The sequence below is a fragment of the Sceloporus occidentalis genome, unplaced genomic scaffold (genome assembly GCF_023333645.1).
Source record: "Sceloporus occidentalis isolate IW3139 unplaced genomic scaffold, rSceOcc1.0.p SCAF_64, whole genome shotgun sequence".
Lineage (NCBI taxonomy): Eukaryota > Metazoa > Chordata > Lepidosauria > Squamata > Phrynosomatidae > Sceloporus > Sceloporus occidentalis.
In genome coordinates, this window is record NW_028317044.1 from 2,463,939 (window position 1) to 2,523,664 (window position 59,726).

The following is a 59,726-nucleotide window of genomic DNA, read 5'->3' on the forward strand; positions in this document are numbered from 1 at the left end:
CAGAAGGGTTTGCCCCCAGCCCTGCCCTTGGCACCATCATCCCTTCTGTTTATGCACAAGGTAAGTGCCTTTCCCGCTCTGCCCCGGCCGTGGAAGTGACTTTGCCTTCCTCTCCCGCTCTCTAAGTGCTGCGCTGGTTTCATTCAGCTATATTTGAACTGCGCCATCGATCGCCTCACTTCCCTGGGCTTGGCGCATGCATCCATTTGTGGCTATGGGAACCCATTACAAAAAAGTGAACCGAGCATGCAAGCGGGGGGGGGGGGACATCTTATGCAGCCAGTTGTGAGGCTATTTTTGTCACAGCGCACACCGTCTGTGGCGAAGGAAGCAGAGTGGTGATGTGGAGAAGTATATTTTAAAGTTGTTTTGGATGAATGAAAGACATGCTTTCGCTCATTCACTCTCCAGGCTTGTGCTTCCTGCTAAAATAACCTTTCAGGACACCCACCTTACACAAAGCTGTGTGTAGTTGCCACATTGTCCCAGGCCTTGTGGTTTCTAGGTCCTAAGGCAAACCTATCACCGGGTTTTCTTGGCAGAGAGGGTTTGCCATTGTCTTCCTTTGAGGCTGAGAGAGTGTGACTTGCCCAAGAGCACCCAACGGTTTCCATGGCTGAGCAGGGATTTGAGCCCTGATCTCCAGACTCCTAGTCCAACACTCAAACCTCTATGCCATGCTGGTTCTCTTTTTACACTACACAGTCGCTGTTTACACTATACAGTCCCAAAACCCAAAAGTGGATTTGTGCTGTTTATACAATGCCCAATTCAGGGTTTCCACCCCTCGTCCCACATTTAAAAGACTTACATTTTTGCTGGTTTTCCAGAAAATATGGAACAAAATGCGGCAGGGACTACATGGGGAAAGACAGATGCCCATCATCACTGCAGTGGGCAAGGGGTGCATTTGGGGCCATTTGGGGCCAGAATACTTAGGCGGCAGACCAGAGTATTCTGGCCAATGTAGAGGAGTCCCAAAAGAGTCGGGATAAGGAACATTAGAGCCTGCAAGTGCTGTAAGCAATATTTCAGAGGAAGGAACTGGCAAAATCCTATAAAATCCATGGGACAGCCATAAGTCAACAGACGACCTGAAGACACATATATACACATGTGCTTCTAGCCAGAAAGTGGGTGCAGAGCAGAGTCAAGGGTAGCCTTGGCACCGTAATAATTGCAAAGGAAGATGGAAGCAAATGTACATATTGTGAAGCAAAGGGAACCCTAAGTTTTGCCTTCAGCTTATCCACGGGTGATGTCAAAATCCATAACTTTGGCTCCAAAACCTGCCCTCGACTTATACATGAGGTTAACTTATAGTCGCATATGCACCGTAAGTATCATACACAGATTCTCTGGGTATTGTAGCAACCAGATGCCAAAACTGAAAAATTCACACCCTTGTCTCCCACCTCTTCGCTCTGAACCCACAACAAATGCCCAGAATCCCATAGCACTGAGCCATGGCAGTTTAAAGCGGTGTCAACTCGGATTATTTCTGCAGTGCAGATGCAGCCTTGCTCCTCCCGATACATTTAGTGGGTGAAGGCTAATTCTCCCATGACCATAACATGAAAATCCCATTCCATTTTTGCATGGAATACTGCTCACTATGTAAAAGTTTTGCCGTGTGTTAAGATACCCTCCAATTGTCCCATTTGGTATGAAAATCTCCATAAATCCTCTGCAGTCCCATTCTTCCAGCTGCTTTTAAAATGTCCAGGCTTTTCTCTTTTCCTTCCCACTTTCCCCCTCCATCCTCAGCCCGCTTCAGTCGCTGCAAGTGGATTTCAAAGTATAGAGAGCTTCCATTCAACTTAATAGGAAGAGAAGGAGAGGATTGGGTAGAATCATGCCTTTCCCAACAGGCTCAGGCAAAAGCATACTGCTGCAAGATCTCCTAATTGGTCTTTCTTTCCTTAATGATAACTTTTCCTATCTTGACCACAATCTGACGTTGCTTGGCCACACACATCTGTGAAATGTTGGAGAATATGGGTCAAGCAATCTTGGGCATGAAACGAAGGGCTGTTCTTTTCTCTTTACTGGAAGGTTTCCAGTTCCCAGAACGGGTGAAATAGCAAACTGTAGACGACAGAAAAGGGGATGAGTGAAAAATCCCTCCGCTCCTCTCCCCGCCACGATGTTTGTCAATATTAATTACGACCGAGCAATTGTCGAATTTGGAAACCCTGCCTTAGAGCAAACCGGCGCATGTGCACACATTCAGAGATGAACCCCCACACAGCCATTTTGGTATCCATAATATATAACAGATGGACACACAGCCAACCTTTGAGATTTGAGCATCCATGGATTTTGGTACCCACAGGGCTCCTGGAAGCAAACCCCTGCGGATACCAAGGACCCACTGTTCAAAATTCAGGGATGCTTTGACTGAGTTGCTGCAAGGCAGAATGGGGTTGGACTGGATGGCCCTTGGGGTCTCTTCCAACTCTATGATTCTAGGATTCTATGAAAATATTATCTAGAAACAATGGGTGTTAAACTCCTCCTTGGACTCCTTTGCTGCTGACCTTATCAACCCAAATCTGCAAGGCAGAGAAGAAGGGAAGGAGCCAGTTCCTTCTCTGAGATGCTAATATTCCCAGAGGGTCCCCACATCTGACAGATATAAATATGCGGATAGACAGGTGTGGAAAAGACTGAAGTGTAAAATCTGTACTCAGCCATGGATGGAAGGGAAGGGAAGAGGGAAAGAAAAATGGCCATCAACACCATAAACATCTCCTCTGTGGGCCTTCAATCTGTTTCCGACTTATGGCGACCCTAAACCTAACCTATCATGGGGTTTTCTTGGCAGGGTTTGTTCAGACCCGGTGATAGGGTCTCCATAGGATGGAAATGACTCGAATGCACACAACACATACACACACATCTATATCCATATGTATCAATATAAAAATCAAATGTATGCATGCATGCGCACATGTGCAGAGGGCGATTTTCCAGCATTTATAAATCTCTCTCTTTCGTTGCTGCTGTGGGAATGAGAAGCAGATCCATTCCTTGCTCCCATGCGCTGGCAGCTCTGACCGTCTTCTCTGGCAACGGCGGGGGAGAGAAATATGTGTCTGGAAGGATTTCCTTCCCGCAGACGGTGTTTGGCCAAGGAAGTGGGGCCTACACACTACAACAGCGTATTGCTAGTTGCTACCGTCTTGGAAGGCGCCCCTTGGCACTTCCCTGCCTGTGGATGTCTTCCCCATCTGGGTTTGACAATGTTGGATGGTGGGCAGGAACTGAAAGCTGTGGCGGCCATCTGGAAAAGCTTTCCTCTGCTTCTCCTTGTTGACAGGGTTTCCTGGGAGATGGGCCTGGCGGGTTCGAGAAAACAGGGCAATATTGACTCGACTCCCCTTCCAAAATCTGTTCTTGTGAAGGCGGTTATGGGTAAATGAACCGCGTCATGTGGAAACGGGTTTCCCACAAATGTGCGCCTGACACTCCAAGGAAACGACAAAGAGATGGCGGCTTCAGCAAAACCGGGCAGACCTTGGAGCAGCATGTAGCAAGGAGCTGGTCAGAGGATGCCAAGGCCCTGAATCTCCCCATACACCCCAAAGACCGAACCAGAGACCATAGGCCATGCTGCGGGTCAGAAACTGTGCACCAAAACCATTTGGCAGGATTAACAGTCCCAATTCATCCTCTTCGTGGATGGCGGGTGCCTTCAAATCATTGCCAAATGATGGCGACCCTAAGGCGAAGCTCTCCTGGGCTTTTCTGGACAAGATTTGTTCAGAGGAGGCTTGTGGTTGCCTTCCCCTGAGGCTGAGAGTGTGTGACTTGCCCAAAGTCATCCATGGCTTGACAGATGAAGAGCCGAACACATGGTCAAAATGGCAAATGTTATTGATAAGGAAGAAGACACAAGCTAGGAGAGGCCGCAGCAATTTGCTTTTGCCTGAACCTAATGGGAAGGGCATGAGCTCTGCCTCCTCCTCTCCTCTCTTCTCCGCTCTGCTGAACTGAGTCTAAACGGCGTTTGCACTTACTACTCAGTTTGCAGCAAATGCAATAAAAGAGGGGAAAGTGGGAGGAGGAGAGAGAAACTGGGACATTTTAAAAGCATCTGGAGGAAAAAAAGTGGGATGACAAGAGGATCAATGGAGACACTTCAGGACAGTTGGAGAGTATGCAAGCCAGGTATGGATCAAGACCCAAGAAGCAAAATATCTTGCATTTGCCCTCCCAGGTGGATCTGCAAGAGGCCCAGAGGCCCAGAACGGCACTTGCTGAGACAGCATCCCTTCCATCTCATGCGATTCCAAAAGCTGCAAATCAGGGACCTGCCACGGTTATTGTTTTTACGCTTGAAGGAGGACAATGAGCAGCAATATATATATATATATATATTATTATTATTATTATCAGGTGGGAGAGGAGACCGCTGGGGGAAATAGGATGCTATTGATTGAGAAAGTGTTACGGCAGCTAATGTTTCTCTGCTGGGGATTGTTATGAATTCTTTGTTTGCTCCTTTCTCTCTTTCTGTCTCTCGTTCAATTTCTCTCCATGTGTCAAACACGGCATGTTCCATTAGTCTGGCAAAGCGATTATGGGACTCCGATGCAAGTGGCCCTTTTAATAAAGGGAAAACATCCAGGTTTCCCTTGGTTAAGAAGTCTCTGTAGGGTTTTACACCTCCTGTTTTAGAGCTTACCGTCGCGGAAATGTCGTTCGGTTACTTTAAAAAATACCCCATGATTTATTCCATTTGATAAGCTGCATTTGGCACATCGTTACTTCTTGTTGTTGCTACTCTGTGCCTTAAAACCACTTCAGACTTATGGTAAGGCGAACCTTTCTCGCGAAACGCTTCGCAGATGATGTGAGACGAGGCGACCTGGCTCAAAGCAAAATCCTGAATCTTCGGAAGCAAAGGAGGGGGGGGGGGAAGAAGGGGTGAGATAGGAAAGAAAGAGAGGATGCTGAATCTATTGCTTATGTTGCAATGGAGATTACATAACGCTCCCTGGTCACATTTCTCATGCACTTCTGGGGCCTTTTCGGGGCTTTTCGGGCCTGAATCTCTCTGGCGGAAGCTGTTTTACCCGCCACCGGGTAATATTTTGCCACTAAATATGAAGCACTGTCTCGGCAGACCTTGCATGGAACAAAGCGGAACCGAAACCAGCCACATCTATGATGTGCAAATGTCCAAGGAGAAAGCTCCTGTACCTTTCATGGTTGCCCCAGAAGAGCAACGACAGGGATTGCTTGTTGGGCAACCAGGGTTTTGTGTCTGCGTGGGTGGCCTTCAAGTCATTTTTGACTTGTGGCTATCGTGGGTTTTCTTGGCAAGTTACTTGTGGGTTTGCCCTTGCCTTTATCTAGAGAGAGTGTGACTTGCCCAATGGGGTTTTCATAGGCGAGCTAGGATTCGAACCCTTCTCTCCATAGTCATAGTCCAAGACTCGAACCACTATGCCACACCGACTCTCAGGATTTTACCTGAGCTTTCAACAATTTGATTCTCTTCCTATCAAGCTTCACATCCATACACAGAAATCAGACAAACATTGGCTTGGAGGATCGTGAATTTGGTATCCGATCATATATCTTTGCACTAGGGATCTTTATTCCATGAAACAGTTTTGGGGTCTCAAAGCACAGCTTAGTTTTTCTAGGCTGCAAAGCACAGCTTGATGCCAAACAACAGTGTCCGCCTGCGCAAATGAACATTCAGTTTCCAAATTGTGTGCCTTCGAGTCATTTCTGACCTATGGCGACCCTAAGGCAAACCGACCACAGGGTTTTCCTGGCAAGGTTTGATCAGATGGTTGTGGTTTTTTTTTGCCATGCCTCCCTCTGAGGTTGAGAGAGTGTGACTTGCCTAAGGAAAGTAGTGGGTTTAGATGGGTGAGCAGGGATTCAAATCCTGGTCTCCAGAGTCATAGTCCAGGGCTTGAACCACTACACCAGACTATTTTTCTCAAAAGCACTTTATGCCGGTCAGCAGAGGCCTGTGGCCTTATCCGTACTGCAGAAATAAAGCAGTCCGATATCACTTTAACCTCTATGAGTCCATGCTATGGAACAACTGGATTTGTAGTTTTGTGAGGTATTTTGCCTTCCCTGTCAGAGAGCTCTGGTGCCCCAACAAACTCCATCGCATGGTGCCAGGGCAGTTAAAAGTGGCATCAAACTGCATTATTTCTGCAGCGAGGATGCGGCCATTGATCCATTGGGTTTCCTTTAACAGTGGGCCAACTAGAAAGAGAACGTTACACTTGGGGCCTAAAAAACATTTGTTTCGCAGTATCAACAAGTGACGGTTAATGTTGTTTTTTCAGTGCAATGAACCCAGTTATTACTTTTGGGCGAAGCTTTCTTCAGGCTGTTTTCTTGCTTTGTTAGATGATTCGTTTTGAGGAACCAAAACCAAGGGAAACGTCACCGGCAGCATAAGAAATGATGGGGGAAACAGAAAAAGGAAAGCCAGGGCCAGTGATATCTCAAGAGAGTTGGTTCTGCTTCTTCCAAAGGGCGCTGCCCTCTGCAATGCAACTTCCGTCGGGTAGCCCTTGCCATGATGCGCGGCCATTGATCCTTCTCTCCCATCGCCGCTTCCTCCTCCTCCGCTGCCCAAGGCTCCCTTTCCCATTCATATACATTTTAAAAAGAAAAGAGTGGAACAATCAATAGGCTCTTAGCTGGAGATTTCATTAAGGGTTTCTCGGCGCTTCTATCGATCGCCTGCCCTGAGCAAAGGCCAGAACCAGATATGCTGCGGAGAGCATGGAGTGCTCTGATAAAAGCAGGAAATGCAAAGACTTTTCCAAACTGCTCTTTCATGCTGTCCTGGTTTGGCATTATTCCTCTGCCGTCCCATTTTCTCGGCTGCTTTTAAAACGTCCCTGTTTCTCTCTCCTCCTCCCTTTCCCCCTTTGTCCTTGCCATGCTTCAACTGCTGCAAGCTTACTCCGCAGAGAGATCTGGTAGCAACCTTTCAGTTAAAGAAAGAAATTGGCAGCATGAACTTTCATAGACTTCTGTCTACTTCCTCAGACGCATTTTCAAATGTAGTTTGCATTCAGCGGGGAGCAGAGAGGAGAGAGTGGAGTCTGACTTTCCCAAACTCCATCCACAAATTCTCGTTTTAAAAATGGCAGCCTCTTGCGTCCAGGTTTTCGCCAGTGAAATGTCGGAAGGCCTGCCTTTTGCTTTTTGTTTCCAACAAGTGTATTGCCATTCAGGAAGCTATCGCACGGAATTAAGGTGTGCTTTGAGGCCTCGGAAGGTGTTGCAGGAAAACCGATCTGTGTTTTTGCTGCTCCACGTTTGACGGCTTTGACTTTGCGGCTTTGATTATTTCCGGCTTTGCTTAATATGGTCTCTCTAGGAACTACTAAATCCGCCAGGGTAATTCTGCTGGAATTTGGCCATAGAGTTGTGTTGGAGAACCTAGACGTTCCTAGAGCAAACCCTTCTCTAGGCATTTGTAGGTCCTCCAGCATGATTCTACCATCAGCTTCTGGCAGATGTTGACCACAGAGCTGCATTGGAGGACCTGGAGATTCCTAGAGAGCTGTTCTTGCCAGTAAAAAGAATAGTGTTTTCCACATTCACGGGGGTCCTTCGCCCCTAACCCCAGCGAATGTGGAGGGAGCAGTGTATTCATATCCTGCCTTTGGTCCAGTGAACCTCGAGTATCATCCATGGCTTATTTCCTCCTGACAACAATCTTGTGATGTAGGCCAGATTGGGGAAGAATGGCAGGGTGCTTGCCCAATGGTCAGATGCCCAATGGTGCTTCTGCCTCTCTCTGCATGGCATGCAAACCGGAACACCACTTTGTAAAAAGCCTCAGCATATTCAACCATGGTGAGAATATGCACATTCAGGCAGTGGGTTGGATGCAGAGAGAATTGCCTTGCGGTGCAAGATTCTTCCTCTCTCTCAATCTCTCTCTCTCTCTTGCTTGCTTCCTCTTCTTAGGCAAGGCTGGAGGATCAGATTTCTTTGACTTGTCAGCAAAGGAGGAGGTAGCGTGGAATCATCAGAAACGACAAATCGATCGGAAATGGAAACATTGGCGAGGGGAAAGGGGTGAATGCCGAGGCCTTCTCTCCGAGTCAGTCGACCAAGCCAGAGGTTTCTTGGCTGGTCCCAAGGAGAACAGCGCAGAACGGAAGTGGAGCCACGTTGGCGTTTGACACCTGGATAAGTGACCCTATGGGAGAGACACTGTTGTCCTGAGCTTTTCAGTCCCATGTGGCAAAAGAGGAGTTGTGCACATGGCAACACTGTGCACATGGGCGAGCAGGTGCTTTTGGAGGCACATGGTGCCGTGTACTCAGTTTGCAGAAAGAAACACATTACTGCAATGTGGTCACTTACAGATAAATGCATTTGTCCCTCCATATTGGCTAGGGTTAGGGGCACAAGACCCCTGTGAATATGGAAAAACCACAAATGACAAAAACGCCATATTTTTACCTGAGAGGACACCTATCTAGGAATCTCTAGGTCCTCCAGCGCAACTCTGTGGTCAACGTCCAAAGGACACTGACCATAGGACTGCCCTGGAGGAGCTACAAAGGCATAGTAGAGTATTCTCTCTAGGGATCTCTAGGTCTTTCAGTGCAACTTTTAGTTAAGATTGACCACAGAGTTGCACTCTCTGGATCTAGATATCCAGAGAGAGAGAACATATTAATCAAAGCCACAAATATCAAAGCCAGAAATATGGAGGGATGAGTGTATATGATCGCTGTATATACGGTAGAGTTGCGGTGTCATTCCTTTGGTGAACTATTGTAATATAGTTCATTATATTGTCAGTTTCTCCCTGCTATTTGTTCTGCGTTTGCTGTGAAACCTTCCTGCAGTGTGTTTTCTGGTGTATTCAGTGGCACATGATGCAACGGTTAATACATAACTCTGCCTACAGAAACCGAGTCGGCTACTCAACCCTGGGATAGGATCTGAGCCAACATTTAGCTGCCATTTGATAATGTCACATGGAACGTGGCCCTTCCATGAGGCCCAGTGAGGCGGCTGCCTCGGTTGGCAGATGGTGGAAGGAAATACCAAGGTGTCATCGGAGAGAAACATAAACTATGTTTGCCCGCCCTGCACATCTCAAGGTAAGCCTCCCGACAGCAAAGAGTTGGACTGGATGTCACAATCGCCACGTACGGATGTGAGAACTGGACAGTGAAGAAAGCATACACTTATGAAGAAAACCGATGCATTGGAGATGTGGGGTTGGAGAAGAGTGTTGGGGTACCATGGACAGCCAAGAAGACCAACCAATGGGTCCTTGAGCAGATCAAGCCTGAAATCCCCTTGGAGGCCAAGAGGACCAAAGCCAGGCTGTCTAGCTTTGGCCACACAATGGAGTTCATCAGACAAAGGAAATTGGAAGTATAATCCAATGGCAATCCGAAGGCAATCATGGGGTTTCACGTTATTGCGTGATAGATCACCACACGCAATTTCGGGCAATGGGAAGCTGGTCTGAATGAAATCATGGGTTTCATGTTATTGCGTGATAGACTACCACACACAATTTTGGGCAATGGCAAGCGATTTTCGGGCAATGCGGAGCCAGTTCGAACGCAATTCGAATTCACGTAAATTCACTGAACTAGTGAATTCACATGAATGCGTTCTGGCCCCACTTTCTTTTCATTCGACATTAAGAGAAATTCCTCCCGTGTGATAAACTCCAATGAAAAGAGACAAGTCTCTTCCCTTCTTTCTGTTTCCTCCCTCCCTTTCTCTCCCTCCCTCCCTCCCTCTTTTCTTCTCCTTCCTTCTCTTCCATTTCTTCCCTTCCTTCGTTGTTTCCTCCCTTCTCTGCCCTTCTTCCTTCCTTTCCCCCTTCCTTCTATTTTCTCCCTCCCTTCTCTTTTTTCTTCTCTTCTTTCCTCCCTCCGTTTCCCTTTCCTTCCTTTCTTGTTTCCTCTCCCCTTCCCCTCCCTTCTCTTCCTTCCCTTTTCTCTTGTTTCCTCCCAACTTATTCCTCCTTTCTCTTCTCTTCCTTCCTCCGTCTCCCTTCCTTCTTTCTCGTTTTTCCATTTCTTCCATCCTTTCCTTTTTTTCCCTCTCTCCCTGCCCTCCCCTTCTCTCCTCTCTCTCCCCTCCCCTTCCTTCCTTCCTTCCTTTTCTTTACTCCATTGCCTTCCCTTTTCCTTTCCTTCTGCTCCCTCTCTCCCTTCCTTCCCTCCTTTCTGCTTCCTCTCCCCTTCCTCCCTCCCTCCTATTCTCTTCCTTCCTTCTTGTGTTTCCTGCCTTCTTTCTGCTCCCTCCCTCCCTCCCTCCCTCCCTCCCTCCTTCCTTTCTGCTTCCTCTTCCCTTCCTCCCTTGTTTCCTCCCTCCCTTTCTCTTCCTTCCTTCTTATGTTTCTTTCTGCTCCCTCCCTTGTTTCCTCCCTCCCTCCCTTTCTCTTCCTTCCTTCTTGTGTTTCCTTCCTTCCGCTCCCTCCCTCCCTCCTTCCTTCCTGCTTCCTCTTCCCTTCCTCCTTTGTTTCCTCCCTCCCTCCCTTTCTCTTCCTTCCTTCTTATGTTTCTTTCTGCTCCCTCCCTTGTTTCCTCCCTCCCTCTCTTTATCTTCCTTCCTTCTTGTGTTTCCTTCCTTCCTTCCGCTCCCTCCCTCCCTCCTTCCTTCCTGCTTCCTCCCTTGTTTCCTCCCTCCCTCCCTCCATTTCTTCCTTCTTCTCTTTTCCTTCCTTCCTTCCTTCCTTCCCTTCCTGGGGCCCTTTAAAGCCGCCAGGCGAAGGGGCGGAGAGAGAGAGAGAGAGAGAGAGAGAGAGCAGCAGAGGCAGAGGAGGAGCAGCCCCTTCCTCCCCTTCTCCTTTCCCTCCTTCCCTCTTTCCCTCCTTCGCTGGGGGGCTGAGGGTCCCTGCTCCTGCCAGCCCCCTTCCCTGCAGCCCCGGAGAGCCCTCCAAGCCCGGTAAGCCATCCCTGCCTCCCCCGGTTGTTTGGCTCAATGGAAACACTGACGCCTCCCTCCCTCCTTCCTCTCTTCCTTCCTTCCTTCCATCCATCTTTCTTTCTCTCTCCCCCCCCCCCCTTCTTGCCAAGACCTTCTCCACCTCCCTCTTGAGGGTGAACCAGGGAAAAGAGGGTTTTTTGTCCTTATTCCTTTGGGTAACGTGTGATCGCGTGTACACGTGTCTGTGGCTGCGTAGACACGCGTCTATTGTCCACTGGCGTCCACTGGCTTCCCCTGCTTTGGGATGAAATGGGAATCCCCCATGGCATGCTTCTTTCATAAATGGGGTTCTCCCCCCCAGTTGTGGGAGACACGTGTCTGGTGTGTGCGTGTGGATGGGCTCCTGGGGAGAACACGGGTCTCCCTCCTCCATCACATGCTTCACATCCCCAGTTCCCTCACTGGTCTGGAGTGGGAGGCTACTGGGCTGGGAAGAGGACAAATGGGGAGAGTAGAGCTATATGGGTCACATCCCAATATATGCAAATATCTATCTATCTATAGAGAGGGAGAGATCAATATTTACTATAGTCCTCTATATTTAGTTAGTTAGTCCTTTAACACTTATTTATCGTCCTTTATTAAGAACAGCGAAACACAGCATCCAAGATACAACCAAAACCCATACCAGGGATATAGGCATATGTTTCAATGTGTACAGTGTGTGTACATATACATGTATGTATGTGTATTGTATGTATGTATGTATATTCAAGGAAAGTGTTTTAATGGATGTTGTTAATTGTTGATTTGTTGTTGTGCCCCATTACTATTACTACTATAATGATGATTACTATTATTTATTAGTATTATTACTACTAGTAGTAGTACTATTGCTACTATATAGTGGGGGCTCTGAACATAGGGTCCATGGAATGAGTGTCAAAAACAACGCACACGCACACACATATAATAATTATTATGTGTTTGTGTGTTATTATCATGTGTCATTCTTTTTACATCTTTATGATACATACACACACACAATTGTTATAGTGTGTGCATGTCATTTTGGACACTCATTCCATAGACCCCCAAGTTCACAGCCCCCTACTATGTAATATTATTATTATTATTATTATTATTATTATGACACACACATTATTATTATTGTGTGTGCATGTGTGTCATTTTTATTATTTTTATTATTAATAAAATTATTATTGTTATTCTTTTCATCGTATGTAAAGTCTGTCTATGTTTTAGTATTTGCTGTGTCCATATATATATATATATATATATATATATATATAATGACATACACATTATTATTGTTGTGTGTGCGTGTGTGTAATTTTTATTTTTATTTTTAAAATTATTATTATTACGACACACATTATTATTATTGCGTGTGCATGTGTGTCATTTTTATTATTTTTATTAATAACAAAATAATAAGTGTGTATCATAATAATAATTTTATTAATAATAAAAATAATAAAAACGACACACATGCACACACAATCGTAATAGTAATAATAATAATAAGTGTTTATCATAATAATAATTACTATTACTATTGTGTGTGCATGTCTGTCACTTTTGACACTCATTCCATAGACCCCAAATTCACAGCCCCCACGATATAACAGTTGTGGTAATAATATTATTATAATGTTATTATGACACACATCATCATTATCATCATCATCATCATTATTACTATTATTATGTGAATGTGTGTCATTTTTGACACTCATTCTGTTGGTTCCAAGTTCAGAGCCGCCAGTATATAATCGTGGTATTATTAATATTATTATTAATGCCACTCTTAGTACCACCATAATTATGATTATTTTGGAAAGGGTTTGTGCGTGTGTGCGTGTGCGTGTGTGCGTGTGTCCATGTGTTTGTGAAGGCCTAAATGGAAGGGGTTACATCCCAATATAGACAGAGAGTGAGATATTTATTGCAGATCGGGACCACCTCCACTGCCATCATCATCATCATCATCATCATCATCATCATCATCATCATCATCATCATCATCATCATCATTACTGTTATTATTACTACTATATAGTGGGGGTCCGTGGGATGGGTGAATGAATGGGAATAGGAATAGGCATTGCAGCATTGGGGGGAAAGGAAGGTATGCGTTTGTGTGGCTTTTGTCAATAGCATTTCTCCACCTTCTCTGTTTATCCCCCCAGTTTATCCGTAGCCTTCCTCACATTTTCAGCAGGGTCTCTGAATCACCCCCCCCCCCCAAATAAGATTAAGAATATATAAAGACACACAGCTATGCATATGTGTGTATGAATATGAATACGAGTAGCAGTATTTTGGGGACGGGGGGGGCATGTGTAGTTATGTGTGTTTGTATCTGTAGCATTTCTCAACATCTATATGTCTATATACACATACACACATCGATGTGTGTGTGTATATATATATATATATTATACACACACATATCTGTAGATATAGATACACACACACACACACACACACACACACACACACACACACACACAGAGTCCCCTACAGTCAGACATGACTTGACAGCTTAGTTAAAGGGGAAATCTCTACATATACACACACAGACGCACATACACAGACATACGCTCATACACACACACACACACACAAATACATACATACACACACATATAGAGAGAGAGTTCCCTTTTAACTATATATATAATCACACATATACATGTTTGCGTGTCTTTATATTTTTAATGTTTAGTGGGCGATTCATAGACCCTGCTGAGAATGTATGTGTGTGTGCGTATACATATGTGTGTGTGTAAATTTACAGCGCTTCATAAATAAAGGATAATAATAATAATAATAATAATAATAATAATAATAATAGTGTGTAAATAGATAGAATCATCACACATATACATGTTTGCATGTCTATATATTCTTAATCTTTGGTGGGCGATTCATAGATCCTGCTGAGAACGTGTGTGTGTGGGTGTACATATATGTGTCTCTGTCTGTCTGTCTGTCGAATCACACATCTATCTATCTATCTATCTATCTGATCACACATATACATATTTGCATGTCTATATATATTCTTAGCCTTTGGTGGGGACTCAGAGACCCTGCTGATAATGTGTGTGTGTGTGTGTGTGTGTGTTTGTTGTTGCTGTTGTTATCCAGCCTATATAGACTTGCTTTCCTGAGGGTTGCCAAGGTGTGTGCATCCCTGTGCATTGTCAGCACATGTGCGCAGGTAAGACATGCCAACATTTGGCAGGGAAACCATTTGCTTTTCCTCTCCTTCCTCTCCTTCCTCCCCAGCCTCCGGTGTGGTTTCCAGAGGCTCTTTTTTTCCCCTTCTGAGGGTGGCATTTTGTCGGTGGTTTGCTCCCCCTCTCTGCTTGTGATTGTCATATGTGGCGGTTGTGGGGAAGGAGGTGCTCCCACAGCTTGCATCGAGATGTCATTCATGCACAGAACATCATTTTTAGCGTAGCGCTCGTCTCTCCCAAAGGAGGAGGGTTTCTATCTGGTTTTCCCCAGGTTCTTCTGTGCCCACATCTGCGTGGGCAGGCATCAGGTGCGAAGCAGGAGACGGTGGCCCACATCTGGGGCTGCGTGATGTTCGCGTCTCACCGATGCAGCTGGCGCACTCTTTGCAAACCAGGCTGGAGAGGTTGCGAAGGGCCTTTCCTTTCCGATCGATGGATTTGGCTTTTGCTCTCCATCCTCTGCGCCGGTGAATGATTTGCAAAAGTCACGTGGAGCCTGTTTAGAGAGACCGAGGCAGCTGCGTCGGCAGCCGGCCGATTGAGAGAGGCACTCATGGACGTTGCGGAAATGTACAGTGACATCCATCAGCAACGCATAACATGTCGGAAATGGCTGGCAATTTAATGTCATGTGGCTGTGCGCCTTCAAGTCAGGGTGGCTCTAAGGCAACCCCGTTATGGGGGTTTCACAACACCGTTTGTTCAGAGGAGGCTTGCCCTGAGGCTGAGAGAGTGTGACTTGCCCATTCTCACCCAGTGGGTTTCATGGCTGAGCTGGTAATTGAACCCTGGTCTTCAGAGTCATAGTCGAATGCTCAAACCACTGCGCCTGGGTTGCAATTCCACCTAAATGTTTGGGGAAACTACTTTAAGAGGTATTTAACAGTGCCTCGGAGTGTGGTGGACGTCTTTGGAGGTCTTTAAATAGAGCTTGGGGTGTGTGTGTGTCATTTTTCAAAACTGATTTAGCTGTGTATTCCTTTATGGCACTGGGTTGGACTGGATGACCCTTTGTGGTCCCTTTGGAGGCAAGGAAGCATCCCACTGACCTGTCCCTTCACCCTCTCGCCTCCGCATTGCTTCCTTGCTTTCCAACCGCATCCTGCTGAATTATTTATTGGTTAGCAAAAATGGCTATCTGGAAGATGCAGAGGACAGATTTGCAAAGGGGTGTGCAGTTGTGTGGGCGAGAGAGAGTGTGTGCATCCGCTTGTGGGTGGTGTAGGCCTCTCTGTGCGCTTTGCACACATGCCAAAGGTAGAAGAACCATGCATAGCTTTGGGCTTGTTTCCCTAGGAGCAAATAGTTTGTAGCAGCCACCATCTTCCATCATGAGGATGTGGTCTAAGTGCAACCCAGAGATGTGGCCCCAGGAAGGTTTACAGGTAGGAAATAATAAATTATAACATTTGTTTAACCTGTGAAGTTTAAGGCTTTCGCGTTTGGCATCCATAGATTTTTTTGTGGGTTTTTCGGACTATGTGGCCATGTTCTAGAAGAGTTTCTTCCTGACGTTTCGCTAGCATCTGTGGCTGGCATCCTCAGAGAATGCTGGCATGGAAGTGAGTGGGGTACATATATACTTTCAACAACAGAACAATACACAGATTAACATGGAAATCACTCCTCCCTACCCAGGGTCACACAGTGCCCAACTCTCTTCTATGCCAGCCACAGATGCTTGTGAAACATCAGGAAGAAACTCTTCTAGAACATGGCCACAGAGCCCAAAAACCCCACAAAGAACTATTTGTTTATCTAGCCATCATCTATCTAGCTACATATCCCATCTTTACCATCTTTATCATCCATCCATCCATCCATCCATCCATCCATCCATCCATCTCACCTTCCAATAGGGGACCCAAAGATTGCTTGTGTGTTGTGTGTTTTCCCATCGTTTGCGACTTAAGGCGACCCTAAGGCAGAACTCTATTTCGCTTTGGTCAGGCCTCACCTGGACTCCTGTGTCCAGTACTGGGCACCACAGTTCAAAAAGGATGTTGAGAATTTGGTCAAGCAGAGGATGAACAGAATGGCGACGGCTCTAGAAACCATGAAGCCCTATGAGAAGAGACTTGGAGAGCTGGGAATGTTTAGCCTGGAGAAGGGACGGTTAAGAGGTGATATGATAGCCCTGTTTAAATATTTGAAGGGTTGTCACATTGAGGGTGGAGCAAGCTTGTTTTCTGCTGCTCCAGAGAATAGGACAAGGATGCAACCACAGGACAAGAGATTCCACCTCGACATTAAGAAGAATGTCCTGATAGTAAGAGCTATTCGATAGTGGTCTCAGAGTCTTCTTCCTTGGAGGTCTTTAAACAGAGGCTGGATGGCCATCTCTTGGGTTGCTTCAATTGTGTATTCCTGCATGGCAGAATGGGGTGGACTGGATGGCCCTTGGGGTCTCTTCCAGCTCCATGATTCTGTGCCCCGTTTGGCATATTTTGCATAGATTCCATTTGAAGGAAGCATGGAACAAGGGCGAACCCAGCGCCACCAAACCAAAGAAGAGCGTTTGAGGTCAAATCGATAAAGGAGAGGGGATTGCATGGCGGCGCTGTAGTGTGATCCCCTTGCGCGAGTGCGCTCTTTCTCCTGGGTGTAGTAGCAGCGCATGCTTTCGGAGATCTTGGGGATTTCCTGCAAGGTGTCTTGTTTAATTTGCTGCTGAAAGTAATTAGCAGCCAAATGGAACAACCTGGCAGCTGACATGCTGGATGGAATTGAGCTTCTCAGCTTTGATATTACTAAGGCGGCCGTGCTGTAATGGCGATAGGCTTGTATTACCCCACATTTCTTGGGCATTCTAGTGTTCTCGACATGGCATATAAATCCTGGCACAAAGGGTCTTGTTTTTCCTGGTGTGAGGTTTCAGAAGCCAGGGATGACCCTACTGAACCTCTGACCATACTAACCTTCCCAGCTAATAGGAGAAATAAGGTGTGTATAAACTTTGCAAGATGTTTTAGCTGGTTCCATGTCTGAGGACTCAGCCTTCCATCTTACCAGTCCTGAGGCCTATTCACATTACAGAATTATAGTTTGATGCTTCCACTTTAACTTGCCATGGTTCCATCCTATGAAATGCTGTGGTTGGCAGTTTGTTGTTGTCGTTGCTGTTGTGTGCCTTCAAGTCATTTCTGACTTCTGGCAACCCTATGGCAACCCTAAGGCAACCCTATCACTGGCAGGTTTCTTCAGGGAGTGTTTGGCATGGCCATCCTCTGAGGCGGAGAGAGTGTGACTTGCCCAGGGTCACCCAGCGGGTTTCCAGGGCCGAGCTGGGATTCAAACTCTGGTCGTAATCCAGTGCTCAGACCACTATACCACACTGATTTTGCTGTGTGTGTGGGATGCCAGCATGGTGTTGTGGTTTGAGTGTTGGACTGTGACTCTAGAGGCCAGGGTTTGAATTCAAGCTTAGCCACGGCAAGGCAATGACAAACCCCCTTGGAGCAAACCCTGCCAAGAAAACCCTTAGGGTTGCCATAAGTCGGAAATGACTTTAAGGCGGGCAACAACAACTGGATGCAATGGCTTTTTGCAAAGTAAGGGGCCTGTGGAGGCATGGAAGAAACAGAACAGCTTCAAGGCAGCCGTCGCAAAGGCGACACTTTGCGTGATCTCCGGCTGGACGGATTCCTAATAGTGCGGCGGATAAAGAATGAGCCGAGACGATTTTTTGTGACTCCCTGGACAAATGTTTCCTAAGCCTTGAATGACAGGCAAAAAAAAAAGCCTTCTACCGCTATGGGCAGGGAGTCAAAGGCTGGCATTTCGTGGGAGGGTGGCTTTGGCCATTCTGGGGGGAGCAATAATACTGCTATTTAGTTGGCATTTTTGCTGTAAGAAGGAGAAAGAAAGCACGGCATGACTGGCTGCAAGAGCAGGGAACACAGGCAGACAGCCGGCTGTGCTATTTATATTATTTCCTATAGACCTCCATTATTTGCCTTTTTAAAAGGGTTCTGTTCCCATCGTCGGAAAGTGAGAAGAAAGGGGTCTTTGGCCGGAGATAAACACTGGCGGTATTTCTGGCTCCTCGAATGGCGTTTCTAAGTGGGCAGAGAAGTAAAATCTGCTCTATTCAGTTAGCATGCTGTCTCCCAAATGAATGATTGTTTGTATTGGATAGTTTGGGTGGGATGGATGCCTTACAGGGGACTACATACCCTTAAGGTACCAGATCGTGCCTCATTTTAGAAGCTAAGCAGCATCAACCCTGGTTAGTTCATGGGTGAGAGACCACCCATGAATACCAGCTGCTGTCGGTTCTGTTTCAGAGATAGGAACTGGCAAAACCACCTCTGAGTCCCTGCCTAAGAAACCCCTGCAAAATTCATGGGATCATGATATGTCGACAGGAGAAGGTGCACACACCTCCCTTACCTTATTGGATCAACTCATATATGTTGGAACTGAATTTACGGTGCAAGTGATGACATTTATAGCCATAAACATCTTGCTATTTCAATTTTTGAGTATCTTGCCTTATTTAGTCTTCATAGATAGCATGGTGTAGTGGTTTCAGTATTGGATTATGATTATAGAGACAAGGGTTCGATTCCCCGCTCGGCCATGAAACCCACCCTGGGCAAGTCACACTCTCTCAGCCTCAAAGGAAGCCAGCGGCAAACTTCCTCTGGACAAATCCTGCCAAGAAAACCCCATCACAGAGTTGCCATAAGTTGCAAAGGCACACAGCAACAGCGAAATTGATTTCCCCAATAACACTGAATTGTTCTGTGCTATTTCCTGCTGTAATCCAAAATGGCTTAGCCTTGATAGCAAGAATAGCAAGAGCTATTAGCATTACAAAAGACCCGCTCCTAACAGAGATGCAAAGTGTGTAGAGAGACCTTGTAGCCCCTTTGAGACCAACTGAAAGAAAGAAGTTGGCAGCAGGAGCTTTCGTAGACCCAAGTCTACTTCCTCAGATGCATTCACTGTTAGGAATGAAACCTGTCTGTCTACCCAGTTGCTTGCATTTGGAGATTGCTCTCGTGGGTTTTGCTATAGGGACTGTCACCATGGCAGGCCAGGACTTGCATGGCTGGGGAGGGTTTCAAAATGTTCCCATTTGCAAAGCTGCCTTGGAGCTGGGGAAGTTTGCAGGAAGAGAGGCCAGACTGACTTCTTTGGAGTGCAAATAATTCATTAGAATCTGAGACACAAAGGAGTCCCAAGCTTGGGAAGCAACAGAGAAAGGACTGTTTGACTCGAAGCAAACTGCAGACCGTGATGTGAAAAGGCAAGAGCCATGAATTTCCACCAAAGGCCCCGGAGAACTATGGCAACAGAGATAATTTGCTTCGGAAGAAGGGGCTTTACAAACAGAGCCCCTTGGCTTCAGTCCTCTTTTCTCCTCTCACGTCTTTCACCTCTTCCACCCATCTTTTTTGAGGGCCCTAATCTATTCCCTATATAGAAGTGGGCGTCCCATATGTCCACAAGAGCCTTTGCAATCTGGGAAGGCAGGTTAATTGAATAGTATATATGGTCCTGGGGAGGGGGTGCACCTTATAGTAGTGCTGAAAACTAAAGGTTGTGTGGGTTGCCTGAATAATAAGTGAGATCCCCACTGTGAAAACAAAGCAGTAGTTGAGATATTGTGCCGATATATCCTGGAGGTGGAAATGCTATTCAGAAAAATAGTCGGAAAACGTTTTTCTCGAGTGTCGGAAAACTGTGATGAGGACCAACAAGAAGGTTCGTTGTTCGGGGATTTATCCCGTGCAAAATTTGACCCAGAAACAGCATTGCCTGCATAGAAATATTAATTTCTGCATCCAGAATGATGTGTTCTGTGCCAAAATGCCATGCAAAAGTCTTTGAGGTCTATGAAATTATACTGGCTGTGTGTGTGTTTGTCCCTCTCTCACAACACTAGGGTTTGGGTTCTTCCAGTGGAAGCACATCCTACAAAGAGGACACCCAATTTCTGTTTGAAAACCTCTAACAAAGGAGAGTCAACCGCGTTCCAATGTAGAAAACAGAAACAGGTCCGTGGTTTGTTCCGCCTTACCCTCCATGTGCCATAGCAATGGAACAATGTGAAGTCGAAGGCTTTCGCGGCTGGCATACATAGCTTTTTGTGGGTTTTTCAGGCTAGGTGGCCATGTTCTGGAAGAGTTTATTCCTGATGTTTCTCCAGCATCTGTGCTGGCATCTTCAGGAGTGCTTTTGTTGTGTATTGCATGGTACGGGGTTGGATTAGATGGCCCTTGGGGTCCCTTCCAACTCTAAGATTCTCTAATTCTGTTTCTCCCTTTCCTGCTCACTGAATAATAACCCTTCTGGCATGCAAGGGCTCTCTGCAGCTCTCATTTGAAGCCTTTTTTGGTTGGAAGTGGCTGAAAGAAACAAAATCTTCTCTTGGGCCTAGTGCTAATAATCCAGATCTGCATTTCCAGTGTCTTTCCTCACACACACATACATACGCCCTGCTTGATTCATGCCTTTGAAGAGCTGTCACACTTGTCACAATGAAAAGATTCAGAAACCAGAGTGCCCCACTGCCATATCGGCATGCCAGGGAGGGGTTATAGTGGCAGCGCTCTTGGTCTCCGTATTGACTGCCTCCTTGGTGGCCTGTTCCACCTCTTTGGCCAGCGGGCTCGGCATCATGACTCTGTGACTGTCACTTTGCATCTGTCTTCCCTCCACACATCGTGAAGATGAAAGAAATTGCGCATGAGTGAAGGAAGCAGGTTGTGCGTACGCGCGCGTTTCTATCCCTCATCGTGTGTGACAGAATCAGAGCTTGGAAAATTCCTTTTCCAAAAGAATTTGTTCCCTTAACTCTGATTCCAGCAGTGACTTCAGAAGCACACAGAACTGAGAGAAGTCAAAGTAACTCAGTGAGGATGGAGTGGAATGCTAACAATCGTTCCTTGGTTTTCTATCCTTTTCCTGCTTTCATCATGTTTCCTCGGAGTATACCACAGTTCAGAATGCAGAACAGATGATACCATTCTGTTTTGCACTGGCCATGCTCTGTCCAGATCCTGGCTTCATAGAGGAAGCCTGAATCGGAAGCAAGTGTCATGAAGACAGTCCAGACCTGATCGAGGGTTTTGACCTTGCCCCATGTAAACAGGACGTACTTTGTCCATGTAGAAAAGCCCCAAGATGATCAATGGTTTGGGAACTTAAGAACGGCTGGATGTGTTTAGCTCGGAGAAACCTGAGAGGTGATACGAGAGTCATCTTCAGACCTGGAAGATGCTTTTGTCTGCTCAAAGGGATTAGACCTGAACCTACAGATTAAGAGGACAAGAAAGGCAGTTATGACCAATGGTTAGGAAGAAATTTGATAGTTAAAGCTGTTTAATAGTGGAATAGACCTGCTCTCTCAGCCTCAGAGGAAGGCAAAGGCAAGTCCCCTCTGAACGAATCTTGCTAAGAAAACCCTGTGACTTATGGTCACCATGAGTTGGAAACTCATAGTCATGGTCAACGTAAGGTCACCATGAGTTGGAAACTCATAGTCATGGTCAACGTAAGGTCACCATGAGTTGGAAACTCATAGTCATGGTCAACGTAAGGTCACCATGAGTTGGAAACTCATAGTCATAATCAACGTAAGGTCACCATGAGTTGGAAATGACTTACAGGTACACAACAGCAACAACAATGGTCTCTCCTTTGCTGGAGATTTTATAAGAGGTTTGATTCACCCTTATGACTGGACTTCAGCACTGGTAGATGGTCTTTGTGATCCCTTAAGACTCTGGTTCTATGAATACTGCCTTGGCCCTGAATGTTATGGAGATTTGACCCAGAAAATGTGCCCTGAAAGTTTCCCATGGGTAGCTTTGACAGGCGTGTGTGTCCCAAGGAGGGGAAATTCAGCGTTCCTGACCATTGCTCCTGGATCAACCACCAGAGCGATGACTTCGAGTGTGCGAAGCCATCCATCCAGCAATATTTTAAGGGAGAAACCAGCGAAGAACGGAAAGAGACGTTCCATGGGCTAGTCAGGAGGAAGAGCTGCTCTCCAAAGGCTTGTGACCCGGTCAGCGCATGGTGTCTTGCCTGACGGAGAATCAATCTGACAAGGAAGAGCTCAGCTGTCAGGATCATTTAGTTCCAGAAGCGGATGTAGGAGGAGGGAGAAGAAGAGTGGGGTGGGCAGAGTAAAGTCAGAGTCCAGCTTTGGTTCAGCACCAGGAAGAACAAGTTGGCGTCACATTGATGTGGAATAGATATTTACCTCTTTTTAAGCTGATGGAAGGATTCAGAGCTAATATTGATGGGGTGGCATAGAACCATAGAGTTGGAAGGGATGCTGTAGGTCGCCTAGTCCAACCCACTGGTCAATGCAAAATATCCAGACATCCAGGGAGAAGATCCCACCGCTTCTCGAGGCAATTGGTCCCGTTGTCGAACAAGTAGAAAAGTCCACAAAGCGTGTTGCTGCTTCCGCTTGGACCGGCAATATGTCGGTGACGCCGCTGTGGCTTCAGCAGGGCACCTTGTAAACCTCTTAGCTCCGTTCTAAACGGTTGACTTCGCCATCCCTCTTTCTATCATGTTAGCCTCCAAGTAGATTTATGGCTTGTGGGCTTCCCTGTTTTTGCCTTGTCGGGCTTTGGAAGGTTATCCTCAGTTGAAGCAGAAGTGTTCTTGTGGGTTTTTTGTTCCCTCCAGCACTGACATTTAGTTTTGGGAGAGATCTGTGAAAATGAAAAGGACCCTGAAAGTATTTTGGGTTTTAGCACTCATTCTATATGTATCCGTGAACACTATCTTCATGGCAAGTTTTAGGGTGGATTGTTCTCTCCTTTCACTGCAAATCCTCACTCTTCATTTTTTTATAGGTAAGGCCTGTCTTTTGCTACATAGGAATACATACTGGCCATGTGCCTAATACATCAATAGTCATAATAATAATAATAATAATAATAATAATAATAATAATAATAATTTGTATCCCGCTTCTCCAGAGGATCGAAGCAACTAACACTAAAAACATCCCTAAAATACAATAGAATGATATAAAATATGCTAGGGAAGAGCAAGTGTTAACCCCCGAGCAAAATGCATCTCTGGGTTGTGATCAACGATCTTTGGAGTAGAGTTTGTAAGCATTCCTTTCGAGGACTGCAGGTCCCTGAATCCCTTGAGAGATATCGGGAGCTGTAGTTCTCAAAAAAAGGAATTGATCCAGATTTCCTCCTTTTGGTTCCATTCATTCCGAGGTTCTGGCAGCCAGATAACTCAGGTTTGTGTGCTTTGCGGTATTTATCCTTGTCACATCTTGGGATGCTAAAGAGTCTCTTTATTAAAATGGTTTATGGCAAGCGCAGCTGAGCGTTGGAAACAGAGCGCTTCCTTTCATTAAACCTGTGAAACGAAAAGCTTGCCCCCCCTTTTTTTTACTCTGCTCTTGAAACAAAATGGGTTCTCTCGCAAGATGGCCTCATTGTGACACCGATGGCATTTAGCAGTCACAAAGTGCAGCGTTGCCCCGTCTCTTGCGTCTTTGTCTGAGGTCCTCTGTTATATTGCATTTCTCTGATAAAAAGAAGATAGTAAGACCACCGCTTTCGTGAATCAAGATGCCTCAATGAAAATACTAGGAACAGAACAATGAAAGGGGCTGTGCCCAAATCAAGGCAAAATGGATTGTTTTTTCTCGCTTACTTAAGGAAAAAGAAGGGAAATCGAATGAAGAGCAGAGTGGAGGGTGAGTCCTGGAGAGGGAAGGAGGAAGCTAACTAAGTAAATATGTTCTACTAAGCAAACTAGACATTTGCACATAGTCCTTTCCTCTTACCTGGAGCGGAAACTGCCAAGACTGAAGAATGTGTGCCTTCGTCTGTTGGTTAGAGGTGACCTACAAACATAGGAAGCTCAGGGTTGTGTAGGGTTGCTATTTGTGTATAGGGTTGCATAGTGTTAGTCTGGTGAACTTTGCCAGTGGATATTCCTGCTATGCTTGCACTGGTGATTTAGGAGAGTGCCAAAACTGTATTAATGGGAACATTTAGGTCGCATCTGCACTGCAGAAATAATGCACTTTGCCGCTGCTTTGGCTCAACGCCATGTAATCCTGGGAGTTGTGGTTTGTTGTGGCACCAGAGAAGGCTACTCTCACAAAGCTACAAACCCCAGGATCCCATAGCATTGAGCCATGGCATTTAAAGCGGAGTCAATCTGCATTATTTCTACGGTGCAGAAATAAATAGGATACAGGGCTTTCAAATAACAGCCATATGTGGGAAGAGAGGTCTTTTTGGACCTCACACACCCGGAGGTCTTCTCCATTAAACACTCCATTAAACACTGTCTTGTTCGCTGCCTGGTCATTCGGAGGCTTTCCAAACCATAATAAAAAGTTTGAAGGGTTTTCGGTTTGCTTTCTTGTGGAGAACAGTCAAACCAAGCCCAGCTGATGGCTTGGCTTCCTTCCTCAACCACCAAGAGCTTCCAGAAGAGCAACGCAGAGCAAAGTAAAGCCTGCTAAGTAACACAGTCAGCCCTCCGCATTTGCGGCTTTGACTTTTGCAGGTCTGACTATTCACGCATTGGATTAATATCTCCTCTCTAGGAATCTCTGGTCCTCTTTAATGTCCACCAAAAGCCGCACTGGAGGATCTAGAAATTCCTAGAGAGAACATTTCTTTAACCATTTGTAGGTTAAAGACTTTAACCTGGCATTTCTTGGTGGTCTCCCATCCACATACATATGAGGGTGGCCCTGCATAGCTTCCAAGATCGGACAGGATTTGGTGCCTTGAGTGGACTAAAGAACTATTTTATGAGTTTGTTTAAGTAGGAATTGCTGGATAACTGGGGAGGTAATGCCTATACAGAGGCCTACTAAAAGGGTACAGAAACATGTGCAAAGTCCGACCGTAAAGGCATTGCCTTCAGTACAGTAATTCCCATCTAAAAGGAATTCAGCAAGGCCCATTTAAGAGCAATTCCCATCTAAGACGCATTCAGCAATCCTCATCTCAGAGGAACATACAAGGTTCTATACTCCTTTAGTTTTCCCCGTAAAAGCATTTTGTGTGTTTGTGTGTGTGTGTGTGTGTGTGTGGGTAGGGCTTTCTTAGGCAAGGAATCCTCAGAGGTAGTTTTGCCAGTTTCTTCCTCTGAAATACGGCCTACAGCACCTGGCATTCATTGGTGGTCTCCCATCCAAGTCCTCGCCAGGCCTGCCTCTGCTTAGCTTTGAGATCTGGTGCTGCTAGTGGATTGAGGCCACTGGAAAGGGCATAACTCAACAATAAATTAAATTGCCAACCATTTATTAACTAAAAGCCAAAATGTGCATGAGTGACGCTCTCCATCGGCTGCCCGCCAAAGCAGCTGCCTCGGTCGGTCTAATAGCCCGGGTGGCCCCATGTGACTCTTGCAAGTCATTCACGGCGCAGAGGATGGACAGCAGAAGCCAAAATCCATTAATTCATTGATCTGGTGCCTTTAGGGTATTTAGGCAGCATTGTAGTCCAGAGGAAATGGGATGGAGGGAAGGTTGTTTGTTGGTCCTTTCGGCCTGTCTCTCACCATCCCTTTCTTTTCTTTTCTGGCAGTTTGCTGGTCGGGGGAATGGCCCAGTCATGAATGGCGATGCCGTTTGCCAAGAACCTCCCTCCCAGCTTCCCGACTGGAGGGAATTCTGCGAGGTCCATGCCCAGGCGGCTGCGGTGGACTTTGCCCAGAAGTTCTGCCAGTTCCTGAAGGAGAACCCCCACTACGACACCCCCGGGGCGGAGACGTCTTTCTCCCACCATTTTGCCGCCAACTTCTTAGACATCTTCAGCCTGGAGGTCAACAGGGTGTTTGTGTCCAACTCGCCCACCAAATACAACATCGTGCCCTTTGTGGGCCTTCAGAACTGCCATATGCCTTACGGGAGGGAACTCTTGCCCAGGAAAGAGCAGACATCCACCGAGTCCCTGGATAGCATGGACAACCAGGTCACCGCCGGGAGGTACCTCAGTCAATCTCAGCAGGTCCAGGCCCGCAAGGTCTCCTCCTATGGCCAGTCCCGGAGCTCAGAGGACGTCTCTGTCCACAGCAACTCGAAACCCAAATTCAAGAAAGGTTTCTCCTTGAGGAACATGAGCCTGTGCGTGGTGGATGGTATGAAGGAGATGTGGCACAGGAGGTCTTCTCCGGAGCCCGGGGCAGAAGCCACGCAAAGCCGGAGATCCGACAGAGAACCGTGTCCTGCCGGGAACAAGGAGCACAACGATTCCAGGGAGAAATGGACTCACAAGCTCCGGCTTTCCAAGGGACAGTCTTCCAAAGTGGATCTGGTGGACATTCAGAGAGAAGGGACCCTCCGGTACATGGTGGCCGACGATACGAACTGTGTGGGGAGTTCTCAGTGGCAGAAGTGTCGCTTGATGCTCAGGAAAGCAGTGAAAATGGAAGGGGAAAGATTCCTTCTGGAGTTCTATGTTCCTCCCAAGGTAAGGATACTCATAGCTAAAACTTCCATATTACTTGTATTGTTATCTTGGTTGTTTTGTGCCTTCCAAGTCATTTACACCTTATGACAACCCTAACGCATCCCTATTATAGAGTTTCCTCGCCTTTTTCTTTCCAGAGAGGGTTTGCTGTTACCTTCCTCTACGGCTGAAAGAGCATGATTTGTCCAAGGCTATCCAGTAGTTTTTCAATGCTGAACAGAGATTTGAACCCTGGTCCAGGAAGACATGCCTCAGGGGGAAACTGTGACTTGGTATGGACCAGCTCCGTTGGGTTTCTGTGCTGCTTTTGTGGTGTACTTGCCATACGCACATACCCACCCGGCTGTAAAAGAAACCTCTCCGAAGCGTCAGGGCTTTTGTTGCTGCCAATTTTGTGGAGCGTGTTTCCTTTCTGAAATGGTGTGGCTCTCTTGGGGACTCTTGCCAGGCCAGCTGCCATGACAGCTGGGCATGAAGCGTACGGCCCAGTCTGCAAGCACTTTTGAGATTGCACACACTTACACACTCTATTTAAGTGTGTGTGTATGTTAGGCTCAATTGTCGCTTACAAGCTGGGAAAACTGAGCCGAAGGGAATTGTTGTCCCTGTGAGAGCAACATACCAGTCAAGCCGGGGGGCATGGAAAATCCCATTCCGGCGAACCCCTTTTGCAGTGCCAAGGGTTCTTGTTGCCAAACAAGCCAGAGATCGTGTTTCCGTTCTTTCCCTCCTAACCTTTTCTTCATCCCCAAGGGTGGGAAGATGTGCAGTCATGTTGTCTTTAGGCCAGCATATTCACTTATCGCTAAGAAGAAAAGGGGCTGGGAGTTTAAATTAGATTTTCTAAATATTATGAGACTGTCCTCAGAGCTACCAGTGGAGTCCAGTTATAGGAAAAGAGATTAAATCTATACATTAAAAAGAACTTATGTGGTGTAAGAATCATAGAATCATAGAGTTGGAAGAGACCACAAGGGCCATCCAGTCCAACCCCCTGCCATGCAGGAAATCTACATCAAAGCATCCCAACAGATAGCCTTCCAGCCTCTGCTTAAAGACCTCCAAAGAAGGAGACTCCACAACTCTCCGAGGAAGGAAGTGTTCCACTGTTGAACAGCCCTTACTCTAAGGAACTTCCTAATGTTGAGGTGGAATCTCTTTTCCTGTAGCTTGCATCCATTGCTCCGGGTCCTAGTCTCTGGAGCAGCAGAAAACAAGCTTGTTCCCTCCTCAATATGACATCCCTTCAAGTATTTAAACAGAGCTATTATATCACCTCTTAGCCTTCTCTTCTCCAGGCTAAACATCCCCAGCTCCCTAAGTCTTTCCTCATAAGGCATGGTTTCTAGACCCTTCACCATTTTAGTCGCCCTCCTTTGGACACGCTCCAGTTTCTCCACATCCTTTTTAAAATGTGGTGCCCAGAACGGGACACAGTATTCCAAGTGGGGCCTGACCAGAGCAGAATAGAGTGGCAATATTACTTCCCTTGATCTGGACACTATACTTTTATTGATGCAGCCTAAAATTGCATTGGCCTTGTTGACTGCTGCATCACATTGTTGACTCTTGTTCAACTTGTGGTCTACTTGAACTCCCAGATTCCTTTCACACATAGTTTCATTCAGCAAAGTGTCCCCCATCCTATATCTGTGCATTTCATTTTTCTGCCCTAAGTACAGTACTGTTGAGTAGTGGAAGAGCTGTTGAGTAGTGGAATAGACTGCCTCCAAGTGTGATGGATTTTCCTGCTTGGTTGGTCTTTAAAGAACGGTTGGATGCCCATTTCTCAAGGTGCTTTCACTGTGTAGGCAGGGGGTTGGATTAGATGGTATTTGTGGTCCGTTCCAACTCTATGATTCAATATGTTTTGTTTTGGGATGATAGAAAAGAGAATAACCTGGGGACCTTCTCCCAATATAGACCTTACAAGACATCCCTGAGTGTCAAAAAAGAAAGAGGACAACTTTACCCACTGTTCCCTGAAATCCCAGCAGAGAACTGGTTGTGTATTTTCGTCCACGCACAACAGCTGCATACAGCTCAAGACTGCGCACGGATGCTTGTTGTACATAGGACATGTGCTATGCATTGCTTGTTTGGTTGTACATTTGGTGTCGTGGGTCAGTAGAGCTATGTTTCCATTTAACACTAGAGTTGCTGTAACAAGACAATGAGTAGAGGTTTGCATTCCACATCCCAAATGCAGATGATTAGCCTTTACTTTGGAGGAGGTAGGTGTGTGTGTGTGTACGTGTGTGTATGTGTACACACACACACACACACACACACACACAGCGCAAAGGAAAATGGAACAATTTGACAATAGTGCAACGAGAGAAAATATAATGGAGCCTCAAAATAGAACAGGATCCGGGACAGAAGTAGAACAGAATCATGTGGCTTCCAGGAGGATGGAGAAAGAGATGTGAGGCGTGAGACAATCCCCATGACCTGTTTTTGTTACATACCCCAAATTGAATTGATCCTGTTTTTTGTGATGTGGGGACCTATCCTTATTCTTTTTGCCTCCGTTACCAAACTTTGCTATTAAAGATGCAAGGAGCGCAGCTACCTTATTAACTGACGCATACCTGTAGGTTCTCTTTAAATGAGAGGTGTTACATGCAGACACATTCCATGTTTAGAAAGGGGAAAGAAATGAACATGGTCGGTGGGGCTAGAATGCAACTGTGTGTTGAAATATGGAAACGAAATGTATTCACTGCCCCTATTTCCCACTGGGTGCTATGCTTTTAATTAAAAGATCCTGATGTTATTGGAGAGCGCAAGGGAGATTGTATTTTTTAATAACTGCACTGGCTGAGCCAGAGTTCACCTTCCTATTCCCACTTTTGGCCAATTCCTGAGTAAAATGTTATACTATCTATCCATCTATCTATCTATCCATCCATCCATCCATCCATCCATCCATCCATCCATCCATCTATCTATCTATCTATCTATCTGTCTATCTATGGTACTATAAAAACCCACTACAACCGTCTCTCTCTCTCTTTCTGGCCTCCAGGCTTCGAAAGCTAAGGTCAGCATCCCTCTTTCGGCCATTATCGAGGTGCGCACAACAATGCCACTGGAGATGCCTGACAAAGATAACACTTTTGTCCTGAAGGTAAGGTGCCTTGGCTGGCAAAACACCCCACAAGTATACCCCTTCTTCCAAACTGCATGTATATTATTATTATTATTATTATTATTAATTGCAAGGCGGCTAATGGGAAATTTAAAAGCTTCTCTGGGTAGGGAATTTCAAAATCTTGGAGCAGCCACCAAGAAGGTCCTGTCTCTCTTGCTCCCATCCAAAGGGACTGAGAGAAGGACTTCTTAGAGCTCTGATGGGCTCATGAAGGGAGATAGGGTCCTTATGTGCAATGGGATTAGAACGGGGTGAGGAATGCATGACCCGTGGCCACATGTGGCCTTCAACTGTCCCTGAAATCCATCCTCATCTCCCCAGACCTCCCAATGCTGCCCAAATGTGGGTGAGAAGGTTCCCCCTCAAATGCAAAGTGAAGATGTGTTCAGGCTTGATATTGCACCAGAGTGCATCCAGACATCACAAGAAGCCACCGCCTGCAATGCCTGGTTGCTCCCGCTGTGCGTAGGTTTGGAGTATCGAAATCGCATAGGCAATCCTGCACCCCTCCGGGGACTGCAACTCCTAGCATTCATCGAAGGCTTTGGCTGCTAGGAGTTGCAATCCAGCAACATTGGGAGGGCTGTGGGATTTCCTCCCTCTCCTCCCAGGGTAAACAAGCCACGGACTTTTCATCTGCATTTTGCTCATCAATAACGTCCAGCTTCTCTGGTTTGTCTCCTTCCTCCAGTTTGTTGTCAAGTCTGTTTCTCTGTCTCGATAGAGGCGAGACAGGCCAGACTGTGGTTCCCTTTTAATGGGCTCAGTCAGGCCAACTAAACATTGGAGACTGGTGGAAGGCCTCAGAGGCCACAAAAGTGGGGTCCAGGGACCGCAATGTGCCCACATCTGGGTTTGATAGTTCATGAGCCCTGGTTCGGAGCAAAAACAACTGTAGAGCAAGTTCTTATTCTTCTTCGTCTTATATCCTTGCAATATATATACAACAAGCTTTTTGTGGATATATATATCTCTTCAACACCATCTCTAACGCTTGACGCACTAGGCCTGGCCTGCAACAATGCTGACCGCTGGCCTTTTAATGGCGGGGTTGCCATGGAGACCGGCCTAGCTGACTGCATGAAGCCTTTCCTTGACAAATCGAACTTATGCAAACTTCCCTGCCAGGGAGGATAAAAGGAGCTTTTGTGACGAAGGAGAGAAAGAGAAAAAGACATTTCCTTTGTATCTGGATATCTCTAGGAGACTCATTTTATTATTATTTGTTGTTGTTTCTTTCAGCATTGCGCTTTGTTTTTAAGCTTAAAGCAGAAAAGAAAGAAAGCAAGATTATTCCAGCTTTGAATATATAGAAAGCACTGGAGTGCGTGCTTGAATTCTCCACATTTGAGAGAATAATTCGGCCACCTGAGGCAACATGTACAAATGTACTGGCTACACATACAAATATACAGATATAAGCTGTATTTGTACAAACATAGCTTGGGAATGCTGGCTGTAGGATGATGGGAGTTGCAGTCTGAGAGCAGTTGCTGTTTCCAAGTCCTGGATGTCATCTAGGTTTAAGTGTCGAAAGAGTTTATCAAACCAAGACTTGCGCTAAACCGTCATTTATAGCCTTAACCCATTTATAGTTTCCGAACTATAGCTGAGATTCTGAGAATTAGGAGCTGCTCATCTCCTTGTTTTTGTATTCGGCCTGACCAGCATTTTGGTTTAGCAGCCTCCGGATGTGGAGCAATAGATGCCATAGCAAACCATAGTTAAAGCAAACAATGGTTTGCCATACCTCTTTGAATCACAAGCCTCTGGGACTATTCCACCGATAGCTTTCTTTCACTGAGAAGAATCCCCTTCCTCCGTTTGCTCTGACAACCCTTCCGAAAAGATTTAGTTACGGCGTTGTACCAAGCAACGTTTAAGGAAGGACATGTATGGTTTGGTGTAATGTCTGAATTTACAAACCATGGTTTGCAATTGGTTGACAAACCGAAGATCAGAAACAAAGTCATGTTTTGAAGGGGGCGTGCACAACATAGTTCATGCTAAACATAGTATTTGTCCTGGCATCTGAATTGCGAAGCCCAGATTCAATCTTCACTGCGCTGGCCAAGACTGCTGGGAGTTGTGACCCAACACACAAGTTGCCCCCTTTTTACATTAAAAAAAACACTTTTAATATATAGTAACTGGCTATGAAAATTGCAGCTGGTGGGATCTGTCTGGGGAGAAGCCCGGACTACAACTCCCAGAATCCTCTAGACAGCATGGCCAGTGGAAGAATTCGTTTTTTAGGCTCTGGTGCAGGCATACTCTGTTTGTTCTTATAGGTCCTTACCATTCTTTTCGTGAGTTGAATGTCCCTTTCTGGGGGTGAATCCCAGATCCAATGTGTCTCTATATGTTTTGGGGTTTTGGTGTGTGTGTGTTAATGTACTCTAAATAACAACCTTTTTTTGGTATATATCTGTGTATGTGTTTTCCATCCAGGTAGAAAACGGTGCTGAGTATATCTTAGAAACCATTGACTCACTGCAGAAACACTCCTGGGTGGCAGATATCCAAGACTGCATAGATCCTGGGTAAGGATGGCATCCCCTTGAACCTCAGGCTGGGCAAAGGTGGTAGTGGCCCCAGAATCATTCCAATAACAGGACTCCTTTTCTTCAGGTTTGCAAGCTTCAGGGGTGAGGTGCTAATGTTTTTGGTGTGGCCAAGGCATGGGCCAGCCCAGTTTAGGGCCAAGTGTGGAGGCACCCCTAGGCATCGCTGCCGCTATGACCATAGTCTCAGTGGTAGATGCCCCAGCGTGGCAGCCACTTTTTCCCTTGCTCTGCAGCTGGAAATGAAACCAGGGTGGGTAGTAAATGCTACTACTCCTTGCAGAGCACAGGGAGAAGAGAAAGCTACACCTACTTCTTCTGGTGTTTCAGTTGCGCCATTGAGGATCCAATCTTGCTCATATCTTGTTACATCAATAGTGATTTGGCAGCTCAGTCTCCTCCTCTGCAGATTTTCTGGCCAATATCTGTTTCATGATTTTGTGGTATCTGCATCGTTCCTTTAGGTTTGCTTAGGTTCCTTCTTTTGTTGGCTTCCCCTCATTCTTTGCCTGCCATGTCCTGGAGAAGTTTTATTGCTGTTATTTGGGGGCAAAGAAATGATGAAAATTGCAGGTGGAAGACATTGTCTGTGGAGTGACACCAAGTCTAGGTCTTCTCCTTCACAGGATTGCTATGATCACTCTGTGTAAATTACAGCAGTGTCTCTCATTCTTCCTTTAAGCCAGGAGTGGGAAATGCATGGCTAAGGATATGGGGGGAGATATCACCATTCCTAAGATTTTAAACAAATCTAGTCATCTTCATATTACAAGACTGTGCAGCAAGCGTTTGCGGATCTCCTTGGGAGATCTCTTTTCTAACACAAGAAGAAGACTCCAAAAAATTATGGTTTTTTACCATTTACATACGTAAAAGACAGTTTGCATCAGACAAAACTGATGTCTTGTAGTTGTTTTGAGGTTGCGCTAGGACTCTGGGAGACCAGGGTTCAAGTCCTTGCTTAGCCATGGAAACCTCTTTGTGAAGACATACTCTCAGTCTAAGAAGAAGGCCATGGCAAACCTCCTGTGGAAAAAATCTAGTTGAGATATGATGACGATTTTTTAAAAAACGAATATGATACACTGGTTTAAGTGTTGGTCAAGCACTCTGGGAGATCAGGGTTCGAATCCATATTCAGTCAGAGAAACCCACTGGGTGACATTGAAAGGACCACCGTAAATTAGAGTTCAGTTGAACAACAACAAAAGTTAAACCTACATATACACACAGCAAGTAGAAAAGGAGAGGAATACACAAACAACCCATCCCCATCCCATGCAACTACACTGATTTATGCAGCAAGATGACAGTTTTCAGATATTCCTGGTACTATACATTTTGAAGAAATGCTCAAATACCACTTGCAGAAATGCACACCTTTTCCCAGAGGCTGAACTCCCCTTGCCCACCCATTCTTTTCTATCTGCTGAGGAGAAAAACATTGACGTTTTCCCAGTTCCCATATGAGAATGAATCAACGCAGGATTGATAATCCTATCTGTGGCCCTCCATTGGTTGGACTACAGCTCCCATTATCCCTGGCCATGCTGGCTGATGGACCATGGCATCCAACAGTAGACCACAGGCTCCAAGTTATTTTAATCCTTTCTTTATTAAAATGTATGGATGGGTGATCATAAAATAATCTTGTACAACCAATAAAGTGGCAAAGACAGCCCCTCTGAAGCCATTGAGACTTCATCGGGAGGGATAACGGCTGGCATGGTTGCCCCTATGCCTATATGTATAACCTCTGGATGTGTCTTAGGAGCACCTTCTACCCCTTCCACTTGGTTGGAGAGAAAGAGAGAGAAGTTGGGGAAATCATTCAGGTGTACTCAATAAGAAAATGTCTCTGAAACGCCTATGAGGCAAGGAGATCTTGGGTAAATGGACTGGACAGTGATTGCTTCAGACCCATAAGATGCTTTTGTGGAAAGGCCAGAGGACAGTTAGCATTGGGAAGGGGGGTATTTCGGCATGCTTGAGACAGGAGGAGACACAAAAGTAGGAGGCATGGTGTATAGCAATGTTTCTCAACCATCTGATGTTGGACTGGCAGTTCACCCCATATATGCCATGGAATAGGAACAGGACTGGATTTGGACCCACTGGCTACAACTGTTTCTTTCTTTACTGGAAAATCATAACATCACAGAATCACAGAGTTGGAAGAGACCCCAAGGGCCATCCAGTCCAACCCCCTGCCATGCAGGAACTCTCAGTCAAAGCATCCCCATTGACAGATGGCCATCTAGACTCTGCTTAAAGACCTCCAAAGAAGGAGACTCCACTACACTTTGAGGAAGGAGTGTGTTCCACTGTCGAATAGCCCTTACTATCTGGAAGTTCCTCCTAATGTTGAGGTGGAATCTCTTTTCTTGCAGCTTGCATCCACTGTTCCAGGTCCTAGTCTCTGGAGCAGCAGAAAACAAGCTTGCTCCCTCCTCAATATGACATCCCTTCAAATATTTAAACAGGGCTATCATATCACTTCTTAACCTTCTCTTCTCCAGGCTAAACATGCCCAGCTCCCCGAGTCATTCTTCATAGGACATGGTTTCTAGACCCTTCATCATTTTAGTCGCCCTCCTTTGGATACGCTCTAGTCTAGTTTCTCAATGTCCTTTTTGAATTGTGGTGCCCAGAACTGGACACAATATTCCAAGTTAGGGTTAGATCTGTAGGTGGAACTTTGGGTTAGATTCAGTAGGGCTCTTCTTATATTTTTATTGTTTTAACCCATAAGTATATATAACTAGTGGCTGATGGTTCTGTCCTTCCCTCCAGTGGACAGTGAACAGACTCCAGAAAAGTTCTGGGAACCACAACTCCCAGAGTCCTCTTGGTCACACTGGCTAGGGGATTCTGCAAATTGCAGCGTCAAAACCACGTCTCCGATAGAAATAATTTCATACCTTCTTTTTGTGTCCAATGATCTGTTCTTCTTTTTCTTCCAGGGACAGTGGCGATGACATCGAACTCGCCTCTTGCACCCAGGGGGCCTGCCTGCCGAGCAGGGTCTCGTCTTGCAGCTGCGAGTTCCTTGCTGATGGTAATAAGATGTTTTTATTAAAAGAAAATCAATTATTATTTTAAATACATCTAACTTCCTTTCCTTAAAAATAGTTGGTACAGCGTCGGCTCTGGTTGGTAGTTGGATGGGAGACAGCCAACGAATATCAGGCTATGTTTCAGAGGAAGGAACTGGCAAAGCCACCTCTAAGGATTCCTTGCCTAAGAAAACCCTAGGAAAATCATAATGTTGCCATAAATTTACAGGCAACTTTAAGACACATACACGCACACACCCGTGAGGTTGCCATAAGTTGGAAATGACTGGAAGACACAACAAAAACAAAGCGTGACCCTCTTTTTAGGACCCTCTTGTGTTTCTTTTATGTTACCTGAAGATAAGTGATTGCATCTTTGGTAAAAAATGCAAAGTGATAGAACAGAACATCTGATGTCTGGGTGCACAGATCCCTTTCTTTTGTCCTGCAAGTCCTAAAGATAACTTAAGGTTTTAAAGCATTACAGGAACCCAAAAGGGAGGGAAGGATACATGTGTGCATCCCATCAGGGTTTGCTTGCTTTGCAGACAAATGAGGAAGCCACCTAAAGTCTTTGCGTATCTTATAAGAATGTGGTTCTTTTCCAGATGTGTCCCGGTTTCAGGACAGATGTGCCAGCTCTGCTGCGCCACCAGACGCCACACCAAACACTGCCACGGTTATCACAGCCCCACACAGCAGGAGCAGGGACTCTATGGGAGAGTACAGAGCCCATGTGCCTCTGGAGAACTTTCTACAGACGTTGGACTCGCCAGCTACCGGGAGCCATGCGGCAGGTACCACATTTCCTTGAAGCAATGTCCAAGGATTTGATTTGCAAATCAAGAGGCACTTGTGTCACAGCGGCCAAAGATATTCTTGAAGGTGACATCTATAAAGTACTCAGACATAGCCGTGTTAGTCTGGAAAATAGGTATGCAATGGGATCTTGTAGCACCTTTGAGACTAACTGAAAGAGAGAAGCTGGGAGCATGAGCTTTTGTAGACTTTTGTAGACCTATTCCCTCAGATACATTTTCTTCTTTCTTATAGTCTCAAAGATGCTACAAGATCCCTTGGCCTATCTGTAAAGTACGTGAATAGCTAAAGCAGTGAGATTTTCTCACCATTGAACAACAGATAGTAAATACTCTTGTCCCTCCACATTCACTAGGGTTAGGGGCACAAGACCCCGTGAATATGGAAAAAACGCAAATAACAAAAACGGCATGTTTTTACCTGAGAGGACACCTCTCTAGGAATCTCTAGGTCCTCCAGCGCAACTTTGTGGCCAATGTCCGACAGACACTGACCATAGAACTGCAATGGAGGAGCTACAAAGGCCTAGTAGAGTATTCTCTCTAGGGATCTCTAGGTCTTTCAGTGAAACTTTTTGTAAAAGACGACCATAGAGTTGCACTGGAGGACCTAGATATTCCTAGAGAGCACATATTAATCAAATCCGTGAATAATCATATCTGCAAATATCAAAGCTGCAAATATGGAGGGATGAGTGTATTTGTCGTTTAGTCCCTACGAAGCAGCAAATGACTCTGCAAGGGACTTCATGGGTTGCTCACTAAGTTAGGGCACTACCAAGGGAAACATACATATGCGTGTATCCCTCACAGGATCCAGACTATCATATAGCCAAGTTTCCCTCTCTGCTCTCTACTTTCTTGTCCCACCTTTCCTGAGGGAGACTTCTGCAGAGCTCCGAAGTTTGCATGCTTGTGGAATCAGAGTTGTTCCTAAAAAGGGGGGATTGCCCGCTTGTGGGTTTTGTTTCTGACTTCTTTTGTGTCTAAACTGTGACAGGGGAGGAAAATGAGACGGAAGCAGAGGTCAACCTCTTGGACTTCCCTTGGTTCCACGGGACGCTGTCGCGGGTCAAAGCTGCCCAGCTGGTGCTGTTTGGAGGAGCCAGGAGCCACGGGCTGTTTGTCATTCGGCAGAGTGAAACCCGGCCAGGCGAATATGTGCTGACCTTTAATTTCCAGGGAAAAGCCAAGGCAAGTGACCGCAAACCTTGCTCTCACCTGGTTCTTGGTCAGAAAGCATAGGCCTACACAGGTGCTTGTCTCTTATCTTTCCATCTTAGATTTTTGGCTTGCAGTTTGGTCTCTTTGCACAGCAGGACTACCACCTTGGCAACAATGTGCTTTGGTTTCCTGACAAATTTGAGTTGCATTTGAGTCAGGGGACGTCTATAAATAAGTCATCTGGTTAGCTTGGAAGCGTTGCTTTTTGGATCAGAAGTCCTAGAAATCCCCATTCGGCATGCCCTTGTGGTCTCTTTTCCATCTCTATGATCCTGTGGTGTGTATGTATTTGTTCTGGGAACAAACTGTAGTCCAACCAACATGCTGTGTGTGTGTGTGTTTCCCACAACAGTCACATTTCCTAGTTTTGAGGAGAAACTTGGAAGCTGGTCTGAGTGAAAGGCATATAGTAAGAGACAAAGAAAGCCTTAGACAGCACCCACTAAAACCACAATCTCCACTTTGGCTTGTGAACTGCCTGGCGCCTCGTGCCTGCTAGGCAGAAGAAGGCAGCCAAGATCTTGAGACACATTGGCTCATCTGCTCCATCCGCAGAGACCAAGACAAAGAAATTTAACTGTGGGAATGCCTCAGCTTGCCTTGAAGACGAGATAGCATTTGATCCTCTGCCATGGCTTCAGGTGGTTGGGGAGGGAGGCACCATGTATATACACACACGGAATAGGTTCGGTGCTGGCGGCTTTGGCATTTACCTTGCTGTTGTCCGGGATCTGTGTATGCATGTGTTTGAAGTGTTATCCAAAACAGCAGCTCTTTATACAGTCTCTCTGCTTTCTTACTCTTATTGAAGACAGGCTCATGCTCTTCCCCCACCTCTATGCGTGTTGGAGATATAGTGACTTCTACCAAGTTACTGCTAAATATGGTGCCTTTTCTTTCTCTTTGGAAGCTAGCTGCTGTTTTGTCATCCACAAACCTTTCCCTTTTAGCTTGTTAGAGGACTCTCTTCCTCACAGCATCCTCTAGCTGTAAGAGTTACTAACTCTACTCTTGTCTCTACATTGGAAAGAGTAGTTCAAATCAGGTGCCATGTAGAGATGAAGAGAGAATGTCCTCCACCGGATCTGGTTTGGAAGAAGAGAAGCTCTCACAGAGGCCTGGTGCTTTGCTTTTTGCGTAAGACAGTCCTTGGAACTCGGAATAATCTTTGGTGACTTATCCTTCAAGGAACATTGATGACTCGATGCAGCAAACTTTCTGAGAATTGGTGAACTGCATGCAACGCAATCCAAAGGAAGCCTTAGGGTTCTCCACCTCTTGTAGTATCATGTCTGAGATTGGACCAGTGGCAGAAGATGGTAGATTAGTCCAGGATTGGACATCCTTTGGCCAGCCTGATATTTTGGACTACAATTCCCATGGTTCTGTACTGACCACTGGAGGTTCTGGGAGTTGGAAATACAAGGCATCTAGCCAGCCTACCTGTGCCTTAATAGAGGCCATGTTTTACCTGCAGAAGATTTCAGCTTGTGTTTTTGGCATCTCCAGTTCAAAGGATCCCAGGCAGCAAGTAATGTGACAGTAATCTTGCTTTGTCTGAAGCTCTGGAGAGTGGCCACCAGCCAGAGCAGACAACACTGAACTAGGTAGTGGATGCATAATCTGATCTTGTGTAAACCATCTGTAGCTGTGCCTGTCTGTTTGCCCTGTTTCCGTGATTCATTCTGCCTCTGACATGGCAGACGAAGCATGAACTCCAAGTGTAATATCTTAGATAAGACCAATGCACAGTCTCTTATTCCAGTAATATATACAGGAACATCATTATAGAAAGAGAGGTTTCTGTATATATCTGGGATTGCTGCATTGTGCAAGCAAACATTTTCATCTCCGGAGGTTTCCTGCCCTCACAGCTGGCCCTACCCACAGCTTTAAGCGCTACTTTTTTGGATGATGTAGTTTAGTTCAGGGCTACTTTTTTGGATGACGCTTCCAGGAATTATGCTGCGTGAGAAGTTTCTGGGAGCTGTGATCCAAAAGAGTAATTTCTTCCCAAGCTCTGCCACTATTTGCTCCAGCGCACCTCTCTTTTACATGGCTACTTACAGTGTTCTCTTGCCTGTCCTCCAAGATATGTTGAAATTGTATCTAATTGTCATTAAACCCACATATGTGTAATATTTTACAGCATTTGCGACTGTCGTTGAATGAAACCGGGCAATGCCATGTTCAACACCTTTGGTTCCAGACCATCTTTGACATGTTGAGGCATTTTCACACGCATCCCATACCTTTGGAGTCAGGAGGTTCTGCCGACATCACACTCCGCAGCTATGTAGTGGCACAGAGTCCGTTGCCAGGTAAGTTTAGTTCCAGTTTTTTGGATGTTTCATCTCACCTGGATCTGGACAGAGAGAAGGAACAGTGTTATCATTTGGCACCTTATCCGATGCTCTGCAGAGCAAGACCAGCAAATAAGAGTCCAAAACCTTACGGTATTTACTCAGCTTCTGTTTAAATTCTTCTTAGTTTTTGACAGTACGTTTAGTTCTCTGTGAATCCCCTTGAGAACCAATTTGGTCAAATGGTGGTCAACCTTATAACGTCGTAAAGAGATGGTTAACCTTGGTGGTCAACTGTGACCACTATTTGACCAAAGTGGTTTTCAAGGGGATTCACAGAACATGAAACACACTGTCAAAACCTAAGAAGAAACGGAAGTAATCTATATTGCAATTAAAGTACAGTCGGCCCTTCTTATACACGGATTTTGTTATACATGGGGGAGCTTGGAACCAAACCCCAGCGTATAACAAGGGTCCACTGTACTGTTGGTGGAAAGTATTTTAATCCTGGTAGCCTCAAGGCTAGATTACTACACTCTGCGCTTAGTAGGGCTGCCCTTAAAACTGGTTCAGAGTTGTAGTTGATACAGAAAGCTTTGGCTGGGCTTCTAAGTGGGGCAACCTACCAGCAGCACATAAAGTCTGTGCTGAAGGAATTGCATTAGCTGCCTATCGATTATTGGGCCAGGTTTGAGGTTTTATTTGGGGCCTTGTTTATTTGAACCACCACATTTTTCTTTAAAGACACATTTGTTCCTTGAGGTCATTGGAAGCGGTCCTCTGGCAGGGCACATATTCCTGAGGTCTGTTCCATATTCATTCAGAGCAGGGCCTTCAGTGTCATGGCTCACACGTCTCTCAGGAATTTGGCATTCGTCAGGCCTTCTTTGTGAGGTCCAACCTACTGCCTGGTCTATGGCCCACATAAATGCATTACTGCAGGTATACCTCAGTTCACAAGGTAGATCCTGGGCAGTACTTCTCTAATCAGAATTTGGGACCAGGGGCAAAAATAAAATAGAAAGAACAGTGATAGTTTCCCACAACACAAAAAAAGATACACAGCAAACACTTTATCCAGAGCTAACAATCTGCAAGTGCGAAATGAAACAATCATGTCAGGTACAATAGATTCATAGAGCCTTGCATAAGTACAAAAATTGAACTTTCTAGTGACTACTTGAAGGCTTTTTCCAAAAACACTTTTTTCCCCATTAGCTTTCACTATTATGATTTTTATTTTGCTGGCCAAATGTACAGATCTATGTATTTTATAACATTCTGAGGAAAGCTAGTGAGGCTGGCTTATCTGCTCTCCCTCTTTGTTTTGTTGTTCACACACAGTCACTAAAGAGATTCTAGAGGCAGCTGCCATTTACCTTACCTGTTGTAGCCAGCTACACACAGTAGCATCTGCTAGAGTAGAATCCCATTCTTAGCCACCTCAGGCTTCATTGTATGGCTTACTCCAGACATGCCACTACAACCTGACACTAAAAGCTGTTTTTCTCTAGCCTCTGTTTAAAGACCTGCAAAGAAGGAGACTTCACCACTCTCCAAAGGAGCATCTTCCACTGTCCTACAGCTCTCTTAGGAAGTTCTTCCTAATGTTTAGGTGGAATCTCTTTTCCTGCAGTTTGCATCCATTGCCCCGTGTCCTGTTCTCTGGAGCAGCAGAAAACAAGCTTGCTCTCTCCTCGATATGACATCCCTTTAGTTTACATGTGAATGAATAAATGAGTAAGGCTGAGATTTCCCAAGAGTGGGAAAACTGCTCTGTCCTAGCTTTCACTGATGTTCTCCACTTCCATTTCAGACGTCAGTCCCTCCTCGGCGGTGGCCTCCCAGCAGCCCCTGTGCCGAAATGACCTCCAGTCTCAACACTACTTCTCCAGCTTCGTCCCCGTCACCTTTCAGCCGGCCTCCCCTTCGGAGGGCACCACCTCTTCCTCTTCCTCCTCCGCCAGCCATTCGCTCTACCATCGGATGGAAGGGACCCTCAGCGCCCGGAGCCGGAGCAATAGCACAGAGCGCCTCTTTGATTCCTCTGCTGTGGGGGCCGAGGATTACCACGAGAGCGAGGGCTCCCGCAGCAGAACCAGAGCCGTGGAAAACCAATATTCTTTTTACTGATTGCGCTGCGGGGAGTTATGGTTTCCCCCCCTTCCTTCCAGCACTCTGGTGTTTCCTCCTTTTGGAATGGCTGCTTTTGGAAGACACTCCGAAGTGGCTCCTTTCACATCTCAAGAGTTGTCAGCATCCTCTGAATGTGTGCGTGTGGCACCTCCGTGTCTGTGGCCTGCAAAGAGTTTTTCTCCCTTATTTCTTTCCATTGTACAAACTGAAGGCTTTCCCTTCCTTTTCCAAGCGTCCAAGCGGATAGCACACTGCTGGTGGGTTATACCATTAAGAAAATAAGTGAAACACAGCTGTTGTCTCTTACTTGTCCTCTGGGTAACTGAAGACTGAATACGGAGTGAGGAGGAAATGCACTACTCTTTGGTCTCTGTGGGGTTGAGGCCTCTTTGCCTTCCATCTGTTTCCACCTAAAGAGTCTCAATGAGTTGGAATCAGGACAGTTTGTAACGTGTGTGTGGGAATGAGGAGCCAGTTTTTATCAGATCACTCTTGGCTCAACATAGTTTGCGTTCAGGGCCCCCCCGGCTGAGAACGCTTGCAAAAGAACGGTTTCGTGGTCCTGCGGTCCTCTCTCCCTGTAAATTGGTCGAGTTCTTGATATTCGTTGTGCCAACTCCTCCTCCAAGTCCTTTCCCTTTAGAACCCAAATACGGTGTGCTTGAAAGAGAGACACATACATTAAGTGCATATAAGTGAAGCTGCCTGGCCTGCAGGCAGACCATAGGTCTGTGTGGCCCAAGAGTGGGCAAACTCAAAGGATTCAGGGCCCAATTCCCATCCGGCAAGGCAAGAGTAGCGTTGCATTGTATTTTAAGAGCAAATTACAGCTCCTAGGACCTTCTAGGAGCAGCAGTTCTCCTCTTCCTGACAGAAATGGTATTTCTGTGTGCCTGGGAGGATCTAGAGCCCAACCAAAATAGGTGTGGGAGCCATGGTGCAGGTGACATGGTGCTTATCCATGATGTAACCAATCGTATGAAAGGCAGAAGCTGTCCAGAGAGTGGCATCAACTGTACTGCCTTCCCTTACTTAGCTGGGTGCAGCAGGGCTGGCAATGGGATAAAAGGCAGCCACCTTTTTTGCACACTTAATTGGCACAGTTTCTTCTCAGCATAGAGCTGTGATGTCCCCATTTTGCACAATTACTAAAGCAGCCCTTTATCATTACTTCCTCCCTCAATGAAACAATTCTATTTCCTGTCAAAGAGGAACACTGTAGTTTCTTTGAACGGGACAAATCTTGGTTCTGACGCAAATTAAATCACAGTGCAAGGCTCTTGTGAGTCATTGGAGATTGCAGCATTTGCTTTTCCAGAAGTGTCACTTGATCTAAGAGAATGAGCTTTGCTGCTTGGGAAGAGGCAGCCTTCACTTAACAAAAATATAGTTGTCTGGTTGCATTCCTGCTTGACTTACATAGAGAATGACTGGAGAGTTAAGTATGGGACAAGGAATGAAAAATTGGGGAGCACTGAAATAAAGTTAATGTGCAGAAAGCAAAAGATACACAACCAAGTGGTGTCAAAGATGCATTTAGGGTGAGAGTCTAAAACCGGTGGGCAGTGAGTGAACCTTAACAACAACACATTTTAGCATCTGTGTGTAATATTGAAACGGTGATGAAACCTCAGAACTGTTTTAGACTCATCTTTGGAAAGTTTATTGTTTGTTGTGTACCTTTAAGTCATTCCTGGCTTATGGTGACCCTAAGGAAATGGAGTTTTCTTGGCAGAATTTATTCAGAGGGGGTTTGTCGAGACCCGAGACATGAGAGTGTGCCTTGCCCACAGTCACCCGGTGGGTTTCCATTGGCGAGCTGGGATTCAAACCCTGGTCTCCCAGTGTCCTAGTACAACACTCAAACCACTACACCATGCTGCACTTGAGATGTTTACTTGGACATGAGTCCTATTAGGTTCAGTGGTGGCCCTTGCCTGTGTTTAAGGATTGCAGCCTAAGTTTGGGGGCTATAAAGAAATTCAAGACTGCCAGAACTAATGACAAAACAGCACATCTTTACAGAAATGCTTACTCCAGTGATTCATGCATGACCAAAAGCTGAAGAAAGATCATAGCTGCTGGGTCACTGTTGCTGCAGAGGCGTCTGTAGCTTCCTATTTTAGGTTTCAACCGTGCAACCTGCCAGTATTTGGTCGCACTTTCAATCGCATATCAAGTCAGTTGGCAACCGGAACAGCTCCAGTGTGCTTTCGGAGCGTACAAGCATGAAATTAAATGTCAGGCAACCATATGGAAAAACAGTAGTTCCAGATACTGGGCTGGATCCAGATTTAATTATATGTAGGGCAGACTCACAGAAATCAAGGGAAATGAAGTAGCTTAAGTTCCACTCAGGGTACAATGATGTCTAGATTCATCCCTTAAAAATTAATTGGTAGGACCTGATAAGTTTCATATGAGCCCTGAGAGTATTCACAGAAGAGCTTGGGGAAATGACTAGGAAGGCCTAAATCCAAGTGATGGCTACCCATTGAATAGACCCACTGAATCCGTGGCATTTACATAAGTGCAGGAATTAACTAAGCAGGGTCCGCCAAAGAATACCAAGTGCTGCAGGATATATCTCAGAGGAAGGAGCTGGCAAAACCACCTCTGAGTATTCCTGGCCTAAGAAAACCCCGTGAAATTCACACACTAATTTGGACAAACAACTGAATTTAGATTTTGAACCACAACTTCAAGCCCGCATGGCCTCCTTCCCATGCTGGTATGGTTAGTAACCCAGTGGAAGAAGTACTACTTCTCTTTGGCATGGTTTTTAGATTTATAAAATATCACAGAGGATCCTGGAGGGAAGCTGTGTCTCTTCCTTTCTCGCAGGGAGACATTTGCATAAGCAGCATTTCTTCCTTTAAAAAGAAGAAGGAGAAAACCTGAAAGGAGGCATCTTTCTCAGAAGATCAATGGTGCTTCCTTACCTTTTGGGAGATAATAGTCAAAAGGCCCTGTTCAGTTCTTCCATCTTGTCTCCCTTATCAGACTGAAGAAGCGATGGGAAGCCACCGGAGAGGTATGAAGAGCATTCTTGTCTGGAATGCTTCTAAAAAAGAGAAAGGCACAGTTAGTCAATGCAAGCCTCATCTAGAAAGAACCCCTAGTTTTAGGGGGAAATTGCCACTCTCTTAAGGTGAATTTTGTCATTCCCATAGCAAGAAAACTGAGCTGTTCCACACACAAACCCAGCAAAGGTATGTAGAGAGACCCTGGAGCACCGTTGAGACTCACCAAAAGAAAGAAGTTGGCAGCAGGAGCTGTCCTAGACTTCAGTTTCCTTCCTACAAAAGCTCCTGCTGCCAACTTCTTTCTATCGGCGAGTCTCAAAGGTGCGCCAAGATATCTCTACATACCGATACTACAAACTAACACGGCTATATCTTTGAATTCTAAGCAAAGGCATTGCAGCCACATCATCATAAAAGAGGTGTAATGTTCTGGGAAAACCTTTGCTACATGGACAATGTGCTACAAAAGGATGCTGCAGCGGATGCTTCATATGCACACAGTCTTTTCCCATCCCTTTCCCTGCACCAGAAATGGATGCTTGATAGTCTTTGGGGGAACATGGGGTCCTTTCCATTTTGGGGGCATCCTTCTCAACAGAGATTTGTCCAGATGAATAATTTCCATTCTCCTGTGAAATGAGTAGAGGAATAGAAGTTACCCCATCATCCCTTTTGACTTCTGTGCCAATAAGAACCAAGGGGAGAAAGCAGACCGAAAGGAGCGAAATGTTAATTTGTAAATAGGATTTTTTAAAAACAACGTGAAGACGTTTTAATGTGCTGCGGAAGAGGTTTTCTTTACAAAACAAACCTGTAAAAACTGGGGGGGAAATAGTGGCATTATGGCTTCCTTTTTCTTTTTTTGGTGGGGAATAAAATTCTAAACAAACCAGTGTACTGGAAATAACTGATCTTTTTCTCCCCAGCAATATTAATGAAGGATCGAAGTCACTCAAAATCCAGGGCAATGGGGCAGAGTTTGGGGGAAAGGACCATTCCATGAGTTGGATATGGAAAAGCTTTAAACCTCAGGCTGAGACGGAGTGTGTTTTCAGAGCTGTTGACATGCTGGGGTGCCTCCTGTTTTAAATGATCTAAAAGGCCTGAAAAGAAAAAGTACTGTATAAAAGGACCAGCGAGAAAGGACTGCGTATCTATTTTCACATAGGAAAATGCTATAGTACACACTCAGCATTAAAGGGAGGAAAGCAGGGGGAGGAAATATAATAGAGAATTGTAGAATCATAGAGTTGGAAGAGACCCCAAGGAGGGCCATCCAGTCCAACCCCCTTCTGCCATGCAGGAACTCTCCATCAAAGCATCCCCATTGACAGATTGTCATCCAGCCTCTGCTTAAAGACCTCCAAGGAAGGAGACTCCACTACTTCTCTTCAGACATCGACATTCAACATACATATGGACTTATGTTCCATACATACATATTCCATACATATGGAAGATGCTATTAGGATACCAACCAACGTGACTCTGCTTCGGTGTTGATTATCATGTGTGATGAAAACGTCTGAAAGATATACAAGTCTTTGGTTATTGGACGTGAAGAGGCAACTGCAATGGGGAGGCATTGGTAACGCATTGGAGGTATTGGGTAATGCAGCTGGATTTTCTGGCCCCAGTAGGTTCTCTATTCATCTTACAACAAAACTAAAGCAAGCTCATGTGGGGAAACGTCCTCAGAGAGTGACCATTGGAAGCTTATTATGTCAGAGATGTTGTGATTTCGCATTAAGGGTATCAGGAAAGCTCAGAAATAACTGATTAAGAGTAGATCAAGGGGAGAAATAGTACTACTATATTCAGCTTTGGTCAGGCCCCACCTGGAATACTGTGTCCAGTTCTGGGCACCACAATTCAAAAAGGATGTGGAGAAACTGGAGCATGTCCAAAGGAAGGCGATTAAAATGGTGAAGGGTCTGGAAACCATGGCCTATGAGGAGAGATTTAGGGAGCTGGGGATGTTTAGCCTGGAGAAGAGACGGTTAAGAGGTGACATGAGAGCCCTGTTTAAGTATTTGAAGGGATGTTCCAACTGAGGTTGGAGAAAGCTTGTTTTCTGCTGCTCCAGAGAATAGGACCCAGAACAATGGATGCAAGCTCCAGGAAAAGAGATTGCTCCTCAACATTAGGAAGAACTTCCTGATGGTAAGAGCTGTTCGACAGTGGAAGACGCTGACTTGGAGAGTGGTGGATCTTCTTTGGAGATCTTTAAACAGAGGCTTGATGGCCATCTGTCAGGGATGCTTTGATTGAGAGTTCCTGCATGGCAGAATGGGGCTGGACTGGATGGCCCTTGGAGTCTCTTCCAACTCTATCATTTCATGATCCTTTACCGCCTTTGCAAAGGAAGTTTCCTTACATCCAGAATGGGACAGTTCAGCATCACTCATTTCAAATTAAAGGGCAGCCCTTTCCAATATAGGGCATATTTTAAAACACTAATTCTAGTGACTGATCAGAGTAATTGCCATTTTATAGGTCTGCTGGTGCCCTCTGATGGACAAAATGGGATTGTTCAAGCGAATGCAATTCCAAACTCTGGATTTATATTGCAGAGCATGGAGGCAATTATAGTTCCCTGAAACATTTTGCATCCCTTTTTGCAGGAGCAGGGAATTCCCTTTCCCAACTGTTTACCCAAAAAGGCCAGGCGGGTCTGGGTTACGAAACCCTAAATCACAAAAGCAAAATGAACCAAGCCCGACTAAGGCAAATGGATTTAATTTGTATAATTCGGAACGCAGCGTTGGCATTGCCCCAGGGGTTTGGAAGCCGTATAAACAATATCCCCAGCCAGCCCTGTTTATAATTGTAGTTATTAGTGAAGGAACGGTGCCCATCGCAGAAACATGGCAAGCTCAAAGAGGCAGAACGATGGCGGCACATTGCTGCATTGCTAGTTTGGTACGGTCATGCAAGATTTTAAAAAGGTTTTTGCCTTCTGGGTCTGGAAACTCTGCTAGGATTTCTGTGTCGGTCAGGCTACGTTTTAAGAAGGGCAGCGGATGTCCAGTCAGAGCCCGGGAACCAAGAAAATGAGCAATGTGGAAACCAAGTACCAGGAGACCAAGTATCACGTGCAAGCATTATGTGCACTGTATGCCTTCAAGTCATTTTGGACTTAGGGCAACCCTAAGGCAAACCTATCCTGGGGTTTTCTTGGCTAGGTTTGTTTAGAGGAGGTTTGCCATTGCTATCCTCAGAGGCTGAGGGGGTGCATCTTGCCCACAGTCACCAAGTAGGTTTCCACTGTTGAGCTGGGATTCAAACACTGGTCTCCCAGTGTCCTAGTCGGACGCTCAAACCACAACACCATGCTGGCTCTGTACATTATAGCAATCTTTAAAAAGAAGGGGAGACCAAATTTGTTATTTGTTTGATCCAAAGAGGAGGAAGACAAGGGCAGGAGCAGGACGGAATTGGGGACGTTCTTTTTGAATTCCCTGGTGCTATCAAACGTTTGCAATATGGTCCCTAGCGCCCTTTCCTTTTCTGAATCCTGCTTGCACCTCTGCAATTTCTACTGGCCAGAAGTGGTGGGTGACACTGAAGTCAGTTCTCACAGAGAGAATGGTAGTGTCACCATAGATGACACTTGTCGCCACTGCGCAAAAGGCGGCAAAACAAGGGGGTCCCTCCTTGTCATACCGTTTCACCAAGAACACCCTTTACGTGAGACAGCTCAAAAACTAACAACTAGAGACCGGGAGGCCAGACAGAAAACATGTCCAACGAAACAAGCATAGTTAGAAGCAACACTACTCATGTGACTGGAACATGGAACGTGAGAAGCATGAGCCAGAGAAAGCTAGACATAGCAAAGAAGGAAATGGAAGGGATGAATATAGCAAGAGTAGGAGTGAGTGAGTTAAAATGGATAGGAATGGGTCACTTTGACTCAGGAGGATATCACACGACTGAAATTGGAAGTATAATCCAGTGTCATCCTGAACGCAATCATGCATATTCACGTTATTACGCGAAAGGTTACCACGCGTGATCGCTGGCAGTCCGAACGCATTCCGAACGCAATCACACGTCAATCCACAGTTAAGTAATTTGGTGAACTAGTGAAGTCACAAGCCCTATTCCTAGGCAACTTCGCACTCAGTGCACTGTTGTTTGGTGTGATGTGCATGTCTCCTTTGGTCCTGGTTCCCATGAAGCCACGCTGCAATTCTGCTTCAATTTTGCTTCCGCTTATCCTTTAGCATTGCTGAGGAAGGGCTGCTGCCTGATAATTAAGAGGCATGGACCTGGAGCTATTGGATAACCATTATATTCACGTTTTAACATGACAAGAGTGAATATATGCCCCTTTTAGCATGAATGGAGCATGTTCTTTCGCCCCCACCTCCAACCTCTTTTGTAAATTGTGGGCTTCCTTGGTTCCTCTCTCTCACTCGCCTGAATATGCTATGCTCCAGGCATCTGGAGTCGCACTGAGCATGCGCAAGGGGGCCAATGCGCAATTAAGAACCCACCGATGTGATGGCTCACTGTGCGCAGAATCTGGGTCGCGTTCGGGGAGGCCATTACTCTGAATTTAAGGTGTGATAAGGAATCACGTAATTGCGTGGATTTTTGAACTGACCTCACTATCTTCTCTTTTGAAATGGAGAGCCTCCCGTCCCGTTTGATAAACCAAAATGGAAAACGAAAACCACCATTGTACCAAAATATGACCTGAGTAATGTTTCGGAAGAAGAATTCAACGGCAAGGTAAGAAACGAATCCAATGCATTCATATTCAGAGTCATTAGCTCTTATCTAGATAGATAGATAGATATAGATATAGACAGAGAGAGAGAGATCCCTATGGAGGAAAAGGGGAGTGGTCAGGGTTTTAATATTAATATTCATGAGCCCTTAGGGATATATGCTTTCTTCAGAAAGGGAAAAGAGGAGTGGGTGGGGCTTTACTGTTAATATTCATGAGTCCTTATGAATATATATATATATATATATATATATATATATATATATCTCCCACAGGAGGACAAGGGGGAGTGGGCGGGGTTTTAATATTAATATTCATGAGTCCTTATGAAGGAAAATGGGGAGTGGGCGGGGTTTTAATATTAATATTCATGAGCTGTGATGAATCTATGCCTCCCTCAGGAAGAAAAGGGAGTGGGTGGTGTTTTAATATTCATATGCTCCTATGAGAATATATATGTATTTATATAGAGAGAGATTTATCCCTCAGAAGGAAAAAGGGGCGGGGTTTCAATATTCATATTCATGAGCCCTCATGAATATATGAGGGTGGAAAGGGGCGGAGCCAAAGCAGGAACGGCAGCCTATCTATTCACAGAGGAATCCCCGAAGGGGCGTGGCCGAGGCGGGAGTGGGCGTGTCCTGCCGCGCGGCCGTCGCCCTCGGTGACGTCATCGGTCGGGGCCGCGGCCTTTGGCGCAGGGAAGGCCGGGATGGCGGCGGGGACGACGCGTCCCTCTCGGCCCCGGAAGGAGCCCCAGCCCTTGGTCATCCCCCGCAGCGCCGCCGAGGAGCAGCGCCTCAAGCTGGAGAGGCTCATGAGGAACCCGGTGAGAGGGGCGTGGCTTAAGGAGGGAGGGGCGTGGCCGAGGGAGGGAGGGAGGGACCTCCTGCGTCACAAGCCCTCCCCTCCAGCCAAGCACCACAGCACCCAGAAGCCACACTGGGCCCTTGGACGGGTTTTGGACTACAGCTCCCAGAAGCCTCAGCCACCTTGGCCAATAGGCTGGGCTCCTGGGAGATGGAGTCCAAAGTCCTTAAAGGGCACTGCTCTAAAGGAAAGGAGAACCCTTGCCCATAGGGAGCCATTGGAGACTAGGGAAAGATGGGGGAATGCTTGCCCAGAGGGATGCACAGGGAAACAAGCGTTGGAGATCTTGCCTATGTTTCCCTATGGGCAAGTCATTCCCAATGTTGCCCTATGGGCAAGTGTTCCCCAATGATCCCCTATGAACAAGTCATTCCCAGTCTTTCCCTATGGTCGATTAGGGTTTCTCTATAGGCAAGTACAGTACTGTCATTGGTTTTAGTAAGTCCCAGGCCGCCCGGTCCAAGCCCATCCTGCCATGCAGCAATACATAGACTCCCAAAATCCTAGAGTTGGAAGAGACTTCAAGGGCCATCCAGCCATGCAGGAACTCTCCGTCAAAGCATCCCTGACAGATGGCCATCCAGCCTCTGTTTAAAGACCTCCAAGGAAGGAGACACCACACTCTCTGAGGCTGCAACTTCTACTCTTGAACATCAGGAAGCTTTCCCTAATGTTGAGGCGGAGTCTCTTTTCCTGAACTAGACAGGATCCTAAAGAGTAAAGATACGCAACCGAGCGCAAAAGCCAGAAACGTCCAAGCCACTGTATTCATGTACGGATGGATGTGAGAGCTAGACAGGTGAGAAATCAGATTTAAAAGACTAATCCATTTGAGATGTGGTGCTGGAGAAGAGTGTTGAGGATCCTCTGGACGGCCAAAGAGACCAACAAACGCTTCCTTGAACAGATGAAGGCTGAACGCTCCCTGGAAGCTTGAAATGGCAGACCAAGGAGATGTTCCTAAATGCCTCTGAGAGGGAACCGGTCACTTAAAACGGCGGCAGGACTGTCTGGCGACGGTTGAGATTGCCCTCCTGGTAAGGAGGGATCAGAGGGGTTTCATGCCAGATATCTGACCTCCAAAGAAGAAGCTAGGAGGGACAGAGAGGATCGTGAAACTACTCATGGTCTTGTTATAGGTTACCACCGTTAAGGGAGGTCAGCAACGCTGCCAACATCGCCTTGGCACAGACTTTTGAATGCAAACTTTTTCCCCTTCTCCTTCAGGGACCAATAAATTGGGACTCATTCACCTCCTGTTTCCTTCTAACATAAGTGCAAGCAAAAGTGGAGCAGCTGCCATCACTCCTAGCCACTGGTGAAGGTTGTTGAGAGTTGTGTGTAGTCCAGCGGCAACTGAGGGTCAAGCTTTGCCCAACGTTGTACCAAATACCGTGCCCATAAGTGACTGACCCTTCAGATCCTCTTGGCACTGCGCTGAGGGGATTCCTCGACATGAAGCTGCCTCCCTCTGTGTATATCCGAGAAGATCCTAATGAAGCCTCAGTTACTAGAGCAAGTAGTAGCAAGTACATTTAGAGCAGTGGTTCCCAACCTGTGGGTTGCGACTCCTTTGGTTTCACCAGGGTCGCCTAAAACCATTGGAAAACACATACTATTCCCGATGGTCTTAGGAATATATTGTCTCACCCGAAACCTCCCAGAGGAGACTCTCGGTTTCTGTTTGCAGGTTTTTAGGGTGGAACGATATCCCTTGTGTTTTGTTGAGGCTTCCTGCTGTTGTTCAGATCTAGGTTTCAAGCGCCGCCGGGGGGGGGGGGGGGGGAATGTTGTCTGTTTGTAGCGAAAGCAATTGTTCATGGAGGGAAGCATCCGGATGTTGCTCTTTTCTCGCCGCAGGATAAGACGGTTCCGATTCCCGAAAAGCTCAACGAATGGTCACCCCGTCCACCTCCAGAATTTGTCAGAGATGTTATGGGTGAGTTGCTATTTTGCCTCCTGTTCTTTCTGAGAAGGTTCTTGTAGCAGGGAAGGGGAATTGGCTGGGTTCCTCTTGTATTTGTGGGGAGCAGAGGAGGTTGAATAAGGGCAGCAGAGGCGGCTTGAAACTTGCTTCCAAGATGATTTGGAAGTCTCTTCGCGAACCATTTTGCACTCTGCTGTTCGCCGTAAACAAACCACATCTCCGTTTCACTGGTTGTTGGGCGATTAGTCCTCTGACTCACTTTTGTGCTTCTGAATCCCTGCGTTGGGAGATAAATGTCATGTTTATGGGTATAAATACAGAGATTCAGGAAAGCAAATGATTCAAGCTTCAACTAATAGCCGCATTGGCACATAGAGATGGAGAGGAAGCACACCGGCAAAGAAGGAATATAACATCCCAGGCTTACAGTCTTTACCTTAGGACACAACTGCCATGCCGTCCTCGCTCCTGATGAAATGAAGGGGTCTGTGTGTATGGAAGGGTATATCGCTTCTCTAAAATAACATTGCTATTCAGGGATTCCCTTTCGTTTTCGCTCAGCAATTGTGTTGTTCGTTTCCCAAATGCAGAATGCTCTCTTTAGTAAAGCTTATAGTATGAGCTGGGCCCCTGTACTCCGGCTGAAACGCTCATTGCATTTTGTTGCCACTACAGATGCTATGTGTCTGAAGGTATCTTTGCCTATCTAGCATAGTTGAGGAAGAGATTGTGTGTGTGTTTGGAACACTGTTATTTTTAACAGAGGTAACACTAAAATAGCAAGATCACTTTGTGGAGAGAAGCACACTGTTCTGAACCTACCCACACATCTAAATCAAAACAATAGGCAATGCTGGCCCTATGCTAACATCTGAACCCTGCAAAAATAGTGGGTAGCTATGTGGGAGTGAGGTCTTGGTTTTCTCCATCACAGCCCTCTAATGGGCAACTCGTTCCTCTCTAACAGACAGGTCTTTTGGGTATCCTGGCCAAAATTGTGACCAGAAGTGATATCCAGCTGCCATTTTGGCTGAGACATGGTTCAAAAAACATGCGTTATGGGGATGTGACTTTTGAAAGGTGTTAGGAGGGTGAAGCAGGTGTATCTTCTGAAGTGGCTGGAGTGTGTTTGGTGCAGTTTTGGTACAGATATCACCCCAAAATTGCACAAAGAAGTCTGTTGAGTCTGTGTTATCTGTTGCCCTCCCTGGCAGGATCCAGCGCTGGAGCCGGCAGCGGAGAATTCCATGTCTACCGACACCTTCGGCGAAGGGAGTATCAGAGGCAAGATTTTATGGACGCCATGGCTGAGAAGGTCAGGAGATTTCTCCACTAACCCTTTCGTCTCCCAGTTCGTTTGCATATGTAGTTTTTTCCGCTGGCTTTTGATCTGCTGGTCCTTTGGGTCTTCTTTGTTCAGCCAGCCTGGTTTGGGTTGCTGTAGGTGCCCAGGGAGTATTCAGGATACCCATGTTCCTGAGGTTGAACAACTTGGGCAGCTGCAGGGGATCGTGATGAAAATCTTTTCTTGTGCTTGTTTGCAGCAAAAGCTGGATGAGGAGTACCAGAAGAAGCTGGAAAAGAACAAGATGGTTGCAGAAGAACAGACGGCCAAGCGACGGAAAAAGCGGTACGGCCAGTGGATTTTGGTGGCCAATACAGAAACCCCCAAGGCCTTCAGGAAATCCAGAGGAGAAATCCCTGTTTGCACGCTCAGTTCTTTGGTTTCCCTCCCTTCAGTTTCTTCAAGTAATGGGATGAGTGGGGTTGGCAGTTAAAAGGGAAGTGGAAAATGGCTGCCATAGAAAGAAGGGCTTGGTTCAAGTCCCCTGCTATGTTAAGAGATAAGCACAGGTTACCATCTAATGTGGGCTCTTGCTGGAGAATGCTTTGTTTGCAGAGGCAGATAGAAAGAACTTTCCTTCCCAGTGACATTTTATTTTAAGAGACTGGGCCGTAGGAGAATGTGTGGCCTGGGGTCCTAATCTGCCCTACAAACATTCCTCCTCTGGCCTATTGGAAATGTCTCCTGTCCTTACCTACCCCAGAGAGAAAATGGAGGTAAGAACTGTTGACGGGATGCTTGAAGTTTAAGGCCAAGCGCGGAACTCGGCAGCCTCTGGTTCTGACCAAGACCTTTTTCAGGTCTGCTTTTCTTACAGGGAAAATAGATCAGGTATCAGCGTGATTAGGCACAATATTTGGACAACTGTGTGACTTTGGTCCCTTGCCTTCTGCCCCTTCAGTGTCTGAATTTTCAGAAGACAAAGATGGTTCATTTGGGTTTTTTTAATCCCTCTCGTGCTTTCTTTGCAGCCAGAAATTGAAAGAGAAGAAATTGCTGGCAAAGAAGAGCAAACTTGAGCAGAAGAGTGAGAATGCAGGTAAAGTGTCCAGACAGTCACTTTTCCAGACTCTGGTGTATCTTCCACAGAGCCCCTTAGGAATGTATTAGAGGGGACAAGAAGGGGAAAAAGAAGAGGAAGGGAAAGAGATAGTGAGAAACCTTTATGGAGGATCTGAAATACTCTGGGCAAGGACGAGCCATGGCAAAGTAGCGGCCACCTGTGTAGGGAGCGAGTCTCTACTGCCATCACAGTCAAACAGCAGAGATTCACACATGAAGGGATCTCAAACACTGAGAGGCTGAGGTTGCAGGAAAGACATCTGCTTCCAAATTTGAGTCTGCAGGGGAAAAGAGCTGTAGACTGGTGATGAAAAATGTGTGGCTCATCTACTGCGGCTGGACTGCAGCTCCCACAGTCCCTCACCACTGACTGATGAGAATTGGAGTCCATCCACATCTAGTGGGCCCACTCTGGTTATAGACCTTGAAGCCCACAGTGGCCACAAGTCAGCTTTTCTCTCAAAATGAAGAGGCCTCTCTCAAGACCACTGCCACACACAGAGGCTGGCATCCTGTTAGCGATATGCGCACGATGTGTCAGCTGCACTTGTGTATGTGGGGTGAAATATTTGCCCCAGTGAAAGAGATGCATTCTCCTGACAGTGGCGGAAGTAGAGTTGCGCATACTGCAACGGTGCGTGCCGGGGCTGTGTGCTGCAGTTGTGCATTGTAGTTGTGCTTTGTGCACCGCATACTGCCCAAGAGCACCTCATTGAAATGTGATGTTTAGCATTGCTTTTCTGCATGGTAGTGCCGGTGTAGTGTGCCTCTGCTTGCGGACATTTACGCTGTGCTGAGGAGATGTTGGATTGCAGCCACTGACCACAATCTTAGAGAGGTCTATTGCTGCCACAGAGGGTCACTCCCTGCTTGTGGAAAAAACTAGATTAGATGGATAGAAGCCTCTGGCATTTCACAAGCAGGCCACAAAGCAAGACCTTTCCCTTTTCTCCTGCTAGTACATACTTGGGCCTCTGTGGAGATTCCAGTTCCTGATTCATGGATGTCCATTCATTTAATCTACATCACAATATCTTCTACGTGCTTTTCTTTTGCAGCGGCAGATTCTAACCCTTCTCCAAAGCAGCAGACCAGTGAAGAAGAGGATGAGGAGGCGTCCGAGGAGGAGGAAGAGGAGAAGGATGATGCTGAAGAGCCCAGTTTTGTGACAAAGAGATGATGGGGACAGCACTGTGCGTCACCTCCAGCTGCTGTTGAGGAGCCTGGCTTCTGAGCAAGAGGCTTCCTTGCTTTGGTTTGGACTCCGTCGCGATAGAGGAGTGGCTGTGAGAATCCCACTGTGGGTGCCGACACTGGAGCCAAGTCAAACTGAGAGCCTTGCTTCCAAAGCTTGCTTGCATACAACTGCTGTGCAGTCTGCTTCAAGGGTTTCTGGGGAAAGAGGACAGTTTTGTTCCCCGGTGACCCTCCAGTTCTTCTCACACTGCTTCCAAACAGGGCCTCTCTGAAAGTTAATGCTTTATCCATCTGCGTCTTCCTTTTACTGCTCCCGGGAGGCCTGAGTATGCAAATAGGTTTCTCTGGAAGAGTGTAAACTTCACTTTTAGGCAGAAAAAGAAAACAGTCTGGACATCCTTACAGGAGAGGAGCAAGCCTATTTGGGAGTCTCTGTTAGGCTTCTCTTGCATTTCCGCTGCAAGCTGTGTTTTACCATCATTGTATGAAGAGCTCTCTCCACTTCAGAAATGTGCTGCCAACTTCCATTTTACAAGAGTGCTGATTAAAAAGGAGGATACATGACAGGTGTTTTTGCTTGGCTGTGAATCATACATACCATGTTGTCTAATATTATGCTTCTTCTCCATTACTTTTGTTTGCCAGCTGCTAGTTTAGAGAAATGGTACTTCTATGTTTAGAGGCACTTTACTGCTGAATGCCAACAGGATTCAAGCAGGCAGTCATGCAAGACCTCTGTCTTCACGCCGCACTTCTCAGCTTCCCAGGGTACGAGATACTGGAAGAACTAGTTTCTTATCAGATCTACTTGTGGTCAGACAATGTTATTTTGTATGCTACAGCACCCAGCATCCCTTAGCCAGATGCTTATGCTAGTTTTGGGATTCTGGGAGTTGTTCAAAAATCACCCAGCCTTTCCAGGATCTCTGTAGTAATAGAGAAGGTCCTCTATTTTTGAAACACAGTGTCTGGCTGTGTTTGTATGGATTCCCAGGCCAGGATTCTGGAGAACTGGTTGTTTACTTGTTGTGTGCCCTCGAGTTATTTCTGACTCATGGCAACCGTAAGGCATGGGTTTCTTGGCAAGATTTGTCCAGAAATTGCGTGCCTTTGCCTTCCTCTGAGGCTGAGAGAGTAAAGTAAGCCCAAAGTAAGCCAGTGCGTTTCCATGGCTGAATGGGGATTCGAACTCTGGTCTCTGGAGTCCTAGTCGAACACTCAAACCACTACACCACACTGGCTCTCCAAAGGTCTGGAAACCAAGCCTTATGAGGCTCTTAATTTCACTGCATAACCCAAATATGGGATCTTGGCTTGCTTTCCCATTTATAAGGTGCGGTTTGTCACTCAAAAACAACAGTGCTGGTTTTTAAATAGCATCGTCTGTGCTCATGATAGTCTACAAAGAGGAGGTTTGACAGGTCCCTGTGTTAAAGGAGTGGTGTTATAGTTTAATAACAGACACAGAGAAGAAACAGAAGGAGAGGTAGAAAGGAAGGATATTTCATTATTTCGGTGGCATTTGGGCCAATTTCACAAGGGCAGTAAGATGTAACGGGGTGAGGCTAGCAAGCAACTGATTTTGGCTTATTGAAGGGTTGAATAAGATGTCTGTGGGATCTGAGAGCAGACAGGGAGACAGATTTAAGATTTAGAAATTATCATATGCTGCCACTTCCAGAGAGCTAAGTCTTGGTATCTTTTGGTAGTGCCCTTATTGAAGGTTGGGCTGGAGCTTTTGCTGCAATGGTTGGTGCTCTTGTTTGACAAGACTGTAAAATCATAGGGAACAATGGGGCCAAGAGGAGATTTCTCTGGATGGCATGGGCTGCCAAAAAGCCCAACAAATGGGTCCATTTCTAAATCATGTCTAAACTCTTTCCTAGAAGCCAAATTGACCTGATTGAGACTATTGTGCTTCAGTCCCATCGTGAGACATTGGAAAAGACAATGATGCTTGGTAAGACGAAGGGCAATAGATAGGAAAAGAGAGAGACTCCATTACAGGTGGATGGACTCAGTCAAGGAAAGCCATAGCTGCTCTGAGTTTGCAAGACTGGAAATAGATTAGAAAGCTGGGCCAAAGCTAACAAAATGAACTTCAACATGAAGAAATGTAAGGTACTGAGGGTGAAGAAATGAAATGCATAGATACAGGATGGGGGACACCTGGCTTAACAAGATGACATGTGAAAGGGATCTAGGAGTCCTAGTAGACCACAAGTTGAACATGAGTCAACAGTGCGATGTGATTCTAGGATGCATCAATAGAAGTATAGTGTCTAAAATAGATCGAGGGAATAGTGCCTCGCTATTAGGCTTTGGTCAGGACTCACCTGGAATAATACTGTGTCCAGCTCTGGGCCCCACAATTAAAAAAGGATGTTGAGGAGCTGGAGCATGTCCAGAGGAGGGCGACTGAAATGGTGAAGGGTCTGGAAACCATGCCTTATGAGGAACTGGGTATGTTTAATAATAATAATAATAATAATAATAATAATAATAATAATAATAATGAATGCCATTCCATAGTTTGGGAGCAATTGCAGAGAAGGCCCTCTGGGAGGTAGCAATTAGTCTGGTCTTTAAAGGCTGCAATAGATTCCTCCCAGAGGACCTGAGGGTGCAGGGCGGATTATGTGGGAGCATGCGATCCCTCAAATAGGTTGGGCCCAAGCCATGTAGGGCTTTAAAGGTTATAACCAACACCTTGTACTGCGCCCAGAAACTAATAGGCAGCCAGTGAAGAGATTTTAGGACAGGTGTTATTCAGTCACTCCTAGTTTTTCCGGCGACCAGCCTGGCTGCCATATTTTGCACTAGTTGAAGTTTCCGGACTAGGCACAAGGGTAGCCCCATGTAGAGTGCATTACAGAAATCAAGTCGTGAAGTTAACAGTGAATGTACAACAGTTTCTAGGTCCTTTACTTCCAGCTGGAGTATCAGCCGGAGCTGATGACAGGCGCTCCTGATCACTTGGTTCGTCATGTGAAGCGATGGATCTAGGAACACCCCCAGACTGCGAACACAGTCCTTTGTGGAGAGCGTGACCCCATCTAGGACTGGAGGTTGCAACCCTATACCTGGTTTGGGGGCCCCTACTGTAAGTACCTCCGTTTTGTCTGGATTCAGATTGAGCTTGTTTTTCCTCATCCAGCCCATTACCACTTCAAGACACTGATGGAGGGGAGAAATGCCATCTGTTGTCATAGGGGCTGATCGGGGACACGGAGAAATATATTTGGTGTCATCAGCGTACTGATAACACCCTGCCCCATGTCTGCAAATGATTTCCCCCAGCGGCTTCATATAAATGTTGAATAGCATTGGGAACAGTACGGCGCCTTGAGGGACGCCACATTTAAGCTCCGTTTTCAAGGAGCGACTGTCCCCGAGCATCACCCTCTGGAATCTACCCGAGAGGAAGGACCGGAACCACTGGAGTGCAGTGCCACTGATTCCTAACTCTCCCAGGCGTTCCAAGAGGATGTCATGATCTATTGTATTGAAGGCCGCTGAGAGGTCTAGAAGTACCAACAGGGTCATGCTTCCTCTGTCAATGCCTAGATGAAGATCGTCAGCCAGAGCAACCATGGCAGTCTCCACCCCAAATCCTGTCCTGAAGCCATTTTGAAATGGGTCTAGATAATCGGTTTCATCCAAGACAGCTTGGAGTTGAAGGGTGA

General features: G+C 46.0%; 2 protein-coding genes across 2 annotated transcripts; both read left to right on the forward strand.

The window, feature by feature from the left end:
* Positions 1-10,839: 10,839 nt before the first annotated feature.
* LOC149287105 (SH2B adapter protein 2-like) lies at positions 10,840-45,124 on the forward strand. The gene is made up of 9 exons (XM_089493447.1): positions 10,840-10,929; positions 25,730-26,614; positions 29,646-29,747; positions 32,223-32,314; positions 35,299-35,393; positions 36,000-36,188; positions 37,210-37,403; positions 39,583-39,754; positions 41,556-45,124. The coding sequence occupies exons 2-9, from the start codon at positions 25,757-25,759 to the stop codon at positions 41,870-41,872; spliced, it is 2,019 nt and encodes a 672-aa protein (XP_089349573.1). The 5' UTR covers positions 10,840-10,929; positions 25,730-25,756; the 3' UTR covers positions 41,873-45,124.
* Positions 45,125-50,313: 5,189 nt separating this feature from the next.
* Positions 50,314-56,604, forward strand: PRKRIP1 (PRKR interacting protein 1). The gene is made up of 6 exons (XM_089493377.1): positions 50,314-50,468; positions 52,370-52,448; positions 53,651-53,751; positions 53,981-54,066; positions 54,753-54,820; positions 55,902-56,604. The coding sequence occupies exons 1-6, from the start codon at positions 50,352-50,354 to the stop codon at positions 56,021-56,023; spliced, it is 573 nt and encodes a 190-aa protein (XP_089349503.1). The 5' UTR covers positions 50,314-50,351; the 3' UTR covers positions 56,024-56,604.
* The last annotated feature ends 3,122 nt before the right edge of the window (positions 56,605-59,726 follow it).

Coding starts and splice junctions, on each gene's coding strand:
- LOC149287105 (XM_089493447.1), top strand. CDS start 25,757: ATGAATGGCGATGCCGTTTGCCAAGAACCTCCCTCCCAGCTTCCCGAC. Junction 35,394..35,999: donor CTGCGAGTTCCTTGCTGATG/GTAATAAGATGT, acceptor GTTCTTTTCCAG/ATGTGTCCCGGTTTCAGGAC. Junction 37,404..39,582: donor ATTTCCAGGGAAAAGCCAAG/GCAAGTGACCGC, acceptor AATATTTTACAG/CATTTGCGACTGTCGTTGAA.
- PRKRIP1 (XM_089493377.1), top strand. CDS start 50,352: ATGGCGGCGGGGACGACGCGTCCCTCTCGGCCCCGGAAGGAGCCCCAG. Junction 53,752..53,980: donor TGGACGCCATGGCTGAGAAG/GTCAGGAGATTT, acceptor GCTTGTTTGCAG/CAAAAGCTGGATGAGGAGTA. Junction 54,067..54,752: donor GCCAAGCGACGGAAAAAGCG/GTACGGCCAGTG, acceptor CTTTCTTTGCAG/CCAGAAATTGAAAGAGAAGA.